The 58,027-nt window shown below is 45.4% G+C and overlaps 8 protein-coding genes across 10 annotated transcripts in view; 7 read left to right on the forward strand and 1 right to left on the reverse strand.

Annotated features, from left to right (window-relative positions):
* leng8 (leukocyte receptor cluster (LRC) member 8) overlaps positions 1-4,244 on the forward strand; it is an 11,267-nt gene extending 7,023 nt beyond the window's left edge. For both annotated transcript variants that reach the window (XM_047030250.1, XM_047030256.1), the window contains exon 15: positions 1-4,244. This exon is cut by the window's left edge and continues 889 nt beyond it. The gene's annotated coding sequence lies outside the window, so the exon portion shown is untranslated.
* A 2,075-nt stretch (positions 4,245-6,319) lies between these two features.
* Positions 6,320-16,289, reverse strand: rbfox1l (RNA binding fox-1 homolog 1, like). The gene is made up of 12 exons (XM_047027505.1): positions 15,748-16,289; positions 12,349-12,585; positions 8,979-9,158; positions 8,810-8,863; positions 8,620-8,712; positions 8,470-8,539; positions 8,278-8,337; positions 8,014-8,152; positions 7,892-7,931; positions 7,719-7,786; positions 7,464-7,545; positions 6,320-7,296 (listed from the first exon to the last, which is right to left on the reverse strand). Exons 1-12 carry the CDS (start codon positions 15,823-15,825, stop codon positions 7,252-7,254), a joined length of 1,146 nt encoding a protein of 381 aa, XP_046883461.1. The 5' UTR covers positions 15,826-16,289; the 3' UTR covers positions 6,320-7,251.
* A 661-nt stretch (positions 16,290-16,950) lies between these two features.
* rps9 (ribosomal protein S9) lies at positions 16,951-19,084 on the forward strand. Its single transcript, XM_047027517.1, has 5 exons — positions 16,951-17,051; positions 17,520-17,632; positions 17,752-17,874; positions 18,064-18,250; positions 18,836-19,084. Exons 2-5 carry the CDS (start codon positions 17,536-17,538, stop codon positions 19,011-19,013), a joined length of 585 nt encoding a protein of 194 aa, XP_046883473.1. The 5' UTR covers positions 16,951-17,051; positions 17,520-17,535; the 3' UTR covers positions 19,014-19,084.
* A 278-nt stretch (positions 19,085-19,362) lies between these two features.
* mboat7 (membrane bound O-acyltransferase domain containing 7) lies at positions 19,363-25,865 on the forward strand. Of its 2 annotated transcripts, none has more exons than XM_047027492.1 (9): positions 19,363-19,497; positions 20,042-20,121; positions 20,241-20,370; positions 20,521-20,647; positions 20,794-20,950; positions 21,945-22,140; positions 22,481-22,633; positions 22,946-23,122; positions 23,478-25,865. In XM_047027492.1, exons 2-9 carry the CDS (start codon positions 20,046-20,048, stop codon positions 23,902-23,904), a joined length of 1,443 nt encoding a protein of 480 aa, XP_046883448.1. In that variant the 5' UTR covers positions 19,363-19,497; positions 20,042-20,045; the 3' UTR covers positions 23,905-25,865. The 2 variants fall into 2 exon arrangements, with proteins under 2 accessions (XP_046883448.1, XP_046883440.1); XM_047027484.1 differs by having other exon boundaries at positions 19,364-19,493.
* Positions 25,866-26,188: 323 nt separating this feature from the next.
* On the forward strand, positions 26,189-32,343 carry tmc4 (transmembrane channel-like 4). Its single transcript, XM_047041327.1, has 16 exons — positions 26,189-26,425; positions 26,666-26,852; positions 27,147-27,295; positions 27,463-27,612; positions 28,138-28,223; positions 28,566-28,711; positions 28,868-29,015; positions 29,393-29,551; positions 29,750-29,907; positions 30,000-30,120; positions 30,236-30,333; positions 30,573-30,756; positions 30,843-30,973; positions 31,381-31,536; positions 31,857-31,935; positions 32,052-32,343. The coding sequence occupies exons 1-16, from the start codon at positions 26,392-26,394 to the stop codon at positions 32,166-32,168; spliced, it is 2,103 nt and encodes a 700-aa protein (XP_046897283.1). The 5' UTR covers positions 26,189-26,391; the 3' UTR covers positions 32,169-32,343.
* A 233-nt stretch (positions 32,344-32,576) lies between these two features.
* On the forward strand, positions 32,577-34,765 carry leng1 (leukocyte receptor cluster (LRC) member 1). Its single transcript, XM_047041340.1, has 4 exons — positions 32,577-33,134; positions 33,432-33,617; positions 33,887-34,197; positions 34,358-34,765. The coding sequence occupies exons 1-4, from the start codon at positions 33,003-33,005 to the stop codon at positions 34,572-34,574; spliced, it is 846 nt and encodes a 281-aa protein (XP_046897296.1). The 5' UTR covers positions 32,577-33,002; the 3' UTR covers positions 34,575-34,765.
* Positions 34,766-35,643: 878 nt separating this feature from the next.
* On the forward strand, positions 35,644-52,933 carry lmtk3 (lemur tyrosine kinase 3). Its single transcript, XM_047033634.1, has 17 exons — positions 35,644-36,182; positions 38,400-38,533; positions 38,772-38,919; positions 39,118-39,191; positions 40,774-40,892; positions 41,316-41,403; positions 42,046-42,194; positions 42,340-42,424; positions 42,576-42,697; positions 42,986-43,135; positions 43,376-47,131; positions 47,438-49,838; positions 49,939-50,102; positions 50,217-50,350; positions 50,480-50,814; positions 50,911-50,995; positions 51,689-52,933. The coding sequence occupies exons 1-17, from the start codon at positions 36,095-36,097 to the stop codon at positions 51,820-51,822; spliced, it is 8,166 nt and encodes a 2,721-aa protein (XP_046889590.1). The 5' UTR covers positions 35,644-36,094; the 3' UTR covers positions 51,823-52,933.
* A 516-nt stretch (positions 52,934-53,449) lies between these two features.
* On the forward strand, positions 53,450-57,385 carry prpf31 (PRP31 pre-mRNA processing factor 31 homolog (yeast)). Its single transcript, XM_047027364.1, has 14 exons — positions 53,450-53,560; positions 53,904-54,119; positions 54,222-54,282; positions 54,376-54,459; positions 54,664-54,761; positions 54,884-54,990; positions 55,119-55,288; positions 55,393-55,550; positions 55,887-55,976; positions 56,106-56,233; positions 56,341-56,413; positions 56,549-56,677; positions 56,801-56,899; positions 57,025-57,385. Exons 2-14 carry the CDS (start codon positions 53,904-53,906, stop codon positions 57,151-57,153), a joined length of 1,542 nt encoding a protein of 513 aa, XP_046883320.1. The 5' UTR covers positions 53,450-53,560; the 3' UTR covers positions 57,154-57,385.
* The last annotated feature ends 642 nt before the right edge of the window (positions 57,386-58,027 follow it).

A 58,027-nucleotide genomic window follows, 5' to 3' on the forward strand; every position in this document is an offset into this window, starting at 1 on the left:
AGAAGACGAGATGGTGGTTTGTATGTCCGGTCCAGTCCTGCTTCCCCCACTCCCCCCCCACTCCCTCCTTACCTAAATTGTCTGATTGGCTGTCAGGTGGGTTTCCCCTGCCTCGGCCTCCACCTGGAGAGTTACTGACTGAGAAATCTGGAGGTTCTGATTGGCTCCTGTACCGGTTAGCCCACTCCCAGTTGCCATGACAGCCACAGTCTTGCATTCCGACCCTCAAAAATGATCTTCCATCGTCTGGTGGAGCCTGGCTTGCTACCGTCGGTTGCTCCATCGCTGATCCACAGTAGATCACCCCAAGATTGGCGTCTCACCCGCTGCTAGGAATTGACTTTGTAAGTTTGATGGCGCGTGGAGCTATAGTCTTTACTGAGACGCCACCCCCACACACAACCCCCCCCCCACACATTCTTTCAGCCTGGGCCCCCCTGTGGCCCCTCTCTAAGCTGTGGCTGCAGTACGGTCTGCCTCCATCATCTCCACTCCGACGCAGCGCTCCGCATCCAGAACCCCCACCCCCCCACGCGTCCCCGTCCCCCCCAGGAAGAGGCTCCTGGGGCCCCCTCGGAGGCACAGCTCACCGGGGAGATGGTCCCACTCTGCAGGACGGAAGCCTCCAGGAAAGAATCCCACCCTCCAGAGATGTGAAATGGCAGACCCTCCACCTCCTCAACAGCAGGGTCACCGGATCAGAAAGATGTGGGCGTTCTGTCCGCCGCTGGAGCACGCTGTCCCTCCGGCAGTCAGGCTGGAGCGAAGGGTTTGTATGCTGTGCCAGGCGCACTCTGGTCCTCCCAGGCTGAGTATGTATGGCTGGTAAGAGAAAGGGACTGGAAGGTGGATGACGACAAGACCAACAGCAGATATCAGGCTCAAGTCTCCCTGGCATCATCACATTACAGTATGACTTAAAAAGTTATGTAAGGTAATAGGTGGGTTCAGTCCAGAAAGAGATCAATCTAACCTGTAGAATTTGAGCTTTTAGTATTTCAACCCTACGTTCAGTAATTGGAACACATTTCATGGCTCCATATTTGGTCAGTCATTCTGATAGTCTTCGATTTTAATATGTACCTGTGTATAGGTTTGTAACAAATATTGAAATGAAGCTAGAATGATGTCATTTTTAACATCCATTGTGCGCCATAACATAATTTTCAAAGGCATTTTAAGTAAACTACTAAATTCTTCTTTCCTGACCATTTTGCAGAAATTGATTTTTCAATAAAAAGGGAAGAGACGTAGAGTAGTGTGATTTGGCGTGTTCTAAATGTCTACCATGATTTTTGAAAAGGTCAGGTTGATGAATTGTAATTTGATGTATCTATCAAGAGCTTTCGGGTTGTGGAGTAGCTGTTCTGTACGACATGAACCAGTGGAGCATGAGCCTTGATTAACAGATCAGCAGCTGTACGTAGTCTTTGCTTCTCAGTTTCAGGAACACTCCTCTGACAGTATTACCCCAAGAGCGGGTTTTAAAAAGGTGTCTGGCAAGTTGAATGGAATAGAATGTTCAGTATAGAAAGTGATCCCAGTCTATAGAATGTGTATATAATGTACATATTGGTGTGCTTTCAGTTGGTAATGTAGTTCTGTTGGCAGTTCAGATTTCTGTTTTTCTTTTTCTGTTCACACATCAGGGTAAGTGATTTTCTTAGATACAAAGAGAGTAGGACCAGGTAGTTTCTTACATATGGGTAATATGCAATTAAAACATTTGATTTGAATTGTAAATGAATACTTATAGTAAGTATGCCTTATTGGCAAACATTTCTAGCTACCCCTTCAAGTTTCTATTATGAAATGGAGAGTTGATAATTGTGCTTTCTAGTGTAAACCAAACATATTTTTTGTTAATGTTGAAAAGCATGCAATTACTGTGGGCATTGAGGTCTTTACAGTAAATCAATGTTTTCTTTTTGCAGGATTGAAATTTTTACAATTGTTTCCAAATCTTTTTCTTGACAAATATTACCTAAACATTCACAGTTGTTTCTGTCCATATGTTTTTTTTTTATATATATATATTTACAACTTGAGTGTTAAATTACGGTTTGGGTTGTCTTTTATGCATGATTCTCGTCTTCATTAAGCTAAATCATTAACATTCAAGACGCACAGACCCAATGGCAAGCAAAAGATTTGGTTTAACGCCGCATTCACACCAGCCAAGAACTGCCAGTGTAGAGTTGAATATTTGCCATATTCTACTGTGTTCCTCCTGAGCTTGAGTGCCTGTGGCTCTATTAGCTTAACAAAAAAGTTGTACATTTTCCTAGTTGACAAGCTTTTCAAAATGATTTTGCAAACAGTGGTGTTTTTTGGCTGGGAAAGGTCTGCATTTTCATGTGTTAATCAAAGCATTACCGCCAGTTTCAGCACCACCAGGATTGTTTTTAAGTCAATAATCACATGTAAACTGAAGAATTTCATCCATCCTTCATGACTTGCAGCTGTTTGTCAAAAAAAAACATGCTCGATGCCAGTTGCCTATTCAACATTCAGTTGATTTCAAAAGTTCAACTTTCGATGTCTCAACATGTGTCCCTTTCTCCTTCTTTCAACTATCCTCCCTCTCCCTCCCTCCCTCCCTCCCTCCCTCCCCCCCCCCCCTGTTCACCTCCAGCCACGCCTTGTGTTTCCTCCTGCAGTACTGCATATCAGGAGCTCACGGAGGGGATGGCCCGGGAGCCGCAGCAGTCTCCTCCAGACGCCAGCTGGAGAGGGAGCTGTGAGAAAGGCAAGACATGATACTGCCTTCTCAAGCCATGCTGCTCAAATGATCCCAAATAATTGCCTGGTGCCTGATGTAAATGGGAGTCTAAGTTGATGCTGGGAAATGATACTTCGTTTTTTTTCTTGTTTGTTTTTTTTTGGGGGGGGGGGGGGGGTGATTAATTTAAAATATGGCATGCGGTTTGTCTGTTCTCTTTTCAACCCAAGTTTAAAAATCCAGATATAACTAGACCATTCATTTCTTTATGTTGCTGTTTCTAATGAGGCGTTCTGTATGTTTAGAAACATTTGAGACTCCACCCATCAGGGCTAGTATGTTCTTTATCTTTGGCCACAGCAAACCTCACGGTTCAAAGTTCATTTATTTCAGTGTAACTTCTGCCCCGTCTGTGTCCTATCTTCATTTGGCATCTTGGCTTCCAGTAATTGTCAGCTGTCTTATTGCCTGGGAACACATACTGGATCACACCACTCTGCTCCTGTTTCAACAGTGTGTGTTTGGAGTATGGGTAACCAGGCAATGAGGCGCTACATATTTAGCTAATGTTTTAGGACATATAGCGTTTCATCCTCAATTACAACTCTTGACAAAGTTAAGATTTGATACTGTAAGTGTAATGTTAAATGGCTGGAATAAGTGTATTTAGAATGGTATGTAAGACTCCCCTTCTAACGTATTGATTGTCAAGGCCATATTTAGAAGACTGCTGGACTTTTTGTTTCGATGTCTTGTCTACTCCCAGTTAATCATCAACCTCTTCCACAGTGATTGAACTTCTGTTCTGATGTCACATTTAACACGGCTAACCTCCCATGTTTCAAAAATGTAAAATTCCATTACATTTATTTTTGCATAGTTAGATATATACCTATTCCTGATGACTAACGCTTCTCTTTAAATGTGAATCTCATTCTGTTCATTGTTTCCTCTTATGACTGATGTTTACTGCTCCCACAAGCCTACCTGTCAAGTCCCTGTCAAATCCCAGTGTATATATAGTAACTCCTGCTTTCATCATTGCTCTCTTCAACTGCACTGGATCAACTCCCTATTTTCCCCTCCCTCCATCAACCCTAACACCTGACGCTTCAACTTTTTTTTATTTTACGTTTGTCTTTTGGATGTGTTCATCTCCCACTTCTCATTCCCTTCCGCTTGTTCCCTGCACGCTCACCCTCCCTCCTCTCCTGTCAGTGTGTGTCCTCTATCCTCTCTCCCTCTTCGTTAGTCCTTATGTTGACTTTGTTAGTGATGTTTTGCAGAGTGCAGCTAGCCATTCTCTAGTAAGTATCGCTTCTGCACTGCTTTGGTGCTGTTTCAGCTGACTAACTGAAACTGCGGGGTGTTCACAACTCAGTCCCCGTTGCTTCTCCTCTCCCATCAGCTTCAGCGTTCAATGGATTTTAATTGATATAAAATACTGCCATTTTGTAAATAATGTGATGTAAATGTTTTTTCCTCTCTTTGAAGAACTTAATAAAATTCAAATATAAGGGTGCTTTAGTCTCTGTCTCATATTTGATGGTGATTTAGCTGTGTTGATTTTTGGAAACTTTTGGTTCGGGTCCATCTCATCTTTCAGACTTAATGACGTTGTCTTCTCATGACAGGATAGAAAAATGTATGGAATACAGACTAATATTGTAAGAACAATTGGGGAGAGCTGGGATAGTTAAAGGTGGTGTGGTCAGTGTGACTGGATGGAAGAAGTATTTGTCACTAATGGAACTGGACTTCAGTAGTTTATCAGTAGGGTAATGTCACTACAAGATCCATCAAAATGACCAAACAGACCATATTAGAGAAAGGCATTTATTGCAAAATTGTTTTAATGAACTGTAGAGACAGCAATGGAGAGCCAGCAATGACACTGAACGATAACGACAGAAATGGTGTATCACTTTTGCATTACTTGGCACTAAAATGAATCAGAAATGTGAAAACCTAAGAGGACAATGAGGGAATAAAGTTAAAAGAAGGTAGCTAACATACTCAAAGCCAAAGAACAAAGTTGAGAAAGCGATTTAAGTTAAAAGACTGAAGCTGAGCTTTTATATAGTAAGTAAAATGCAGTCAACAAAGTAGTAATGAAAAGACAGTGGCATGCTCTACAACTACAAAGGAATATTAAAGATTAAACACTGAAAAGGGAGTTTGTTATCACAGAAATAAAAGTTGTTAAGGAAAGAATGAGTCAAAGTAGGAAAAAAAGAGACGATGGACCTGTCGTCAGGGAAAATTATTTGAGATTGAAGCAAAGAAGAAAAGGAAAGTTACATTACACACAGGAAATCAGAGTAGGAGTACACCATTAAGAAATGAGAAAGTTCACAGAAGGACTAATCTAATGAAAACTAAAGATGGACACTTCGTTTGATCAAGAAAGAAAAGATCAACAAGATCAAACAAGATCAAACAAACACATTTGCCAAGCGGTAAGAAGATTAAGAAACTAAATTAAAGCAGAAAAAGTTCCTTTCAAGGAATGACAGTCATACTTAGAAAGTACACAACAGGGCCTTGCTGTGGACATGAAGATAAACCCTAAATAGATAACTACACACAAAATAGAAGAGGCAAAAAGTAGAAATGAAAGTTAGAGATGTTTTTAATTCTGTTCTTATTAAGGAGGTTAGTAAAAAGGAGAGCAAAACACAAAGAAATAGATAAATGCAACGGTACATTTTTGATAAAGCCAGTAGGAAAAAAGCGTTTGACACACAAGTTAAGGTTTACAGATTCAGGACACCGGACAGACCTCTAAATAAAGGCAAATCACTCATTGGTTGGCATCTAATTGCATGCTATTTGATGTATTTCATGCACAAATGAATGAAAATCAAGACGAGGTAGAAGAGAAAGGATGTAGCTGCAGTGGTCCTCTGAAAGGCATGTAGGCCCAATTCCCAAACATGGATTTAGTCTTAAATGAAGAGAAATATTAAATGAAAATCTCCATTGAAAATGTTTTTAGGCAAGGACTATAGCTTAATCCATGTCTGGGAAACTGTGCCATAGTGTCTAATGTCTGTTCATTTGACAGAACATGCCGTTATTGTGAATTATTCTGGTTTCAGTCATAAAGAAAGAAATGTGAGAACAGACACGTGTAGAACACACAGATAGTAAGTCAATAAGGAGAGGAGAGAGAAGAAAAAAGGTTTTATTGAAAGTTAAACAGCAAACACAGTAGAATTGAGAGTACAGAGATAGAAATGAAGGACAGATGAAAAGATAAACTAATAATATTTAAAGAAATTCTAATGCAGTAGACCATGCCTTCTCAAACAGAGCAGAACAAGGCAGGTGACAAACAAGACATCAGAGAAAGTAGATATGTAGGAAAGTGGATTATTTCGGATTAGACAGTGGGGTATGTGACAAAGATGGCTGGTAGAAGTAAATAAGCACTTGGTGCAACAACAACAACAAAAACCTCATAGGAAGCGAAGCTGAATAAAAAGAGATTGCCCCAATGTGCAGCCTACTTCTTGGCCATCAATTTCAACACATTATCACTGCCTAATCTTAAATCATCTCAATATACAGAAAATACATGTTAGAGAAAGCACCATAGTGGCAACAGGCTCATCAGGCAGTTGATGGAGGATAGACAGGAAGTGACTCAACATTGAGTTTACAGAAAAGATTAAAAAAAGATTTTGTGAAAGATTTAGCAACAGGTATGCTTGTGAATACGTAGGTGAATATTCAGCTGTTTTAGTGTCAGAGGTAGATTGTTAGGAAAGCAAATCAAATTCAAACTACACCAAAGTTCTCATTCTAAAATGTCTAAAAGCTTTGACGAGGATTATTGGGTCAGTTAACTCAGTGTCAATGCTGTGTCTCATCAGTTGTGCTCGGTTATTTCAAAATTATGACACAACCCCACAGCCTGTCTTTCACAAACACACAAAACCACACACCCACATACACACACTTGTGCTACATTTATGACAAAACCAGTGTCATCAAAAATAAGTATTTTAACTCTGTATAAAATGTTGCTATACAATCTGGTTCTTGAAAAATAACTAGAATTCTCCCATTGACAAAAACGTGTATCATTACCAACCTTGTTGAACTTATGTTATCAAGTCATCAAGTAACAGACTTGTCAAGGGAGCATTGTTTAAAGAATGGGGGGGGGGGGGGGGCAGAATCTAAATACCCTTCAACCCTGGCCACATTTCTGTGGCACAACCAATGCAAATTCAATATAAGTTTCTGATTAAATAACTATATACTGTATATCCTTTAAATTGTATGTATTTTCTTATAGAATAAATAGTAAAAGGGTCCATCAGTATTTACAAAGTTCATTTTTTCTCAGGGGAAAAGATGTGGACAGGAATTTTCCAGCATATCATGATGTCATATCCTGTCGGTTCTATTGTCATCGCCTGCTTCTTCTATTACAAGAGAGGCTCTGTGTCAGAGTGATCAGCCGGTTCCAGGGAAGGGGGTGCAGTTTTAGAGAGACACCTTTTCTCCAACTAGTTGGCTCAGTAAGGGGTAAAGCGGTTGTATCCTCCTCTGTACAAACTGGCCTGAAAGTGAACAGATCAGCCAACATGAGACGGGACAGCTTCTTAGTCTTTCTTAGTGTTAGTCCTCATTTGAAGAAATGAGGACTAACACTTGATTCTCCTGATGACTGCCGATAAATACCAAGATTGTATATTTCGGAGTTGAAGGGGTCTTTAACAAATCTCACCATCGTGCCAACTCCATATGTAGTTGTGGGTCCCACTGAGTGGTGGTAGGGATCTGTGGTAGTGGCGTACACTCTGCCATATCTGAGGCACGGGACGCAAAACAGGCAAACATTGGGTTACGGTTAGACCCCCTTTTTTACTGTACTGCTTTGAAACTTTGGGCTTTTTACTGTAGGCTTACTGTAGCACTTTGATTGCAAGAAAGGCGCATTACAGTTCATGTTTCCTGTTCTGTAAGTGTTTCCTGTTCTTACCCGTCACTGTAGGTCGCCGTGGCTCCAGATGCCGCCTGTGCCACTCTGTACGCTGCAGGATAACCCCCCTAACACGTCCCAACAAACTGTCATCAGTGACGCGCTCAGATCATCAACATGAGATACGACTGACTAGAAAATACTGCCATGGGCAGAACACGCTTGCAACTTACATAGACTTCAGCTCCGTAGAGTCCATCTTGGTATACCACTCTGAAACAGACAAATGGAACGCACTCACGCGATTGTCCAGGTGAAGCCACAGTTTCACAGTCTAGATGGGTGAATATCTTACCCAGGGTAGCCAGGAACGGCGGTGGGCGTGGCTGCTGCTGCAGAGCGAATTGTATTGTAGACAGCTCGGCCCCGCCCACGCAGGGCAGAGCCGCGATAGGCCAGTGTGGGCGTTGCCATTGGGTACGGGAAGCTAGCCACTGGGAGAGGAAGGGAGGGGAACAGTTTGTTGTAGAAAACAGTAGTGATCACAAACAGGTTGCCGTTTAGGCGAAGCATAACAAAGATCTTACTGAGACAATTAGAATAAAATCAGAAGACTTGCCAGTGTAAAGTTCAGGCGCATACATCCCTGCCATTACAGGGTTAATCTTCCATCCAGGGGCTTCAGGAACGCAGAGCGAAGGAGAAAACAGGCAGAGAAAACAGAGAAGTTCAAACCATCAGCCACTACAGCAATCTGCAACCTCCCCCAAATGTTCAAAATTGTCCCCCAAAGTATTTTGACGTGTCTTACCTGGAACCTCACCGTTTACAATGGGTGTTTGGGGTTTCTTGGTGACAACTCTGGCTGTAGCATTATTTACCTGAACAGAGAACACAGAATGAATAATGCATGCAGCAGGTGAACACCGATTTGAGGTCCAAGCAGGAAACCCTCCCTCACCTCGATCTTCCTCCCCTCTACAATTGTTCCGTTGAGTTTTTCCCGAGCTCGATCCGCCTCCATCGCACTCTCAAAGGTGACAAACCCAAAGCCCTATAGGATTGAAAAGGTCACAACTGTCACGTATCTACCGTCAGAAAAGGATCAGGGTGCATTTTGACATATATTTCTGACCTGGGTGATCACTCACCTTTGAACCTCTCTCATTGAAGATGATCTCCACATCCAGAATCTTGCCGAATTGCTGAAAATTGCCATATTTACATAATGAGTTACGTAGCGTAAACCCAGAAACCAGATGGATCATAATGATCCAACCCGTGTTTCAAGGGAAAAGGTTCAGTAAGTGTTTCTCTCACCCCGAACATCTGGCGAAGGTCTGGGTCTCTGAAGCGGAAGGGGATATTGGACACGTGCAGCCGCTTGGGCTGGGCCTTTCCAGAGCCTTCTTCATCACTGCCACTCCCCGCTCCGCCTCCAGATGACACAGCCACAGTCAGAGACTGGGGGTCAGAGGTCACTTGAGCTAGAGAGTCGTCCTGATGACGGGGGAAGAAGGGAGGGGTCGAGGCACAGACCGAAAGAGAGGGGGACAGAGAGAAGAGAATGGGACAGTTGTGAAGGAGGAGGAAGAGGAGGAAGAAGAGGAGGAGATCAGGAGGGGAGCATCAGAAAGGGGAGGAAAATGAGAGTCAAAATGAGAGGGGAATGGAGATGAGAATGAGAAAGAATGGGGAAGAGAGAGAGAGAAACAGAGAAAATGAGATGGGATCAGATGTGAAAGGATAGATGGAGAGGAAAAAGGAGGAAAATCACAAAGTAAACCGTAAGAACATAATACCCTGTTCCAGACTTGCATTTGACCACATCTAAATGGACAATTACAATTTAGTCTTGGAGAATTACAAGAGACTGGCACTTTGATTACAATTCCTATTCAAAATCTCTCAAAACAATGTACATGTTCATGGAAAAACTCAACTAAAAACTAAATTGGCATCAGATTGCATTAGACAAAACACGTAGATCGTTTTCATGGAATCAAGTGATCACATTCAAGTTCAAATGAGCATTCAGCACCCAGTGATCCCTCTCAGGCAACAGTGAGGAGGCGTGAATAAGACTCTTTTAGTGAGGCACCTATAAATACATGCCCGTTAGAAAGTATATTTGCCAACAGATTTTAGACATCTGAAACTAAGTGATTAATGCAGGTTAAATTATTTTTCTTACCTCAGACGTGACACCACTTGTACTGGTGTACTTTAGAGTAAATGTATATTAGCTTCCCACATGGGAGCTTCAGACAACTGCAGCTATCTTACTGCACATACAGAGAACAGGCCTTTACATCTACACAAAGCCTAAGTCGCTCTGGTAATCTTTATTAAAATATAATAATAATTAAAATAACCTATAATTTTTCTACCATACTACAGTGTAATTGAAATGCCCCCATGCAAATCCATATACAGTATAGTATTGTGCGACCAAACCAAAACATATCCCAAAATGCATCACGATGCCAGTGTGTATTGGTCAACCTAACTTCTGCAAAGCCACAAAAGGTTACATATTTAAAAAAAGGTATTAAATATTCAAGAACAAAAGAAAGAAGTAAAAAAATTAAAGTGAGATTGAGCAGTTTGGAAAGAAAGAGCAATGTGACAGGGAAAACAAATAGCAAAGTGAAAAATGAGCAAAAGAAGGAAAAGTATCTTGAAACTACAAAAATATGTTAATGCAATTCAAAATACAGATCCCCGTATGCAGAGTTGAAAACACAGGTGTAAGCAATACAATAGTGAGAGGCTTAGAGAGAAAGTGCAAAACGTCATCAGAGCAGCACAAAACGAAAAGTAAAAAAAGAAATTCTAAGTAGGAAGTGAAAAAGACTTGCATAAATAGCTTAAGTGGGTTGGTAGGAGTGGGGAGGCGTTGGGAGGGGGGGGGGGGGCAGAAGTAAAACTATAACATTCTAAAGGTCAGTCTGGGGTCAAGGTGCTGCTTGTTTTCTGCCAAAGGTTAAGGGGTCATTATTCAAGATTCCGAGGGGGCGTGTATTAATAAGTGGGGTAGATACAGAAGGGTGCTAGAGACGCGTTCACGCCAGGGAGCTCCCCGCAGACGCACACACACAGGCTGCTGCTCAGTTACGGTACACTGGCTTGCCATGGCTACCAGTAGGTTCACACAAGTACACCCTGTCACACCACACAGACACAGGCTATGGTTGGGTGGGGCAAGGAGGGGTGGAAGAAAAGGAGTTGGGTTGGGTGGTGGTATCATGTCACGATGCAAAATGTGGGTTTTTTTTTTAAACCTGGGAGATATTTCGGAGGGGGGGGGCACATCCCGTCAGCCTTGACCCCTGACCCCCCCTCCACGGCGACGTCACCGGAGGGACCGAGTAAGTCTGAGGCTCTAGTGATGGGATATATAAACACCAAGGGCCGTAAAACACCAGTTGTGAGAGAGGAAGAAAAGTGCTGTGTCAAGGACATGTCCAGTAGTGTCAAATCACAGCAGGGTTTCTACTAGTGCATTCACTAGCGACACTGTGGTAACAGCTAGCGACACTGTGGTAACAGCTAGCGACACTGTGGTAACAGCTAGCGACACTGTGGTAACAGCTAGCGACACTGTGCTAACAGCTAGCGACACTGTGCTAACAGCTAGCGACACTGTGGTAACAGCTAGCGACACTGTGCTAACAGCAAGCGACACTGTGCTAACAGCTAGCGACACTGTGGTAACAGCTAAAGTATTACCGTGTACTGGACACACACTAAACACAATCTAAATCACATTTATTGTCTTTATAGAAAATAACCAGTGCTCTCCAACTCTCTGACAATTAAAGGATTGTGATTGAATGAAAAAATTATAAAAAAATATAATATCATATTTCACTATTACTATGGCTGTCATCCTATATACACTGAATTTAAATACATGCATTACTTGTTAATTTGCTCACTTTGCAATTTTACATTTGGTCAAATCACAAAAACTTCTTCCTACATCATAATAGATTGAAAACGTAATCAATTATGTCAAAATATAGAGCATATTAAAGAATCACCTGTCAAATGAGACAGAGACCTGAGAGAGAGAGAGAGAGAGAGAGAGAGAGAGAGAGAGAGAGAGAGAGAGAGAGAGAGAGAGAGAGAGAGAGAGAGAGAGAGAGAGAGAGAGAGAGAGAGAGAGAGACAGAGAGAGAGAGACAGAGAGAGAGAGAGAGAGAGACAGAGAGAGAGAGAGAGAGAGACGAGAGAGAGAGAGAGAGAGAGAGAGAGAGAGACAGAGAGAGAGAGAGAGAGAGAGAGAGAGAGAGAGAGAGACAGAGAGAGAGAGAGAGAGATCCCTTGCCAGCTGCCTACAGTATCTGATCTCTACTTGGTGTCAAACAGATTTCCCTACATGGGCCCCGCAGTGATGTGGGGATCTAAATATAGAGACAGCTCAGGACTCCATGTTTCTGTCCAACACAGTACACAGGGTACCATGACATTCATCAGTAAATAGTTTATTTCCTGTCTTTAACAATGGATCTAGCTTCAGTTCATTGATATAAAGTCTGTATGGTTTAATGTGGAGAGTTTTACTTATTTTTGGTGTTCAATCATGTTTAATCTACATGTCCATTCATTGTGTATTTATTGTAGAATTCCAGAAAATTCTATATTACCACGCCAACATCTTTGCAACCAATCAAAAAATTCTTACCGCGCTATTGGCTGCCAGTGTCTCCGCCCCCTCATGCTGTGGGCCCTGATAGACTCTGAGCTGGTGATGTTCTTGGTACTCTGCTCCTGGGTGGGCGCCACCAAAGTCCAAAGGAGGGAGTCTGCCTGTGGGTGTGGGAGGAGCTTGTCCTGGAGGTGGGTAAGAGGGAGGCGGGGCATAGACCTGGGGCAGGGAGGGGTCACCACTACCCAGACCAGCCTCCTGGGCTGGTCCGCCCTGCGATGAGGAAGAGAGGAAGGCATCACTTAGTCAGGAGGAAGCCTACGCTGACATCATCACGCTGTCATACATGCTGTCATACATGCTCCGTCTTAAACATGTTACCTGCCCACATGATGAAATCCAATCTGATACCTGTAATAGCAATCTGATATTTGACCATCGCTTACAACGTACCACCTGACAGCTTCTGAATCAAATTACTACTTCCACTACAATTACCTTAAAACGATTTAAGGAAAGATTTTTTTGTATTCATAATCCGATAACCTAATAAAATGTAGACTTATTCTATTCTACAGAAAACAGAGAGGAGGGGGAGAGCACTGATTATCATTGCATGCAAACATTGTCCATCCCATAACATGGTTGCTAAGGAATATCTCACACAAAGCATGTTCTTGGCTTATAATTTACTATTCAAAAATCTTATTGAATGTGGCCTACAGCCATTTTCAAATATCTTATTTGGCACGTATGAGAAAAGACATCCAAAAAGGTTACACAAAAATGATGTTTCAAATTCATGTCAACACTGCTCCAAAACTGTTCTGAGACTCTACAAAACTTCACCTCATTTAAAACAAACTGCTTTTTCAACTGAAATCAATCGTTTTCAATTTACCACCCGAAAACACAAACGAAAGCACAAACAGGAAAAGCTGAATTGACCAGATCATAGAAGAGTGGACACATCAGAATGAACTAGTTGTCTTACCCCCTTGCCAAATTCCTCGTTCTCTGATGCATTGTTCAACAACTGCAGCATGTTTTAATGCCAGCCATCTGCCCGCCCACCATACCATAAGTTATACTCATCCACCAATCAAATCAAAGGAGTGCTTAAGCGAGGGGGTCTGAAGTGTTGTATGCCAGCTGTGGTCATCTGTACCTGTCAATCACCTTATAACCCACCCTGCAAACATACACACACTCCCACGCACACCTATCAAGAGCTATTCCAATGGGAAGGTAGGCTATTGATGATTAAAAACACTTAATTAACAACTTTATATTGTCAGTCTAATACAAGTAACCTTTGAAAAATCCCTCTGACATGATATCTACGAATCGTCCTTTGTGCTAAACATGTGAAGCATGATGTTTCCAGTTGTCTTTCAACAAACGCTTTGTTGTTTGACAATTGTTAAGCTGTCAGTACTCAAGGATACGCTGTACAGTACTGTAACACGAGCTAACTAATTAACTATTCCACATTTCCTTTATGTCTCTCCATCAGCTGTTTGACTCATATCGGTTCAAAGGAGTAAAGATAAATGAATGAACAGGTTCTGAGGAGAGGTATTTCAGTCTGATTAGAATCCAAAATCTAAACTGCTGAAAGCCGGATTGTCTACGTAAATGACGCCACGAGTTGACGGATATTGTATACCTCCTCATGCCAAAGTTAGCTATATGCTTGACTCGTTGGCCCCCATTTGGCCTAATTTCATGGCGATGTGAGAAATAAAATGTTCAGTGACAAAGCGGAACCTGTTCCCTAGTTCGTGAACTATGTTCTGTATGCAGTCGCTAGTTTCTATGAGCAACAACAATAGTGCAATGCCCTTTGCGTCCACTGCGTTGGCAGTGAATACTAGGCCTACAGTGCCCATGGGACGAATGCTAGAACAGTGCCCGAACACATGGGCCTAACTATATTTATTTGTTGCAAACCACTTCACACAACTTCATAGGAAACACTATGTCCCTGTTCCTGATATAAACGCCTGGCTAATTTCCACTTAATACGTTGCCATGTTCTCAAGATAACACAGACACAAATCCCTGAATTCATAGTTTGGTGTTGAACACAAACAATAGAACACAAGACAGCATAATCTGTAGAACACAACAGCATCCATAGCACAAATGGTTTGTTTGCGTGATCAGAATAGATTATCTCTTCCAGGGTTGGCACACACACTAAATGCCACATCTTCTTTTAGCTTCCACAAGGCTTCCCTGACTATCATGTTGTGGCACACAGAGTAACTGGAACATGGCACAGAACATGTCAACACTGACTCGCTTGCATGTATTGTGCCCTCACTCCACCACCCAACAAGCAATGACGACCTTCCCAAAGTCATTCCATACAAGGAGGGGGTTTCAAGAGAGGTGATAATGGAATCTATTTGATACTTCCCCCCCTCCACCTCCCTCTCTCCATCTCCTTCACAGTCTTGTGAATGACCTATAGTGTCCCTGTGTCAGCAAACAAATGTACAGTATCTCTCCACGTGTCTCCTTCTAGCAGTCTTTTTTTTGATCGCCATTTGTTCGCCTGTGTTCTCCCCCCCCCCCCCCCCCCTTCAGCTGTCAGCCCTCAGGGTCAAAGGTCAACGACTCTGAGCCAGGTTCTGGCTGGGACAGCTGCCCGTGGATTTACACCCCAGTGACAGGAACCACAGATGTGGTCTTTCAGTGTGTCAGCGACTGCAGTGAACACAAACTATTGGACACACACACGGACCCCCCCCCAAACACACACACACTTAAAAATACAGAATGTGTCCCTGATGTTATCTCTATCACACACCAAACTATTGGTTTCTTTATCTGCAGAAGATAGCTAAGCAGTCTCTTGCTATTTGGAGCACAGCTAAATATACAGTGTGACACACTAGAGTCAAGGTAGATAGATTCCAGACACATTGCATCTGTAGTGCTATTCCCTAATGGTTTGTCTGAGGGTCCTGTTGTGTACACACACTCACACACTATCTGTTGGCATAAATAACACCGGGAGACCGGACTGAAGACACTTCTGGTGTGTCCTTGCAATAAAACGAATTGGATCTCCCATCTTCTTGCAGCCCTAACACTATCAAGTTTGCAATTGTACAAGGTCAGGCCTAGTAACTTATTTTATCTGGTTTGTATCTAACAGGCCTTTTTGGAATTACACAATATATTATGTTGCCTTACTATTCTGTGCGACATTTCAGTCCACATAAGTCATAGTACACTCATTTAAGGATTGTTTGTCATTATTAGTATTTAGGGTAATTAACAGTCTATGACTCTATGAGCCTATGGGCTCATTGAGACAGAAATACAAAAGAAAGGGTCTTTTTTTTTTCAATGGACAGACTTCAAGTTGTAAGGAAAGTGACAGGTGAAAAGCAGGAGGTGCAGAGTGAGAAGGCAGTTTACCTGAACTAAGCTGGGGTAGCCCTGTGGGTATACAGGCAGTCCATAAGGCTGAAGAATCACAGTAGGAGAGGAGAGCATAGCGCATAGCCCGGAAATGAGAAGAGAGGGAGAAATGGGGAGATGGGAGGAAAAAGAGGAGTGAAGCGGGGTGAAGTATTATAAACGAGGGGGGGGGGAAAGCGAGGCAATAATGGAAAAAAAAGAGGAGAAAATAGAATCCCAGTAGAGTTTATAGAAGATCCAGATGGATGAGACAGGTGAAGAATTCTCAAGAATCAACCGCTTCTTAGTTTATAAAAAAACAAGCACAATCTTCTTGAATGAAAGGACAGTCAACCTGCCCAAGGAGGAAGACAGGATAGAGCAAGGTGACAAGAGAAAAGTAGAGAACTTGTGTCTGTCTGTCAGTTGGTCAATATGACAGACAGAAGCACATGTAAAGGGTTCTGTTTCGGCAGTTATAAATAGTCCCCCTCCCCCCCAAGCTTTTCCCTGGCCCTCTATCTCATGCATGCTGTCTACCGTTTCTTGTTTGTTTTCTATGGGATATATTCACTGCTAAAACTTCAAACTACAGTCTGGTTAATTTCATGTAGCCTAAATCTGATGTTAGTTTATTTCCTCCAGGAACATTTATTTCATACAGGAACACTTATTGAGGGACTTCTTGCACTTGTTGGTTACTTGTAACTGATTTAACTACTTGCACTCGCCGTGAATTATATCATTGTTGCTTGCTTTCCTACAGGTACACTCTTGCACTTTTGAAGTTCATGTTGTTTAATGAACTACATGCTCTTATGTTTCTTCCCATTGGCTGTTAATTGCTTTTCACAAAGTATGCATAATGTTTTGGCTGCCTGCAATGTTTTTGGGGCTATCTCGTTGTTTATGATCATTGACCCATGCACTTTTGCTCTCTCTTCGAAGTCGCTTTGGATAAAAGCGTCTGCCAAATGAATACATGTAAATGTAATATAACGTAAATCGCCCCAGCACTGTAGAGTACGAAGTTGGAACACAAAAAATACAATAAAAAAGAGATACAACAATGTGTTTTGCATTGCAGTTCTAAATCTTGAACGTGTTTTAGTACTCTGATCCCTTTCTTGAGCACAGTTGCAAACTCCGTCACGACTCGATACATTTACCACAGACCAGCAGAGGGAGATACATATTGTACGTCATTCAAGAATCGTCTCGTACACTACAACATGATGGGAAATGTAGTTCGCAGGATTTCAATAAATACTTGGGAACGCTGATTCTACTTCCTCTTTACTGCACGAGCCTGAGGAAGACAGGTAATTTAGAACCACGTCTTTACTTTATTAAAAAGGCAAAAGGATTGACTTTCGTTTCATAAAAATTGAAATATGCGGTTAACATGTGAATGTACTTTCACAAATTAGCGCAAACGTTCCTCCAATGCTAGTTCTTATATTTCACGTTTATTCGCCATGTGCTTAGCGCTAGTAGCGCATTGGGGGAATGCGGAGCAGCGGCCTGCTACAGAAGCAAGCTAGCAAACTAGCCAGCAATCTTTCTGCATGATTGTGCCATATGGATTAACCTTGGCATCGTTTTTACTAACCATTTGTATAGTAGTTGACTGTAGGATACGTGGAAAGTTGATAAGGAGATTACTAGAAATGGGGAAATCTTGCAAATAGTAGCTGGGCTAGCTAGGTTGCTAGCAAGACATCAGACATGAATTGAGTCTCTGGTTAGTGTGCATGGAAACCTATTTTTTTTTACTTCTTGGTTCTTAGGCACTTCTGATCCACCATGCCCGTTGCCAGGAGTTGGGTCTGTCGTAAGACATACGTCACCCCCCGTCGTCCTTTCGAGAAGTCTCGTCTCGACCAGGAGCTCAAGCTTATTGGTAAGAACTTTTAAGCGGTCAAGATGTAGCTATGCTTAATGTGCCTTAAATCAGTAATGATATGCGGTGGCTTTTTATTCAGTAGGTCTAACGTACATTTTGTCATTCTCACCTTTCAGGGGAGTATGGTTTGAGGAACAAGCGTGAGGTGTGGAGGGTCAAATTCACCCTGGCCAAGATCCGCAAGGCCGCCAGAGAGCTGCTCACTCTGGACGAGAAGGACCCCAAGCGTCTGTTTGAAGGTACTTGTCCTCGCGCTAGTATCATACTGTTTAACTGTTGGCCGATGATTTTAATGAATTTTCAGATTGCCTGTGGTGTCAAGAATTCCTCGTCAATGAGGCCATTTAGCATAGCCATTGTAAACGTCCTTAATCTCCCATTTTGGGCTCGTTTTGTACAACGTTTACATTTGAAGACATTTGTCTCAGGTAATGCCCTTCTGAGGCGTCTGGTGAGGATTGGCGTGCTGGATGAGGGCAAGATGAAGCTCGATTACATCCTGGGCCTGAAAGTTGAGGACTTTTTGGAGAGGAGGCTACAGACACAGGTGTTCAAGCTGGGGCTGGCCAAGAGCATCCACCATGCCCGCGTGCTGATCCGCCAGAGGCACATTCGGTATGTATCAGGGCTTCGTTACCTAGTTTACCCTGCTGGGCAGAAGGGGGTAAATGGAATAGTGTCACCATTTCCAAACCGACACTGCAGCAGACTCACGAGTTGCCGTCTCGATTCTTCCTGTTTCATCAGAGGGCCACCGAGTGTTATCGCTCCTCGCTGAGCGCGGTTTTAACATTTCATCAAGGTCAATTCGGTTTCTTACCGTATACCTTGTCAGTGAGCTCTGCCCAGAGCCAATCCTGCCAGCTGAGGGCATATTCTGCCACCGTGGTGTTGATGGCTGACAGGTACAGTATGGGGGATTGCACCTCGGGCAGGGGCGGAGCAGTGGTTATTGCTTGCCACTCCAAGGAACTTTGATTTAAAGGAATAGCAGGCTGATGATTTAACTGAATATTCAGACTTTAATGTGGTGTCAAGAATTCCTCGTCAATGAGGCCTGCAGTAAACCTGATTAACGTTTTCAATTGGAACTACAGCATCTGGTGGACTCTACCAATAAAAAAATTGGCTGGCATATAAGGGAACTGGTCGTTATAGGTCAACTAGAGCACTTAATTTATTTTTATTTTTTTCCTTCAGTGTCCGCAAGCAGGTGGTGAACATCCCCTCGTTCGTGGTCCGCCTGGACAGCCAGAAGCACATCGACTTCTCCCTTCGCTCTCCATATGGTGGTGGTCGCCCCGGCCGCGTTAAGAGAAAGAACGCCAAGAAGGGCCAAGGTGGAGCCGGAGGAGCTGATGATGAAGAGGAGGATTAAAATGGGAATGTCTTCCTGGAAGTATTGGCTTCCTGATGTTCCTGGTTTTTTCAATAAAGTTTTTGATTTCACCATCTCTTCTGATTGAATTTTATTTTATGCTTTACAAAGTGAATGACTAGTTGGGGGGGGTGGGGAGGGGAATACAAATGCATAAGTCAGGATTTAAAATGGAAGTGTTTGACTGTAGTTAAAGGGTTTCGCAAGAAGTGTGACAATTGATAAACACTGGCACTTAATGACGCAATTGAGCACTTGTGAGTCTTTGGCCACAATGTGGCTCCTTGTATCTGCTGGCTCATATCTGCTGTGATATGTAGTAACTTGTAGGCAACATGGTTATGCGGCTTATGGGCGGGGCTAATGTGGCAAGTAGGAAGTAGATTGAGCAACAATCGGTTCAACGAATGGCACAAGTTTGAAGACCGAACACAAGAACATACGCGATTTGAATGTATCAAGACAGTATTATCTGAAATCGTAAGTACGTAGACATGTTTGAGTTTATTTCACGTCCACACAGGAAAAAAAATGATCAATACTGGGGGGGAAGCTACACTGGGTAGAGCTAGTTTGCAAGGCTAGGTAACTAGCTAGCAACTACAACGTATACCACGCTCTATGAAACGAGAAGTCGTGCAGTAGCTAGTCTTTCCTGCTTAAAGCTCTAGCCTTGACTTGTATAAACGCTTCAAGTTGGTGTATTAGGTTTACTGTTGCTAAGTAACTCGTTGGAGTAGAAGTGACATTTCCCTGTCAGGCAATGTCACTTCCTACGACAAGGGTAGCTAGTGGCGTTGAATGCAGTGTCTGCATTCCAGTTGGTATCAAAACAGTAGCTATACGCTCTGGCGTCAACTTGTTCTTGCACTATTGATAGACAGACCGTCTATTTTAGTTCCTGTGCAATTTGCATGTGGTCGATGGTGACTCTGATAGTCATTTGGCTCTGAGGTGTTCTTTATGAGGTTAAATATACAGATGATGGCGAACACAACATTGAGTGACATCAGTCTGTTTTCACGCAGAGAGATGTCTCCCGATGAACTGGTTTACTTGGGAATTCTCGCTGCCTCCATCCCAATCGGATTTCTCTTCCGTTACCTAAGTAGGTTAAGTGTTCTTAAATAATGTTTCCACCGACATACACTTCCTAGTTTTTTACATAGTAAATGAATGGTTTGTGTGGAGAGTGTAATGTATAGGTTTGGTGTCCTCTTCTCCCAGGTCCTCCAGTGAAACAGAGGGCAGCGTTGCTCGTGGGACTTTCGATCACCATAGCAACATGTCAAATCCACACACTTCATTCTCTGATGACGGTGTTGGGAACATGGGTCATCATCAAAAGCAACTGGCAGTGAGTCAGCCATCCTCTATAGTTCATCACCAATACTGCCCACAGCAAAGTTTTGCATACACTCACAATCACACATTCAGCCTTCCCTTTTTACCTTGTTATTACCCTTACTGATGTAATAGGATATTCAGTCTTTGTTGTGTCTGTTAGGATGGCGCCCGCTCTGTCTCTGGGCTGGAGTTTCCTGTACCTCTTCTTCTTCCGCATGGTCACATGGTTTAACCTTCCAGCACCAACACCTTTTGCAAATGCCATCCAGCTGCTGCTCACCTTGAAGGTACAGACGACACATGGTCGCAACGTTCCGCTCACTGTTACAACTAGGTATCGGGACGGACGATATTGGCTGCCACACATTGCCAGGGCCCGTGAACACCCAACCCTGTAATCCCCCAAACCCTCTCCCCTTTGCATGTCACACAGATGGTCAGCATAGCCAATGAGGTGAAAAGTTTCCATGAGGAGAAGAAAAAGGAAGTGAGCTCGTTCTCCAAGTCCCCTGTCATTGGTGGACTATCTCAGGAGCCCTCCCTCTATGATATTGTAGCCTATAGCTACTGCTATGTGGGTATCATGACAGGTAAGGCCAAGGTCTTGGGTTTTTGTTGTTGATAGGATCCCATATTCCCCTCCTGTCCCATATTGACATACCAGATCAGGGTCCACACTGCTCTTCTTCCACATGCATGTGTAGTCTGGCGAGACTGCATGATGTCTGGGAAGCAGGATGATGTTTATGGACCTCTTCTAAAACTGGTTGTTCCCATCCTTGATTGTGATTGGCTATATCGCATTCCATGCCGTTGTAAAATCCAACATAACCTCACAGGTTGTCCTCATAACATTCTTTAACATTCCATATTACTGCGCATCGAATATTTCAAATGGAAAAAGACGGCAAAGATGTCCATCTGGCTGTTGCGTGGCAACGATTTATGTAGGAACTATACTTTTTAGTAGCGGAAGAATGACGGTTTATTATTAAACTATTTTGTTTCTAATTGTTTTTATTGATGAAACCATATCAAATATTTGTAGTAACAGTTTCGCGTCGTGCCTAACAACTCCCCTTACCTGTTCTAAAATCAGCGTAAACCACGGACTCGCGGGGCTTATTGCTTAATTTTGCAACTGATTGGGTCCTTTCTGAGCATTATGTCATGCTGTAGATGAGGAATGGGAATGAGCAGCATGAATGAGCTTGACTATCTGTGCTTGATTCAAATGTACTGTGTATGATTTGGCACCACCGATTTGCTTTTCAACCATTTTAACTCTTGTTGTCTCTTCTTTGTCTCACTTTCTGCCACTAGTTCAATATTGTGAGTGAGTCCTCATATATTTTTCACTTCCACTATAATTTTCTCTTTCCTGTAACTCTTTTTTTTATATTCTCACTCCCTTCATTTTACAACCCTCCCCAACTCCCAATCCTTGTGTCCAACCATGTTGTCCTCTAATGATCCCCAATCTGTGCTCAAATTGTGTATGTCCCCCTACCCTTGTTTTCCCACTTTCCTCTCCTTTCACGCTGCATCTTCATCCCTTTATCGTGTCCCCTCATCTCCCAAAAGGACCGTTCTTCCGCTTCCAGACCTACATGGACTGGCTGAGGCAGCCCAGGCCCTTGTCCCTGCCCGGCCAGGAGCCCTGTCTGCAGAGGCTCAAACTGGTGCCCGTGTACGCGGGTCTGTTCCTGGCTGTGAACTCTGTTTACCCCTTGTCATATGTCCGTACGGAAGAGTTCCTGGAGCACAACTATTTCTTCAGGTATTAAATCGTGATTAAAATGGCAGCAAATGTATGCATTCCAGTCAGAAAGGTTTGAAAAAGAAAATCTACAAAAAGATTTTGTAAATAAGGTTTTCAAAAGTTGAAAATATATTTGAGATTTCTTTTAATCTTTTCATCGTCCCCGGGACAACGTCAATTTGAGCCCTGGTCACAAGGGTTTTGCAGTTGAAGGCAAAATGCATTGATTCATCTTACCGCTTTGATTTCTCCTCAGGTGGCTTAAGTCCCAACTCAATTCGGAGACAAAGAGCTAATCTTTTTTATTTACAATTCCTTTTATTCGAATTCTCTCTCTTCCCTCTCACACGTTCCTCAGGTTGTTCTACATGATACTGGTGTTCTTCGTGTTCAGAATGCGTTTCTACGCAGCGTGGTGTGGAGCCGAGGCTGGCTGCATCAGTGCAGGGTTGGGTTGCTACCCACAGGGGGCGCTGTCCAAACCAGGAGGAGGCCCTACTGTGAACTACAGGTATTGTTTTACTGGACGGTTTGTTGCCACTTAGTAACAGCGTACAAGTTCAGTGTGTTAAGAACTTGATCATAAAATGACAAAACATATGTTCCTGTGTATTCTCGTGTGGGGAGTCAGATGGGTGACGGCTTAGAGAATAGGACTATTAATCAGAATGTTGCCGGTTCGATTCCCGGACGTGAAAAATTATGTTGTGTCCTTGGGCAAGGCATTTCACCCTACTTGCCTCGGGGGGGAATGTCCCTGTACTTACTGTAAGTCGCTCTGGATAAGAGCGTCTGCTAAATGACTAAATGTAAATGTGTCCAGTCTGGATCCGGACGTTCCTGCCGTGTATGACTTCAAGACCATCCAGAACATTGACTGCTACAACACAGACTTCTGTGTGAAGGTCCGTCACGGGATGCGCTACTGGAACATGACTGTGCAGTGGTGGCTGCATCATTACATCTACCCCAACTCACCCTTCAAAGCTTATACACTCCGGTAAGATCTTCCACCGTCACCATCGTAGTACCCTAAAGTGGATCTATTCACCTGCTAACCACACGTTGCTCCCCGATGGGCAGGCCAGCACCTTGCATGGCAGCTCTGTCGCTTTGAGTGTGTGTGTGAATGAGAGGCAACATGTAAAGCACTTTCTGGGAGTTTTCCCTTGTCTTCCTTGAGGGTTTAGGTTGGTTGAGGGGCAGTTCTATAGGCGCATGTGAAGCCCTCTGTGACATGCTTGCGTGTAAAAAGGTCTATACAAATACATTTGATTTGATTTGGGTGTACCGTAAGGTGCTCTGTATAACATCACTCCATTTACCATTTCTAACTGTCTGTCTGTTTCTCTCAGGGCTGGTTGGACCATGTTCATCAGTGCATACTGGCATGGGCTCCATGCAGGGTACTACCTGTCCTTCCTGACCATCCCCCTGTGCATCGCGGCCGAGTCGGCCATGGAGTCCTCCGTCAGGGCCAAGCTGGGGCCTCGAGGACAGAATATCTTTGACTGGGTCCACTGGTTCCTCAAGATGAGGGCCTACGACTACATGTGCATGGGCTTTGTCTTGCTGAAGGCCAGCGATACCATCAACTACTGGAGCTCTATCTACTTCATCATCCATGTCATCGCCGTGGGCTGCATACTGCTGGGAAGGGTGACGAAGGGAGAGAAGAGGGAAGGAAAGAGGGTTGAGAAGGAAGAGAAGGTGGAGGGAGAGAAGGTGGAGGGAGACAAGGTGGAGAAGAGGAAGGAGGATGTTCGAGAAAAGACAGAATGAGTGTGAAACAGGGTTGGGGGACGGGAGGAAGAGGTCATGTTTATTACAGTACTAACCCTGCATGTACTGTTTCTGCTCTTATTTCTCTTATGTTCTCTTATTTGGATAAGTTATTGGGAAGCTTTGCTAACTTAAGTTAAATCTGATCGTTGGCTGACAAGAATGGAACTATGTACAATTCATTTTTTCCAAGAAGTGCTGTAGCCTTGTCTATAGGTATAAGTACAAAGGATGAATGTTTGAACTCTATATGAATGTCACTGTATGTTTGAATGTCACTGTATGTTTGGATCGCAGATGCGTCCTGGGACTGTACATATTTGACCTCGCTCCCCTATGTACATGTGCTCAACCATTGTGTGACGTTATTTCAAGACCCAGTGAATCAGTTTACCTTTCAATGTTTTTTAATCCAGTCTATTGGACAAAAGCACCTCAAAAAAGATGCGCAGAGGTGAAGATTCCTCTGTTTATCTACTCATTTAGTTGTTCATTGTCAAGTTTTTACTTAACTGGACAAGTGTTCTTCCTTTTCTACTGTGAAGACGAGGTCGATTCAAACAGCGACTTGTGTGTCCTGGTGTCCTGACCAACTACATTCCAGTTTTTTGGCAAGTTGTTGCGACTGTGTTTGTAGTTCTTGTTGAGAGGTTACAACAGACTTGAATTATGATGAGCACATACAAGGTCATAATTGTCTGTTGAATACACATGGAGGGGTATTTAGCTAAAAATGCAATTGTTAAATACAATTAAAGTATCCTGAAATTCTCAAGGACAGTATTCAGCTTAGAGAATAAAGAGGATTAATGAAACTCTTTAAACTCCATTCTTAAATAAAACTGAGCTTTATGCTGTATGGGTCTTAATGTAGAGCTTGGATCTGGGTTAGGGTTATCTGTACATCCAAGGTGTAATCAAACCTGGATATCTTGTTCTGATAGTAAATACCAAGTGTCAATTTGGAGTGTTTGACCAACCTTTTCCCAGCTCCAAATAGAAGAAAATATACTTAAAAAATCTGGAGAATCCCAAAACATAATGCCACTTTAAATTAGGGCATGTATTGAAAAACAGAAAATTGGCGGAAAAAATGCCTTATGGTACGGTTGTGATTGTTGTAGATTTGGATGATGTTTTCAGCTTGGTCCTCTGTCAAGATGTGTAAATGAGGGTTTTCATTTTTCCTTTTCTCGTCTTTGATTGGTCCTTCACCTTTTCCTCTTCTGTTTTTAGTTGTTGCTTAATAGTGATTCAAGTTGATCAATAGGTATTTATTTTGTGCTGTGTATGACACAGATTGACTTAAATTATACCCAATTCTGTAAACAGCAGGTGCATGAGAGAATAGCTAGATTAAGGTTGTGCACTTTACTGAGAACAGCAAGTCACTGGGACATAGCAAGCCCTTTCACTGCCATACATCCCAACTGCCATCAGGACCACACAGGGTTTGGACCAACGTGTTTAACTAGATATGAATAAACTCAGCATTCTTACCTATTTAACTGACCTTTAATCAACAGTTTGATATTATAAGATAATGTTGCGTGTCAGGCACTAAGTAAAGGCTATACTTTATTGGTTTGCTTTGTCTTCCAGAGATATTATCTTTCCAGTTGCTTTCTCACAAAACAGGTTTCTCGGTTTGTAAGTAATGGGCTGCTCTGAGAGTAGAATTCATGAAACCTTACACTTTATTTCCATGAAGAATCGTGTTAAAATGTAATTTCATTTTATATCTGTTCTTTAAAGTAAAAATATTTGTTTTGATCAGCCATTTTGCATTCAAATCCAAAATGATGTAGAACTTTTGTGCATGTGATTTAATCTCCGAACTATTCAAATTTCTTCTGTATTTTATGGTGTATATTCGTGTTTAAATCTTTTCACCTGAATATTAGTATGATTGTTTCCCTGCCTTGTAACTGTTACAAACAAGCTCACCGCTTCCACACAGATTCTTTGCCTTTGTGATTATTTAGTAGTTCAGTTTATCTTGCCTGAGTGTGATAATCATGTGCATATGGTCAATGTTTTTGAGTTCAGTCTTGCACACACTTTAACTTTAAAGTTTAAAGTTACTTTAACACTCTAGTAAAAACGTAAACATAAAGGAAGAACGTATTGTCTTGTTAAATACAATGTTGACCAACTCAATAAGACACACACACTCACATAACAGAACAAAAGGTACTAGCTTGGACAAGACCCACCTTACAGAGGTTAATGAGTTAAACTTTCAAGGAAGTACTATAGCAGCACTGATGGTGTTAGCATAGGAAGCAAAGTCCAAGGACAGAGGGAAAATGAATACGGGTTCCCGAACAGGTAACATTTCCTTGTTGAACATCAGCTCTGTTGCCTTCCCAAGAGAGTTCTGGCCATTCCCAGACATGTACTACTGCTCTGCTTGTCTTTGAGACCAAGACGACAGCATCGTTTTTTTCTGAGTTCATAAAAAACTGGTGAAATCCCCTCTGATATATGGAGTTAAAGAGACAAGTCTCCACTGTGGCTGGTGAGTTGTGTTGCTGTAAAGAGGTGTGGTCCTTTCTAAAACAGTTGTGTGCGTTTGTTCTTTGTTCTTTCATTGCTAAGGCTACCCTCTTTTGTACTGTATAATGCAGGGTAACTGTATCGCAGCCCTTGTTTTGTTATTATATAACACCAAATGTAGCTATTTACAAAAATGCCGAACACCTAAAGCCACATATCGTTTAAATACTTCCTGTTATCGTTGTCATGGTCTCTTTCCCAGGCAACGGTTACCCTGGTGCCCAGCAATCTCTGAGGTTACGGAGGGCTCTCTCCAGTGCATCCAATCAGAATGGGCCCCAGTTCAACTGGGGATCCCACCCCGAGGAGGGGGAGGAGGGGGGAGAGTCGGAGTCTCACCAGGATCTCAGAGCCCTGCCGCTCCCCTTGGCCCTGAAGAGAGCCGTACGGTAAGGGGGCATTTTGGGCTTGTTATCATCTACAGCATCGTGGCCCTACCTGCACGTTAGAACGTCTATCCTGAAAGCAGTGCCAGTATTTCTCAATCAACTGTTTTTCTATCTTCCACAGTCCTCAGTTGTAAACCTTAAAGAGCTGAGCCTCATTACTTGTTTATGCGGACACAAAAGAGGGACAAGTCTAGTTGGTCGTTTTGTGGTTTGGATGTGGTGGTCTCGTCTCCCTGATGTGTGGAGGGTGACACGGAGCGTTGCAATAACCTGCTCCATCCTTGTCCATCACAGGGAGGTGCAGCAAATGCGTGTCCCCGTGGTGACGAGCTGGGAGTCATGGAAGCGTAGCAAGGGCCGGTCCCTGAACAGGCTCAGAGAGAATGCCTCCGGAGGCCTGGCTTACATAGCTCTGTGGCGGAAAGCTCTGCAGAAGATAGGAGGTTAAAGACATTTAAGTTCACATACACAAAGAGTAAACTCACACAGATTCCATTTGCTTCTAGGCTTCTTGCTACGTCTTAGTGTATCTGACTTAAAAAGATCTTCTCAAATATGTGTGTGTTCAAGTTGTCAAAGGGAACTCTGATCTTTCATTAACCCTCTGCAGGTAACTTTGGCGGTGGTGTGCAGTCCTACTTCTTGTTCCTGCGGTTCCTTGTGATTCTTAACTTCTTCTCCTTCCTGCTGATTGGTGGCTTCGTCCTCGTGCCCAGCATCGTGTTTAGAACCATCGGCAACAGCACCTTCAACAACACTGGTAAAAACATCTAACGTCACTGGTTATAACAGCTAATGATGTGTAATATCTGGTAGCTCAGACCGATCCTCCATTCACATTTCCCTCTGTGAAAATAACAGGTCGACTTGTTGTCCCTGGTTTTCCACAATTGGTTATGGTCCACGTCATCTTAGCCATGTCCTATTTGTGCAATTCAAGTCAAGTCTATACTCTCATTAATTCCACAACACCAACTGTGTCAGGCTGCAATACCAAACAATTCCTTCTCACTTGCTCCCCGGAAACAGTATCCTAGCAACAGCTAGAGGTTGTGGGTCTTGTTGAATAAAGAGAGAATGTGCAAAGTTGTTGGTTCTGAGATTTGCCTAAAACTTTGTATGTCATAGAAGCACCTTGGTCATGGCTGATGTAAAGACATCAAACTTGTCCTTGCAAGTCACACTTGGATACACAATTGCAGTCACAGCATGTGAGAGGATCTCTTCATTTTGATTTTCAAAAGTCTGCGTAAGAACTGTTTGTATCTGTCCCTGTGTTTCTCAGGTCCTAAGGAGTGTTTGATCTATGACCCTAATCCTCAAGGCTTGTTGGTGTTCTACAATTACTTCCTGGACTTACTGTCTGGAACTGTGAGTAACGGCAAACTCAGTCCCCATGTTTGGTGGCAGTTCTGCCTTTGTTATTGATTTCTGACAGAGATAGGGTGTTGGGAGAAGACAGGAAATGTGTGGAGAGAGAGAAAGAGGATGACGTACGGTAAAGGGCCTGGGCTGGATTCGACCCCCAGGCCGCCACAGTGAGACCTCAGCCTACATGGTGCACTGCTACACCGAGGTGCCCCTTTTAAGACAAGAGACGAGCAGCAGAATCAGGATCTTTAATTTAAACTCTCTGACTCATGTAGGAGACATGCCTCTCCTGCTCTGTGTGACCCCTGACCCCTGACCCCCTGTTCCACCCCTTGCTCTCAGGGTTTCATGGAGTACTCCTACCTGTTCTACGGTTTCTATGACAACACGGTGGCTGAGAGCAGTGGCTTCACCTACAACATCCCCCTGGCCTACATCCTCACTGCTGTCTTCTATTTTGCTTTTTGCTTCATCTGCATCATTGTACGGTGGGTTTCTACAACACAGACACAAGCTTATAGGTGAACGAGACCTTTAGTGGATTTTAATTGGCTATCGGGACCGCTGTTGTGCAAACACCCTGACCTGACTTCATGGCTTAGTGATCTGACCGGTGTCTCTTTGACGTGATTGGTCGCCCACAGCATGGGGAGCGCGGCTCGCGTCGCCGTGGCAACGGTCGGGGGTGCCGCCGGCAGTTACAGCAAGCTGGTGTTCACCGGCTGGGACTATGGTTGCCAGGGAGACCGGGCCACCAGACTGAAGCAGAACAACATCCGGTATCAGTTTCAGGTCGGCCTCATTTGACACAAACGATGTTGATGACAATGCACTGGGAATGAGAATGACCACAAAATCCTTCCACAGCTACAGAGAGGAGATTTACATTGGGTTACTCTTCTCTCTTATCCCTCTCCTCCCTCTTCTCCCTCTCCTCTGTCTTCTATCCTCCCTCTCCTCTCTCTTATCCCTCCCCCCCTCTCCCCTCTCTTCTCTCCTCCCTCTCCCCCCTATCCTCCCTGTCCTCTCTCTTATCTCTTATCCCTCCCCTCCCTCTCCTCCCTCTCCTCTCTCTTCTCTCCTCCCTCTTCTCTCTCTTCTCTCCTCCCTCTCCCCTCTCTTCTCTCCTCCCTCTCCTCCCTCTCCTCCCTCTTCTCTCTCTGTGTCAGGTGGACCTGGAGGAGGAGAGGAGACTGAAGAAAGCAGCCTCTCTGACGTTAGGTCAAACCGTTTGGCTGTACACCCTTCGCACCGTTCTGAGCCTGATCTGCCTGGGCCTCATCGGTGCAGCCTTCACCGCCATCGCAGAGGCCACTACATTTAGCCAGGTCCGTCGAGAAGGGACCATTATAAATACATTTTTCCTCCCTGTAGTCCCTCTTCTAGCTTGTGTAGCGGTCAAAGGTAGTTGAGCAGTTATCCCAAATTCGGCCACTGTTTAATTCAGCCAAGAGAGAGAGAGTTTAAAATTGGGTTTGAGTCATGTGTTCAGTGGTTGAGTGTTTTTGTTCTGGACTCTTCCCCAGAGCCAGACAGGGGTGTCAGGGATCCAGGGCCTGTTATGGGAATACCTTCCCTCCATAGTGATGACCGCAGGAAACTTCCTAGTGCCTTTCCTCTGTGACCAGATCGCCCTCCTGGAACGATACTCCCCCAGCACTACCGTCATAGTGGCTCTGCTCAGGTATCTCTGTGCAGGTGGGCATCAAGGGGACACGTACAAGTCGAATGTTCCATTTAAAATGACAAGTTTGTGTTCTGTTCTGCTGGTCTCAGGTCAGTGTTTCTGCGTTTGGTCAGTCTGGGTGTACTCCTCTTCACTCTGTGGAATCAGATCACCTGCTATCAACAGAAAGAGTTATGCCAACTGTGCCATTACAACTATAAGGAATATCCGGTAATGACTCTCTTCCCCCGACCATGAGCATGCAGCCACGTACACTGACCCTAAGCAGAAGAGTCTTATCTTTCATTGTCACTGTCTGTGTGTCTGTCTGTCTATGCTGAGGTAGTGCTGGGAGACCCGAGTGGGACAGGAGATGTACAAACTGGCCATTTTTGACTTCCTCACCACCATAGCTGTTCTCGTCCTGGTTGAGTTCCCTCGAAGGTAGGACTCGAAGTAAACTATGAACCCCTTTCTCATCAGTTTACCAGGCAACAACAGTAGTTGGCGTCCCATTTCTTAGGGATATGTAACCCTTACCCCTTAGTTTCGAGGGCCAAGGGCTAGGGGTAAACTAAGGGCTAGGTGTAAGGGGTAGGGGTAAGGGTGAGTATTGGGATTCGGCCTAGGTCTCATTGGTTGACCTGCTCTGCATCGGTTAATTCTTCCTGGCTTCCTGACAGGATGGTGGTGGACCAATGTTCCTGTAAGCTGACCCAGTGGGTAGGGAGGCAGGAGTTTCTGGTTCCTACCAATGTGCTGGGTTTGGTCTACGGCCAAACAGTAGTGTGGACCGGAGCACTGTTTTGCCCCTTGTTGCCCCTTATCAACACCCTCAAGTTTGTTATCCTCTTCTACTGCAAGAAGGTCAGGCTCCTTAATCTACTGCGAGAATTTAAAACATAGGCGTCTGCGACTAGTACCGACCTTGTTTCTATCTTTCCTCTCTCCAGATCACTCTGTTCCAGAACTGCCGACCTGCCGTGAAGACCTTCCGCTCCACCACCTCCACTTTCTTCTTCCTGGTGGTGCTGCTGTTCGGCTGGAGCCTGGCCCTGGTAGCCATGATCTACAGTCTGGCTAAGTGAGTGTCAGACTAAGCTTCACTGTGGTTCATGTTGGCTTCACCACCATCCTTGTTAGTGGTCGTACATTTACGTTTAGTCATTTAGCAGACGCTCTTATCCAGAGCGACTTACAGTAAGTACAGGGACATTCTCCCCGAGCCAAGTAGGGGGAAGTGCCTTTCCCAAGGACACAACGTCATTTGGCACGGCCGGGAATCGAACCAACAACCTTCTGATTAATAGCCCGACTCCCTAACCGCTCAGCCATCTGACCCCCAAATATAAAGTATATGCAAGGGCACCACAAATAATTTTGGGACCCATGAAAAGATTGCAGTCTCTCCTCCCTATTTGTGGTAATATCAGTTTTTTTTCATTCAACACGTTTTCATTCCAAGCTTTTCGTGTTGTGTGTTTTCCTCAGGATCCATCCCTCATGGAGCTGCGGACCTTTCCGTTCTCTCTCCACCATGTGGATTATCATCCCCAACACCTTTGATACACTTTCTCTAACCACCAGAGACTTCCTCTACTATATAGGCTCCCAGGCTTTCTCCATCCCATTCTTTATCTTCTTTTGGTGAGTGATCTGTAGTGTAGGACGCTAGTAACATGTGTTGCTATATCAGTGGGGTTTGAGGGACATGCCTGTTCCCTTTAATATATACAGAACACTATACGCAGGGTTCGAATTACAGGGGGGTGGGGCGTGGAGGGGGGTTTGACCCCCCTTATTAAGACTTTGACCCCCTCAAAAGGGGTCAAAACAACAGGTCGGGGGGGTCGATACATTTATATATCGCCCTGGAGAAGAAGTTGACCCCCCCCCCCCGATTGTCATTGTATAATTTGCAGTCTGACTATACAGCTACCTAAACGCAGCGTGTGTTCCCTTGACAGTGTTGCACTGTGCTATGTAGCAGCCCTGGCCTCGGTTTATGGGAAGAGTGTGGCTCTTCTAAGGGCACAGCTTAAACTGGTGAGTTTATACATCTGTAATTTCACATCTTGTGAAAGATAATTGGTTAAACTAGATTGCATGGCATTTTCCAAATACTGCAGGTGAGATTTAAACTTTTCTTTTTTGGCTATTAGGAGGGGCGTGATAAGCAGTTCCTCGTCAAGCAGATTGAGGAGTTGAGTCTGAAAATGGGGGTTCAAAGAGGTAGAACGGATGACTATGGTGTTGATGCAACATGGAACAAAAACTAAACTTCTAAATGGCCACATTCCATATTAACGTCGCCAATTACATTTTACGTGTGTCCCGATCATGTCACCACTTTGATGGAATTTATTTTTGATGCAATGAATATTATTGAATGTCTTCTTTTTTCTTTCTTTTTTACCTAGAAATCTCTTAATAAAAAAATAATTATGTATTGCTCCCCCTGGTGCTCTATTTATAAAATTGTTGAGCAGACTTTTAGGACTGAAACACTGCTTCAAGTTTTTCTGCTTTTATTTGCTCAGTGGTCATAGAAACATTTAGCCTTCAGAATAAGAGCAGACTGCGATGTGCCATAACTTTAGTATTTTATTATCTTAATCATGTTCATTTAACTATATCGTATGTATTTTCCTACTCTTTGGGTATTAACAAGTTTAACGCATTACGTTCAAATAATTAAAATCACCATTTGTCTCATGAACTTTATTTCGAAATATTTGGAAGAAATCAACCGGAAATGTGATTGAGGCTAGCTTCATCTTTTTCTATGGCTCTGGCTTCACCCAACTGCAATAGCTGGTGGTTTTTCAGAGTTAAGTCTGTCTAGCTTTTCATGTATTTCTTGTTTTCTCCGACGTATTCGGTTGGAGGGAACCTCGGTACTTCACTACTCAACGATCCAGTTGAACTTCTGCGGTATGAACAGCTTTGCGATAAGAATTGAATAAGGGAACTGGATGTACTGAACCAAGCTAGCATCGGGGTAGCTAAATAACAAGCTGACTAGCGTGAGGTATACCTGGCAAGAGGAGAACTAGCTTGCGAGCTACGCGTGTGTTCACGCAGCAATCTATAACATCCTATCTTTTTGAAAAATGAACATCCTCCCAAAAAAGAGCTGGCATGTACGAAACAAAGATAACATCGCGCGCGTTCGGAAAGACGAGGCGCAAGCTGCAGAAGAGGAACGCGAGGTTCAAAGACGAGTGGAGCGTGCAGAGCAGGAGGTAAACAACCATATCAACGTTGGTCAGCCTCGAAAATGTAGGCCTGTAGCAAAGATTGTAGATTGCCAGCAAGCTACTCATGTCGATGTTTGATTGTAATATGCTATTGTCTGTCAATTTCTCTATCTCTTTATATTTATAAACTGAATTTATTTGTTAATGAATAGGAAGTTAACTTAAGAGTTTGAGTTCCAACGGTGATCCTGTCAATCAACTATTTGTGTTTTAAATCATCATATTTGAAAGTTGAAAACGTGGCTTTTACGGATTTGTCGTTCCTCTCTCTTTTCCTTGCAGGCACGGACACAGTTTCTCAGACAGAAGTCTCGAGCTTCTCTTCAACAGACAGATGGATGGAAAGATCAGGGAGAAAAATCCGATGCCGGAAGAGAAGTGATCGAGCACCTAAATCTGTTTCCTCTCGAGGATTCAGCGGAGAAGAAAGGAAACGAGGACTATCTTAAAGACAAGAAGGATGAAACGGTGACAGCCCTGCGTCTGTTTCTTACAGTCTTTACTTTTTTTTTAAATCTCTGTTGAAAATATGTCCTTTCACACACACAGCTTGCTGTTTCATTGTGTCTTCATACTTCATACAAAATGCAAAACATTTTTCTGCATGTTAACATTATAGCTTATAACATCAAAATGCTGCATAATTTGGTGCTACCCAATATTCCAACCGGACCATCCCCTATGGAACAAACCTAGGAGGGTCAACGTTTGCCAATCTCTTCCTCCTCTGCGTTTAGGAGCGTCAGGAAAGAGCCATCGGGCTGCTGGTCTCTCTTGGTCCACAACCGGGGACGGAGGTGACACCGTGGTACATGAAAACTGGCCAGGAAAAAGAAGAGGTGAAGAAGGATGTGAAAGAGAAGAATGAAAAGGACAAGGGAAAGAAACAACCCTTAAGTGAGGAAGAGAAGGAGAAGAGAGATAAGAGACTGAAGGACCTCTTGGATCCTTTAAAAGACATGAAGAAGGCTTTGGCAAAACAGGGTAGAAAAGAACACAAAAGGAAAGAGAGAAGGGACAGAGGGGAGAAGATAAGCGGTGGAGAGAGGTGAGAAACCATGTTTATTTTTTTACAACAATCTTAACAGATATAATGGACGCTATGATCTAGTATGTCGTTTGACTACCTGCCAGTACATCAGGCTCAAACGTAAATGTCGATTCTTCAACAGAAACGTGTTGAACGCTAACATCCCTTTCTGTCCCAGCTCTATCGAACGCTTGCGAGCGGAGCGATTGCAGAGGGAGGCGGAGGAGAAGAGAAAAGCCAAAGCTCTGCTGGATCAGAAGAACGGAGGGAAAGAGAAGGAGCGAGAGAAGGAGGTGGAGGAGAGAGACAGGCCCTACAACAGTGGCTTCTTCCCGGAGTTAGCCCGCAAGCGTCAGCGGAGAGATCGGGACAGCTGGAGAGACGGCTTGATCTGAAGTCACCTAGACATACTTTGTAAATAAAGCAATTACTACAGATCGAGCACATGGGCATGGAGGTGGTGGTTTGTTGATTTATCCTGGAGATGCGTCTTTGATAAAGATGACATCCATTTCATGCCACATTCTTATTTATTTGATTTGTTTATCAAGTGTGACTGTCGATTAAAAGAAAAATATAAAAGTTCTGTCTGGAGTTTCTATTTAGGAGTGAATGGAAATGTGTGTCCAGTTGATACCCTCTGTTCATGATTGTGTGATTTTCCCAAATTCTATACAGGGAGTCAGGTGGCTGAACGGTGAGGGAATCGGGCTGGTAATCTGAACACGCCAGTTCGATTCCCGGCCGAGCCAAATGACGTGTCCTTGGGCAAGGCACTTCACCCTACTTGCCTCGGGGGGAATGTCTCTGTACATATTACTGTCAGTTGAATGTCAACTTACATATTACTGTAAGTTGCTCTGTATAAGAGACTGGTAAATGTAAATAACAGCCTTTCTCTGTCTAAATCAACTCCGCTCCCTGTGTATCAGTTCTGGAGACCAGAAAAGGTCTTGTCAGCGGGCAAAATGATAAGCTAATTGTGACTGTTTGACATTGTAAGTTATAACAGCTTGATTTCTAACATAAAAATTAACCCAGGCAAAAAAGCATTGCAATAGTCTTACCCTTTTACCTTTTTTAAATTGTGTAATTTCAAGAAACGTGGAAAGCATCGTTATTTTTGTTTAATTGTTAATTATACTTAAAAGCAGTGATTTTAAGTAATTCAACTATTATGCAGTTAGCCAAAAAACGAAATTAGCAGAACAAACTATATTAAAATATATATTATTATATTAGGCCTATATATAAGTCCACTGCAAACCATTCAATAGCATTTTAATACATTCTAGAATCCTGTAATGACCTGTCTCGAAGAAAACTATTGTGAATCCTGTTTCCAGGCAATAATAAACGCAATTTCGGGATAGTTGGGAAATTAGGTATTGTCATCACATGAAATTCACAAATCTGTGAGACAGCGCGAGCTAGACAGACGCACAATCCTTGTAGACGCACATATTAGAATTTGCACAAATCACCAGCTAACCATGATCATGCAAGCTCAGTTGTGTCTGACGTAGTCAAGATTTAACAGGAGAAAATAGACGCGCACACAGTGTCTGTGAGAGGAGAAAGACACAAAAGGGAAAATAGCGGATGATTTTGACCTCGGTGGAGTTTTTTGTTTGTTTTTGTCGCCGTTTTGGCAAACGGACAGCAAAATAACTGGGTTCGCGATGAGTGGTCGTTTAGGTTGACTGGACAGACGGTACGTACAATAGAGAGTCCCTCACACCGTGTTTAATTGCGGATTAGGAGGATCAAACGGGAACCGCGAGCACAACAACAACGTTCTTTATTAGGAGGAGAGACCGCACGAGATAAGGAGACCATATACGATAGACTGTAGCGAAGAGAGGGAGAATACAGAAAGCATCGCTCGAATGGTTGTGCCGTGGATCCCGCGACGATGCGACGACACTGTTGGATGATAGTGCTAGCGGGGATGATGTCGTACTTCAACCCAGAGAGAGCCCTTGGAGCCCCGCAGAGAGAAGGTGAGTGGTGACGGTTGGATGCAATTATGCCAGTGATGCTGGAGAAAGAAGGGAAGCGAAAGGGGGAGGTAGATGGGGGTGTATTGAACATTACGAATACGTGGGGAAATACACAATCTCACTGGCACAGCCTAATAATGTAAAAATATTTCCCCTTTCTTGCAGACATAAGCGTGTGATAGCGATTACCGTGGAGGTCAATGTAAACAATGGCCACAATACAATCTTGTTCATTATGAGAGAAAGTGTGTTATTGCTTGTCTGATCGGCCCTGTTTATGAAAGCTAGCTATATAGCACAGTCATTCCAATAGCACAGGAAACCGCCAATATATTATGTTAGATAAATTACAGTATGCATTTTTATATTTATAGCATGTATTGTCTTCATTAGAATGCGCTGCAATAGCAACCGCAGAATAGAGCACGTGAGAGCGGCTAGCGTTGGGATTTTCGAGTGGTTTTTGCCTCACATCATTTGGCATTATTGTATATTGTCCTGTTTGTGTGTGCAGTCATTGTGTTGTGTATTGTTTTGATAAGAGATGTTGGCACAGGATCGGGTGGTGTAGGCCTCTGTTATGGTCCTAGTCTGTCTGGACATCTGTCTAGGGGTAGATGAGAGAATAGAATTGCCCAATAATTTTGCATCTATCTAGTTAACTGAGGATTGCATGCATATTTTCGATAACAGACGAATGTGGATCGATTTGTTTTGGATTTAAATTATATTTTGTGTGAGATTTATATATCCCATCCCTAACATGCAGTTGACAGTGAGACAAGGAAATTGTAATTAGTCTTAAATCCGTATGATTTAAATATCTTACCTGTAATGACTGATGCTTCAGCTGACACATTTGGTCATGTGTAGTGTTATAAATACCCATATTATTATACTGGATCTCATATAGCAAGGATCTAACACCCCAGACCAGCTATCTTTGTTGAGGTCATTTGGCTGGTGACCAATCCATCAATGACCTAAAATGCCTATTCGAGATCAGCTTTACAACATCTGCAGAGTTAGAGGCATTGGCAGTATCTCTGGCAGGACTTCTAATCACACTTGGCCTGCACAATAATCTGTGAAAACAAACATCAATGGAGGTGTTGTATTTAGACTGTTAAAAAAGTATCTTGACACCATCCTTGAAACAGATGGAGCAACTGAGGGATTCACAGTTTTGAATAAATCTCAACTACTAATAATATATCGATTTGAAATGAATATGTAATTGTAATGTTATGTCTGGTGGACACAGTATCTCGAACCGCCTTTTTTGTACCCCTTTTTTTGGGACCAGAGATTCAGGGGAAAAAAAGTTTGATTGGTTGTTACAGGACAGTTGGTATCAAAATAATGTTTTTGCAAGGGTCTTTCATCCCTCTGGCATATGGGATCAGTGACAGCATGTATCTTCTGAGGAAAAGCTCATGGATTTTCTTAACATAATTAAATATTTCTGCTGTTTTAATATGTCATTGTTTAGGTTTTAGGATGTGAAGGAATGAAGAAAGGTTCTGTGACAGTATTACAAAGGGTTTTTAACACCCTTGCCTTACCCTTCTCTTTTTCGCAGATGGTTCGCTTCTCACAATCGACCAAGTTGAGGTACAAATATTAAAGAACGACCCAACCCCATCCCTAGTCAACCTTAGTCAGTAGTCAACCTTCCTGGTTTGAGTGATTCTTTTCCAATTTTTCCAGCCCTTCCCAATTGGCGTTCTCACCTTTTAATGGCAACTCCAATTCCTTCCCCTGCTTTTTAACTGTGTTTCTTGAAAGGAATGCTATCTTTGATATTTCCCCCTCCCTCCCGTTCTTTCCTAACTGGATGGTAGGCTCTCCCAGTTTGAACTTTGACCTCTCCTTTCTTTTATTGACTCAGACGATGGTTCCCTAAACACTTGATTTCTTTTCCTGCTTTCCCCAAATCCCCAATGCAAGTTGTCCATTGGGGTCCTCTGTTCTGTTCCACACCTCTCTCCACCATCTCAATGACCCAATGGTGTCTTCCTCAAACAATCCCCTAAACATGTAACTAAATATGTAACCTTCTTCCAGCTCAATGAAACCTCTCTTTACCCACTCACCTGCTCATTCACTGACCCACACGTAAACTTAACAACAGTGTGTGCCCCTCAGGAATGACCTATGAGACTGAATAACATGCCGTCTCTTCCTCCCTATGTCTCCTCTCTGTGTACTCCACAGTGTCTCAGTCCAGGACGGCCTCCCTCTCTCCTCCGCCTTACGTCGTCATTCTCATCTCCTGCTCGGGGCTAGTTTCCTTTGTTCTTCTTCTGCTCACCTGCCTGTGCTGCAAGAAAGGAGGAGTGGGATTCAATGTAAGTCTACATCATGTAAGCGACCTATTCACCCGTCTTGTTTATATTCTATTATCAGTCACGAGTCATGCATGTCTACAGATGGATTCAGTTATAAGCTGAATCTTGAATCTGCATGAATCTTTTTTGTTGTTGTTGCTGTTGGTATATGGAATGGTAAAGAATCCTCAATGCTTTCAAATGAAGTAGCTTTGACAGTTTTTTTAACTTTTACCTCGGTTACCCCTTGACCAATCAGGAGTTTGACAATGCAGAGGCGGAGGAGTGTTCAGGTGGTTCCAGCCCTGTGCAGGAAGACAGCCTGTCTTCCTGCCCCTCTCTCCCGGAGGTCTACACCCTGCCTTTCAGAGCCAGGCCCACCTGTGCTGCCCTGCACGACGCCTCAGGTATGCCTTCTCCTTTTTGTCTTTCCAGCCACTTAACACCAGACAGACCTCCTAGTAAACTTTTAAATTATTTCACCCTGCCGCGATAGTTAAGGACAGTGTAACAGTGAAAAATGAATAAAAAATCGACGCAATCTTGATCTACCAAATTCATAAATGATTGTCTCCTCTCCGGTCTCTCTCCACTACATTTTAAAGACTCCAAGTCCCAGTGCTTCCGAAGGCACACTCTCAACTATCTTCAGGAGATAGGAAATGGCTGGTTTGGAAAGGTAAGAGAGTCTCCTCATACACCAGGCACACTCACTCCACAGTGTATAGTTTGGATCTCAACGTTTTCTAAGTACCTCTCCTCCTCTTATCTCATCTTAAATCTTCCTCGAGATGGTCTCAGCTTATATCTAAAGTTGGCTTTGTACCAGCTTGCATGAGTCACCAGTGTCTCTTTCTCTCTCTCTGTATCTTTTTCTGTCTCTCCATCCCTCCCTCTTTCCCTCCCTCTATCCCTCCCTCCTTCCCTCCCTCTATCCCTCCCTCCCTCTATCCCTCCCTCCCTCTATCCCTCCCTCCCTCTATCCTTCCCTCCCTCTATCCCTCCCTCCCTCTATCCCTCCCTCTATCCCTCTATCCCTCCCTCTATCCCTCCCTCCCTTCACTCCCTCCCTCTATCCCTCCCTCTATCCCTCCCTCCCTCCCTCTATCCCTCCCTCCCTCCCTCTATCCCTCCCTCCCTCCCTCTATCCCTCTATCCCTCCCTCCCTCTATCCCTCCCTCCCTCTATCCCTCCCTCCCTTTATCCTTCCCTCCCTCTATCCCTCCCTCCCTCTATCCCTCCCTCCCTCTATCCCTCCCTCCCTCCCTTCACTCCCTCTCACCCTCCCACCCTCCCTCCCTCCCTTCACTCCCTCCCTCTATCCCTCCCTCTATCCCTCCCTCCCTCCCTCTATCCCTCCCTCCCTCTATCCCTCCCTCCCTCCCTTCACTCCCTCCCTCCCTTCACTCCCTCTATCCCTCCCTCTATCCCTCCCTCCCTCTATCCCTCCCTCCCTCCCTTCACTCCCTCCCTCCCTTCACTCCCTCTCACCCTCCCACCCTCCCTCCCTCCCTTCACTCCCTCCCTCTATCCCTCCCTCTATCCCTCCCTCCCTCTATCCCTCCCTCTATCCCTCTCTCCCTCCCTCTATCCCTCCCTCCCTCCCTCTATCCCTCCCTCCCTCTATCCCTCCCTCCCTCCCTCTATCCCTCCCTCCCTCTATCCCTCCCTCCCTTCACTCCCTCCCTCCCTCCCTTCACTCCCTCCCTCCCTTCACTCCCTCTCACCCTCCCTCCCTCCCTCCCTCTATCCCTCCCTCCCTCCCTCTATCCCTCCCTCCCTCCCTTCACTCCCTCTCACCCTCCCTCCCTCCCTCCCTCCCTCCCTCTATCCCTCCCTCCCTCTATCCCTCCCTCCCTCCCTTCACTCCCTCTCACCCTCCCTCCCTCCCTCTATCCCTCCCTCCCTCTATCCCTCCCTCTATCCCTCCCTCTATCCCTCCCTCTATCCCTCCCTCCCTCCCTCTATCCCTCCCTCCCTCTATCCCTCCCTCTATCCCTCCCTCTATCCCTCCCTCCCTCTATCCCTCCCTCCCTCCCTCTATCCCTCCCTCCCTCCTTCTATCCCTCCCTCCCTCTATCCCTCCCTCCCTCCCTCTATCCCTCCCTCCCTCTATCCCTCCCTCTATCCCTCCCTCCCTCTATCCCTCCCTCTATCCCTCCCTCCCTCACTCCCTCCCTCCCTCTATCCCTCCCTCTATCCCTCCCTCTATCCCTCCCTCCCTCACTCCCTCTCACCCTCCCACCCTCCCTCCCTCTCAGGTGTTCTTAGCAGAGGTCCTGTGTGACTGCAGCTCCTCCCAGGCTGTGGTGAAGGAGTTGCGGGTCAGCGCCTGCCCTCTAGAGCAGAGGAAGTTCCTGGCCGAGTCCGAGCCATACAGGTCAGAGGAACTGCCCATTTAAATCCACGTACAGTTATTATGATTAGCGGTTAGCAGATTGAGATTGTTGTCAATTAAAGGCATTTAACATGGTGTGTGAATACTGGAGTGACCTATTTATTTTGCTCGACTTAGATGGAATTAGGCCCTGGCAAGTCTACCGTTTATTTGTCTTTTAATATTCACTTTTTTTTTCTCTATTTTTCCCTTCACTGACACACACTTTTCCCTATATCTTTTATCTTCCTCTCACAAATACGCCCACTGACAAGTAAACACACCAGCAAGTGCAGCCATGTGTTGTCTTTCTGTTTTTCTAACTCCTTTTCTCCCTCCCCTCTCTTTCTCCCCCCTTCTCTTTCTCCCTCTCCCCCCTCTCTCTATCTCTCTCTCTCCCCCCCCCCCCTCTCTCTCTGCCCTCAGGAGCCTCCAGCACCCTAACATTCTGCAGTGTTTGGGCCGGTGCAGTGAGAGCCTTCCCTTCCTCCTCGTCATGGAGTTCTGTCAGCTGGTGAGGAAACACCCTAGGCCATGCACAACTATTATGGGATGAGTTGGCGTGTGCCACAATGTGTGGAGGAAGAGGACAGTGCTTAGGAAATGTTGTAGCTATTTCTCGCCTTGTGCGTTGTTAGTAGCATCTTAGAAAAAACATTTTTTGTATATTTATTTTTATTCCAGGGGTAATTTGAATCTTTAAACCTGTCTTTGTTTGTTTTTATCCCCAGCTTAATCAGAGACTGATTAAGACAAGAAAAACCAATAAGGGTAGATCAATGACCCAAACAGATCAATTACTCACCCTGGAGCTACAAGCACAACACAGCGTCCATTGCAAGTGACTGGAAACACCTTCAGTCATAGAAACTGCAATTTCCCCACTGCGGGACAAATAAAGGATTATCTTCAATATACTCTCTCTTTTTCACTTCTGTGTCTAGGGTTATCCTTGCATCCTTCCACAAGTGCACAGTCCGCCAGCTCATTATCAATTTCCCTACCATCTTTGAGGAAAACACTTAGCAGAGGGAATTTTTACGACAGAAACCGTAGTACGAATGCGGTTAATGTACCTTTTGGATGTTTTCCTTTCCTCAAGACTTGTTTGGGCATTCCAAGTGATAAGTCACTGTTAAATGGTTTGTGTCCCCAGGGTGACCTGAAGAGGTACCTGAGAGCCCAGCGGAAGTCGGATGGGATGACCCCTGACCTCCTGAACCGGGACCTACTGACCCTGCAGCGCATGGCGTTCGAGATCACCTCCGGACTGCTGCACCTCCACGAGAACAATTACATCCACAGGTCTGGCCCTCTTCTAGGCCACATCCAGCCCTCACCTTAGACCTTGTCAGACCGTCTCTCCCTATGCTGGGGGGGAAGACGGTCCTCGACGTGACTGACTTGGATAACTGTGTAACCCAGAGGCATGTTGTGTTCCGCTCCACAGTGATTTGGCCCTGAGGAACTGTCTCCTCACCTCAGACCTCACCGTTAGGATAGGAGACTACGGCTTGTCTCACAACCACTACAAGGTAGATTATCGCTGTGTTTGTGCAAGTTAATGTGTGCGTTTTTTGTGTGTGTGGTCGTGTCGTTTTGACTTGCCCACTCGGCTTGCTTCCTAACTCCAATCTCCTACCTGTGTGTGTGTGTGTGTGTGTGTGTGTGTGTGTGTGTGTGTAGGATGACTATTACCTGACCCCTGACAAGCTGTGGATCCCCCTGCGCTGGATCGCCCCAGAGCTGTTGGAGGAGTACCGGGGCTCTCTGATTGTCACCGACCAGACCAAGATCAGCAACGTGTGGTGCGTACGAGAACACGACCAGGAAGACGAGGGAGGCTGTGGTTGATAACGTCTTCTTTTGGTGTTGTGACGACGAATACATCAGAAATCTGCTACCATGTTGTTGGATTCAAACTGATCAGACTGTATGATTCTCTCTCTTTATCTCTCTCACCCGATGATTCTCTCCCTGGTCTTTCTAACTATCTATCTATATATCCATCTCTCTCTCTCTCTCTCTCTCTCTCTCTCTCTCTCTCTCTCTCTCTCTCTCTTTCGCTCTCTCTCCATCTCTGTCTCTCCCTCCAGGTCTCTTGGGGTGGTGATCTGGGAGCTGTTTGAGTTTGGCGCTCAGCCCCACAGGCACCTGAGCGATGAGGAGGTGTTGACCTTCGTCATCAGGGAGAGACAGATCACCCTGGCCCAGCCCCGACTCAAACTCTCCCACACAGACTACTGGTCAGTGCTCAGTCTCTGCTACCGTTAATAGATCCTGTTATACGATCACGTCTAGAGATGTACACTGTATGTAAGATAACAATGGCTCCTCCCTTCCCTCTGTATCTCTTTCTCTTTACTTATGACAGGCTGTGTGTGAACTGTATGGATGAATTATTTCACTTACGCAGATACGGTGCTGTATGCGTCTAAGACGAATTTCCTTCGGGGACAATAAAAGTGTGATCTTATCTTCTTTAGGTATGAGATCATGCAGTCCTGCTGGCTCCCTTCGTCCCAGCGGCCGTCCGTTGCAGAGGTCTTCCTCCTCCTGTCTTCCCTCCTGGCCGCCGAGCGGGGGATGCCCAGGATGGGGGAGGAGGAGGACGAGGAGTACGAGGAGGGCCGGGGAAGGAGAGGGGAGAGCGATGAGTCCTTTGAGAGACGTTGGGATTCCCTCCGTCCACCCGCCTTCCAGGCTGCAGCCAGCAAACGTCTGAGAGAGAGAGAATATGGGAGGGATGAACGAGACAACTCGTACCCCCTGCTGGACCCTGTGGGGAACTGCATCACCCCGTCCTCGACGGAACTCGACGACATCCTGACTGTGACGGAAACAAGCAAGGGGCTGAATTTCGAATACTTCTGGGAGAAGGCTCACGGGAGGCGGGGCTACAAACCGCTTCCGCCTCCCCAGCCTATCCCGGCGTCTAACTCCTCCCACAGACAGTCCCTGGACACGCCCACTGTGGTCCCGGTCATAAGCGCCCGCAGTCCCTCCCTCGCCAGCGAGTACTACATCCGGTTAGAGGAGCACACCCCACAGGACAAGTCCTCGACGCTCAAAGGGAAAGAACTGCGCTCCAGCTCCATGTGCCCCGGAGACCTAGAGCTGGTGGAGATCTGCAGCGGCTTGCTGGGGAAGGAGCGCATTCCCTTCAGTTCGGAGGAAGGGTACAGAGGAGGTAAAAGCATCCAGACGGTTCGATCCAGGGAGGTCCAGCTGCTGGTGCAAAACACGGGCGTGGCGGAGTTCAAGGACACGTCCAGCAGGGTGACAGACTTCTCCGTGGTGGACTTGGGAGACGAGGACGAGGAGCAGCAGAACGGAGAGGGGGAGAAAGGATCGTCCACGGCCTCCAAAGCCCCGGTCCTCCCTCCCAAGCCTCGCTCCATGTCCATGTCGTCAGGCAACCACCTCCACTCCCGCCCCCTCCCTGCACCTCCTCTGGGCTACCACCACAGAGGGCTAAGCTTAGGCCACTACCCCAGCTCTGTGGGGGGCAAGGTGGAGACAGACCCCTATCACCTGGGCAGCTGCCCCCCGTCCAGCTTTGAGCACCTGGGGTTCCACCGCCCCCGCCAGACCATGCCCCCCTCCCCGTCTCTCTCCCCCTCCCTGCCCCCCTCAAGCCATCCCATTTACCCCCCTCCTCAGATGTGCCCTCCCCCTCTCCCCCCCCACTACAAAACTCAGCGAGGCCCCTACCCCAGCTACAACTCAGCAGACAGCTACTCCAGGTACAGCATGACGCAGACACATTCTCAGAGAGATCCGCTATCCTGTGACTACTCTGAGAGACAAGGAGGGGTGAGACGCGCAGCCTCCCTGCACGGCTCCAAGGAGAACTCCCATTCCCGTTCCCGTCCTAAAGACTTTGACTCCCCCGTACGCCGCGTGAACGTCCTACGTCCTGTGTACACCAACATCTCCCGCCCCCAGTCCACCCACCCCAGTATGGAGAGGCATTCCTCGTCAAGCCCCACCTACTCGGATGAGGACGACTCCCCCTTCATGTCCCCAGAGAAACCCAGTGGAGGAGGAGGGACCACGGTCACACACTCCAGCCTGTCAGAGGACTCCGATCCAGCCACAGCAGAGCTCTTCTCCCGGGGAATGAAGAGGACCCAGTCTCGCCTCGCCACCATCCTGCCCACCATCTGGAGGGAGGACGCGGAGCTGCAGGCCGAGCTGGTGGCCACAGCTCGAAAGTCCCCCCTGCATCTGTTTCTGACAGAGGTCTCCAGCGTCGCAGAGTCGACCGAGGCCAAGACAGAGGAAGGCAGGACCTCCTGGGGAGATGACAAGGAGAGACAGGAGAAGAGAGACAGAGGTAGATCAGGCAACTTCCTCCAGCCGAGAGGGATGCGCAGATCCCGGTCGTTGGTGACTGAGCTGGGCTCTTCAGGACAGTCCTGGGCCTCCGAGGGACACAGCTCCAGGACGGACGAGGAGAAGAATGGCACCAGAGGATCCTTCCAGAGGGACCTGTTCCTCACAGAGATCGACACGGGCAGGATGAGCACAGACAGGAAGGGAGATCCCGATAGAGACCCGGTGAAATACCTCCACCCTCCAGACTCCAGGTCACGTCCCTACGTCTGCGCCCCGGGACTCCCCTCTTATGCGGAGGCAGAGGAGGCCTACTCCAAGGGCATGAGGAGATCCAGGTCCCTGCTGACAGAGATCACCATTGGGAGGGACGAGACCGAGCCTGAGAAAGAGCCCCAGAAGGCAGAGATGACCAGAGAGGAGTTCCTGAAGGAGATCCATTCAGCAGAGACCTTTCTGACGGACATCATATCCAGACAGAACGCAGCTTCTTCCAACAAACAGGGCGAGGCGTCCCACGTGTCCACGCCCGTGACCCCTGAGTATGAGTCCATATGCATAGACCCCGGTTCCTCCCAGACGATCCGCTTCCAGTCGGAGAGTTCGGTACGAGCGTCGAGCAGAGGCAAAGACGACACACTAACGGAGGCCATTTACGCACAGGTGACCAAGCGCGCCAAGAAAAGTGAGATCAAGGTCACTCTCCGACCCGAGGTCCCAGTCCTGCACATCGGCTCCAATAAACAGACCGTTCTACCGGAAGGTCAAGGCTCCACTGACTCGGGGTCTGCGGGGTCGAAGGTCAAGGACTCCTCCGGCTCAGTGGCCCAGTCCCAGCATGGGGACTTTGTGTTGTCAGAGATCATGCCTAAGAACAGCCTCCTGCTTAATCAAACGACTTCTCCCATGCCAGCAGGGGAGTCCGACTGCCCGGCCTTACCTGCCAGGGAGGACCCGAGACCCAGGGAGCTCTTTAGCCAATCTCCGGTTGGGCCTCCGTCCCAGCAAAGCGGCACAGAAGACCCTGAGAATGTGCTCTCCGATAGAAAACCAGCCAGTAGCACAGTCGATACAGAGAGTCAGATTACAGAAGTGCACAGCACCTGTGAGACGATGACAGGTGACAGTGAGGTCATCGTAACAGGGACGGAGCATCAGACACAGAACGAAGTTGCAGATGTTTATCACCAATCAAGAGCAGAGACGTCAGACGCCACCGGCCCCAGCGACCCTGCGGTACCCGCCAAGCTCGCCGCCACCCCGACCACCCCCGACTGGGACCCGTCACCTGACGTCTCTCTCTCCACCGTCACCCCCACGGACTCAGCACTCTCCCCCCTAACTTCTAGCTCAGCCGACTGCCTCACGCCAGGCGACCCCTGGGCGGGGGGAGGAGGGCCAGGAGGGTGGAGGGCCCTGGGGAGTGACACCCCTCATCGAGACTCAGCCTACTTCTCTGACAGCGACTGGGAAGGGGAGGGGCTTAACAGGAGGGGCGGTGATGGACCGAACGCGTCCAGACCGACCAGCGGACGGGGAGGAGAGAGGGGGACGCTGACAGGGATAGAGGAGCACACGGAGGTGGAGGAAGAGGGGGAGCCGGGGGGAAAGAGTCCCTTTAAGGAAAGCCAGGTCATCTCTGACGCCTCGGTCGAAACAAACGTGCACACTGCTCACGTTGGTGACAAAGGGCTCAATGACGATTCCAATGCAGGAGGGAAAGGTTTGTCGGGGTTTGAGTTGGATCAGAGGGAGGATTCGGGTGTTTTCCAGGAGGAAGACAGTGAGTCTACAGCTAAGATGCTGGTGAAGTCAGGTTTACAGTCTGAAGATCCTCAGACCAAGGGGAGCGTTGAGTTTATTGCTAAGATGTTCTCTAATTTAGATGATGAGACACTGAAAGGGTACCCTTATAGTGATGGTGCTCAAATCAGTCATCATTATACAGACAACATTGTTTCTCATGTGCAGTCGAACAGCGTGAGATTTGAGGATGCAGAGGAAAAAGACTTACTACTTACAAATAAAATCTCTGAGGCAGATAGTGTGAAATCAATACCAGACAATCAGCCAGATGATTGCATATCAGGTCTTAAAGAAGGGGAATTATTTGACTCCAAACAAGCAGAGGATCTAGCACCACTGACTCGACATCACTCTGTGCATGAGAACATAGAACCTCCGACACCATCTCACTATGACAACGACAGCAGAGAATCCAGGCTGTCTCGGTTTTACGGTATACAAACCAGCAACGCCAAACTCGCCGATGACCTCCCTACAGCTGTGACACCTAACAACGGGGAAGTCCCAGAGGATGGAGAGAGCAGTCTCACCCGTTCGTTTTGGGCCGATGGTGGCGTCGAGGGGTCCAGAGGACACGAGGACATGCAGAGCTTGGAGATCCAGCGCGCTGATGCCAACGAGCTGGGGCTGAGGAACCTGTGTTACTCAGAGGAGGGCCAAGACGACAAGGCCAAGGCCAAGGCCAAGTCGGAGACGGAGAAACAGTTAGCCGCCGGTGAGCTGTGGGCTGCCACGAAGGACAAGTCTCCTCAAAGGGGCGTGGCGGGGGAAGCCGAGACCGAGAGTCCTGGGGGTGCGGAGGGCTCTTCCGAAGCTTCGCCAGACAGAGAGGACCTGGAGCTGAAAGCAAAAGAGCTTTGGAATACCCTGGAGGAGGACGAGAGGAGGGACGAGAGTAGGCTGGAGGAGGACGAGAGGGGGGACGGAGGAGCCGTGAGAGGCGAGTTCGACTGCCATCGCTTCCAGCAGGGAGACCTCCACCTGTGGCCCGCCGAGAACGACCAGTGGGCCTCTTCGGAGAACAGGAACCCCGAGGCCGAGCTGGGATCGGAGTTCTTCTCGGGGTTTGGGAAGAAGGCCTGGGAGGAGAGGGAGAGGACGGGGGTGAGAAGGGAGTTGTGGGAGGCCGATGAGAACGATGAGCTGGCGGGGAGCGAGCTTCATCCAGATGTCCTCCACGCCGCCGAGAACGTGGAGAACGTGGAGAACAAGGAGGCGCAGGGGAGGCCTGGCCTCTCTGATCTCCAGGAGGAGCCTCCTCCTCCTCTTCCGCAGCAGCAGCTGTCCACACACCGGCCTTCTGAAAGCATCGACGTCCAAGAGGATCACCGGGCCGTCGAGGTTCAGCAGGAGGAAAACATTGAGAATCCGGAAGTAGTTGAGGATCTCGAAGGGGATCCTGAGGTTGACCTGTTGGAGGTTGAAGTAGAGAATCTGGAGACCCCCGAGCAGGAACCCTCGGCGCCAGGACGGGAACGTTTCATGCCGCTCACGGAAACGGGCAGTTCTGATCAAGCGCCTGTGGTGTCTTCACAAGAAGAACCCCCTGAGAACGGGGAGAATCAGAACTTCAACAGATGGCCACAGAATCACCTCACCGAACCCCTGCTCGAGGAACAGGGTGTGGATTCACAGAACCATAACACAGATCCATCGGAGAACGTACACTCAAATATAGCTGCCTGCATCACCGAAGCATCACCTCCAGCAGACTTCCTGCCAGACCTAGAAGACATGGACCCAAGCATACACATTGAAGCTGAATGGAGCGACGTGATTGGTCGGCAAGGGAGGGAACGGATTATTGGTATTGAAAATGTAAGCGAGGATTTAAGGGATGTATCTTTTCCATCTGTTCCTCTCTCTTTTGCCAACGATAACTGCCCCCCGATACAAGAGGACATCGGACCGTCGTTCCCACTGGTAGACAACTTTAGCTCTGTCGACTTTCCAAGCCCCCCCCCAAGCGTAGACCTCGACGTCCAAGACGACCGATTAGAAAGTTTGGATGACTCTTTTCCCAGTCCACCACCTTCTGTTGTAGAGATGGAGGAGGACATTGATCCCATGAATCTGGACGACTTTTTTAACAGCTCAGAGAAAGACTTCTACACACCCTCAAGTCACCCTAATGCCTCAGAACCAACCCTTCAGGAGTTAACCCCCACCACTACTCATAGTAGAGGTATCTCAGCCAACTTTGACCTTTCACCTGTGCGTCCAATGCTTCCGTCTGTCCCAGGCGACAGACAGATTGAGGATCGCCTCGCTTACGCCACAGTGGACGGAGATGACCGAACAAAACCGTCCCAAAAACCCACCACTGCCCTACCGTCTTTCCCCCAACGCTCACTCAACTCCATCCCTGAATTGTTGATCTCAGAGTGGAAGGATCTGGACGAAGAAGCTCTCGAGGATTTTGAGAAACTGGAGCAGCTTTGCTGCATATCCGAGGACGAGGAGGACCTCTTCCTGGGGAACCTGGAACTTCTGGGATCCATGAAGAAAAAGACACCTGAGAAGAAGACTAGAGCTGCCGGGGTAGGGGTCAAAGGTGAGACGGCTTGTGAAGCCTCGACGCCAGAGGGGAACAGAAGGCTTGAACTGAGGGAAGATGTTGACGGCATCTCTCAGAGCTCAGATGAGCTGCCAGATGATGCTGCTCAGACCGGGTCAAAACGATCACCGCAGGAAGACAGGAAAGAACTACAAAGCCCATCATCTCGTTCGCCATGCCATTCTCCTGACTCCAAGGACCAGGGGTCACTCTCCAAAATGCCCACGAAGAACGGCCTCATGATGCAGGTAAATATGAGCATGGGCTTTGACTCAATTCAACCGTTTTTTTTCTTCTATATTTAAAAATATTGACACGTCTCGACAATTTAACGATACCTTTCTGCAGGTGTGTGAAGAAAGGCTACAGTTCTCCCTCAGCGAAAATGTTAAAAGCAACGTTCTCTGGGGAACCACAGTGAGCGACACTGTCACTCTGCATCCCTGGGGAGACAACACCACAGAAGCCAGTGAAAACCCAGTGACTGGAAACGACAGGAAAGCCCCTGAGAGGTATGACTGCCATTTAAATAGAAATCATCCGCTGTGATGAAGAATTTGCGGAATATTTAGTGTAGCGGGTCTTAAAATCCCAATGCACCCATGAAAACATGTTCTGTGCAACAGGATCGAGGAACCGCAGCCAGCGTCCAGTCCTGTGCCTCAGACCGACTCTGGTGGAACTGCCAATGAACCGTTTACTGTGATCGAACAGCCTGAGGTTACGTCACCTCAGCCTGTGGGAAACCTAGCAATGAAAGGTACCTAAAGTGTGTGTGTGTGTGTCCTCAAATTGTAAAAACGTTTAAAGTGTGCACATGTAATACATGAGGTTGTCAGAAACCTTACTTCTGTTTTTTTCATTCTGAAAAATTCATTTTTTCTTCCAGCCAAGCTAGCTCGTCTGTCCCTTGCCCTGCCACCTCTAGCTCTAGCTCTCCCTCTGTCCCCAAGTCCCAAAGGAGGGTTTGGAGACGGGTTACTAGGGCACAGAAGTGGGAGAAGGAGGGGCTTGTCCACAGGAAGTGACCTTGACGACGAGGAGGAAGACGAACAGGAAGATGAAAGCTCTAGGAGGGTTATCGTCGTCACGGAAACGGACGTGGACAAGAGGGTGGGCCTGAGGAGTCTGTTGAAGTCTCCGAAGGAGCCTACGGACAGAGACAAAGACAAGGGACGCAACGTGTCCTTTTTTGATGATGTCACTGTCTATCTCTTTGATCAGGTACGCATTGTGTGCTCATATGAAAATATCTCTATGTACTAAACATAATTGTGACATGGATCCTTAATACCGGAGTCTTTTGTATAAATGGAACAGGAAACTCCAACCAATGAGCTGAGTGGTTCTGCTCCTGCAAGTCCAACTCCAGCCCCTGGAAAAAGCACTAAATTTGACCTACATGGTACGTATGTGTGAAAGAAACATTATCCTCTGGAGATGCACCTTTTTGTATTTGACACCATGTTTATTTCTGACGTGTTGTCTGCAATGCTTAGTGATAACAAACGACATGCCTGATAGCCAACATTAAATATCCCAACATGGCTCCACGCACTGAAACTGAGAGCTCTCTTTCCCCCCCCCATCCCGGCTCTAAATATGCAGCCAAAATTAATCTCCTATAATTAGCCCCCACACTCTGTGACATGTAGAATTGAGTAGGAACATAAATCTTGTGCTCAACAATGCAAGCCTCTAAGCTGCGTTCTCCACCGTATTTTGATAGGGTCTCCAGAAGGCCCCTTTTCACACACTGATCGCTTCATTTCACTGAATAATGAGAGTTTGGGCTGAGAATTCCCTCTGGAGTTTTGATACAGAGAGATGTATCAACACCAAAATGAGATGCTTTCATGATCCAGCCCTCTTGAGTTGAACAGTTCAAAGCTCTACAAGGATCTTTTAAAGTATTACTTTTTAAATATAGTATTTTTAACTTGTTCCTTTTTATGTAGACTGTCTTCAACTCTCTTCTCTCTAATAAATATAGATTCATTGTTTGTCTGTCCTATGTGAATACTTACAGAGGTTCTCCTAAGTTGCTATGTTTGTGTTTACCAGTCCAACCTACATCTGTCTCCTGTCTTTCCACCAGGAGCAAACAGCAAAGGCAAAAACTCTAAAAGAAAAGAGGAGTTGTCAATCAAACCAAGGTCTCCTATGGGGTCCAACCCGGTGACATCATCACGCTTTACCGTGAGCCCTGCCAGTGACCCCCACCTAAAGTGACGTGGAGTTCCGGAACCCTTACACCAGAACCCCTCTGAGAGTAGCCAGTGTGTTAGCCTATCATCAGATATTCTCAGAGACTATTTTTATATCGATCAGACAAGACTCCCGTTCAACAAGCTGGACACATTCCAGGGTTTACCAGCAACAGGATTTTGTATGCGACCTTAGGTCATTGAGTACCTCCCTTTGCAAACTGTATTTAAGGGGTTGATTTGTAGTGACTGGTCGAAGGAAGTTTGTTAGAGGACAGGAGGAGCTTGGAGCGTTGTAAAATCTGAAACCGACTTGACAGCTATGCAACGGGAGTCTCATTGTGTTCTACCAGCTTACCTTTCCTGCTTCTTTCTGTTGTACTGTTCAGGTTGGGGGACGCACTTTCTTTAATCGTTTGTCTTTGTGAAGACTTGGATTTAAATTCTCAATTTGTAAAAATGATTTTCATCGCCGTCGTCGGCCATTATTGTAAGGAGCAGTTAGGGACAGAATATGCTTACCTCCTGTATTTGAGAGTATTCATTAAACATTTGTAAAAAGATCGTCATACAAGTGAATACAATAACATTTTAGAGCTGTTTAATTTAGATGTGTTCTTAGATTGCACGAAAAGTAAAAGCAAGCTATGTTTCTTTCTACTTTTTATTCTAAAAGATCTACTAATGTCTAGCAATTATTTATTTGTCTATTGATTTATCTATTTAAAATTGATTTCCATGAAATGTAAATATTCTTTATTTATTTTTGTGCAATTACTTTTATCAGAATTGTTTGGGAGAAAAGTATCTAGGTAATACCTTCTTAATATTTCACTTCTTCATAACAAATACAAGCAAGATATTTTCCCAAACCTATTAATTGCAAAAAGTATTTTGTATAATTTAATGTCTTTATATCTACCATTCTGTACTAAACAATGTCCTCTAATGTATCTACAGTATCTATGTTTATTTTCAAATGTCAATTAATTGGTTGTCTTGTAATTTTTTTCCTTCATTTGAGGACAATTGATGTAGCTTAGCATGAAAAGATTTAAGCCTTTCATTGGTAAATAACTCCATAAGTTGATGTATCTGTTCGTTTTTATTTTCTAGTAATAACAATCCTTCATGCAGTCAAGGTCGAATTTCATTTGTTTTAATGTAATTTTAAAACCTGTATTCTTTAAAAATGGTTTTCGTGGGATACTGTATAAAACTGGGGGAATAAAAAAAAACAATTTAAAAACTGTGAAACGTATGATATGAAATGTTATTATTCTATATTCACACAGTCAAAGTATGGCATTATGTGAAATGGAACTACCGCTGTTTGTTGTAAGCTATGCCTATTGTCTTGGTGTGAAGGGGAAACTACTGTATTCATTCCATAACAATAGAAGGCTTAAACAAGGCTGAAAACGAATCAAATTTCCCTCCCCCATCGCTTTGTTATCAGACATCGATAGAATAGTGACATAGCACATAATTTCACCTTTCTATTATGACTAAACTTGGTATGAAAGCACAACACAAATAAGACGTAGATTGTGAACATGCATATAATTATTTATGCACAACACCTATTTTTTTGGACAACAATTCCCAGAATTCCTTTTTTGACCTCCGTATGACGCATTTAATCTGCGACCACAGACGACAGCGCACCGTCGAGCAGCTACAAACAATCAGTCACACGTTGATCTTTCTTTACTTTATAGGTTTAAAATCTCCCGTTTGGACAGGGCGTTCAAACTTGCGAGGTAAACAATCTCAATGTGAAAATCTATCTTGTTCAACTTGCTTACTAATTTATCTTGCTGTATTTCTGTAGCTGTATCTTAGTTCTCTTTGATAGTTAGCTAGCTAGCTACTTAGTCTAGTAGTAGCATGTTGGTGCATGGACAACAGACAAATATGTTGAACTGAGATGTTTCCTTGTTGATTACATAATTTTTGAAGTAATTATTTCGTCGTTTCTCTGAATCGAATGAAAAACTAGCCGTATCAGTGGCCTCCAAATGTTTTTTTGTTTTTTTTTAACATCCCCAGCTTTTTTCTCTCTTGTTGATTATCTCAAACTTGCGTCGCCTGTTTCCCCTGTAGATGTCTTTGGCCGACGAACTCCTGGCCGACCTGGAGGAGGCTGGGGATGAGGGTGAGGATGGCTTGTACACAGTGGGTGAAGAGGGGGAGAGTGACGTGGAGGCCGCGGAGAGAGAGGCAGAAGGAGGCCTGCAGGACATTCCAGAGGAGATGGAGGTAGACTACAGTGGAACTGAGAGCGTGGCATCCATTGCAAAACTGCGTAACAGCAAACAGGTTTGTCTTCGCACCTTTGTGTCTCAACATGAATTTGGTTTACCCTGTTGGGTGTTTGCTTTCACATTATGGTTCAAAAGTAACACGTTTGCTTGTGTGTAGTTTTCAGAGATTATGGAAAAAATTGGAGAATATGTGGGGAATCAGAACAAGAATACTGAAGGTGAGTTTGAGATATTTATATTACTCTAATGTATTTGGCCGTCTGAAAGCATGGGAGTTCCAGGCGTTTACGGACCCCTCTCTTGTTCTTCAGTCTCAGGTCCAGTGGAGTCGGACCCAGAGTACAGACTGATTGTAGCAGCAAACAACCTGACTGTTGAGATCGACAACGAACTCAGTGAGTTTTGTCCTAGACCAGCATATTTGACCGGTTAACCAGCTAATGATTTTTTTTAAATTAAAATCCTGACTGCTCTATCAATATTGATGAAAAGTTTCAGAATGTCAATATTCCCAAAATTAAGGAATATGTTTTCATTCATAAATCGCTCTGGATAAGAGCGTCTGCTAAATGACTAAATGTAATACTTCATTGTTTCAGACATCATTCACAAATTTGTCCGTGACAAGTACTCCAAAAGGTTCCCTGAGCTCGAGTCCCTTGTGCCCAACTCTCTGGATTACGTCCGGGCAGTGAAGGTGAGTTTATTTTTACTCCCTTAAATTCTGAGGAAATTCTGTATAACAATTAAATAAAAGACAAAGTGCTTTATTACTTAGCCTGCTGTTGTCGACATCTAGTATTTGTTTGTTCTTCTTAGGAACTAGGGAATAACCTGGACAAGTGCAAGAATAATGAGACACTGCAGCAGATCCTGACCAATGCCACCATCATGGTGGTCAGCGTCACAGCCTCAACCACACAGGGGTACGGCCACCAACTGTCATGTGTTTGTGTTGTAGAGATCAACAATGTCCTTCCGGTCTTGTTATTAGTTCCTGTCACAGTACAGTGTTTCCAGTGATGAATTACACAGAACCTTGTGGTGTTGGCAGGACGTTGCTGGGCGACGATGAGCTGAAGCGATTGGAGGAGGCTTGTGACATGGCTCTGGAGCTCAACCAATCCAAGCACAGAATCTATGAGTACGTGGAGTCCAGGATGTCCTTCATCGCTCCGAACCTGTCCGTCATCGTTGGAGCCTCAACTGCCGCCAAAATCATGGGTGAGGGAGTGTAACCCGTTCAATTAACCACAGACATTCTGTACAGGAATCCGAATTGAAGGTAGATAAAGGTCACTGACCCGTGTCACCTGTCTGGCTGGAAGGTATTGCCGGAGGCCTCACCAACCTGTCCAAGATGCCGGCCTGTAACCTGATGCTCCTGGGGGCCCAGAGGAGGACTCTGACAGGGTTCAGCAGCACCTCCCTGCTTCCCCACACAGGCTACATCTACCACTGCGACGTCGTCCAGTCCCTTCCACCGGTGAATGCTCGTCAGATGCTCATTTTAAAGAGAGAAAAAAAAAATAATTGACCGATAACTGTTGACAAGATTAGAAACGTAGAATGGACGTGTCTGACCCATAAAAAAAAAAAAGTGTGTGTAGATGTATATGTGTATAAATATCTAAGAAGAGGTTGATTATTATTTTCTAAATTGGCAATACCGTTTAATCGATAGTATTAACTGGTAAACATTCGTCTAGTCGGTTACACAATTAATTATGTGCATCTTTACTCCAAACCCCTTAGAATCTTCCAGAACTGTGTCGCTAGCTGGTCAGTTGCCGTTAGGCTAATAGCTGTTTAATTGGTACAGGACCTGAGGAGGAAAGCGGCTCGTTTGGTGGCAGCAAAGTGCACCCTGGCTTCCAGAGTAGACAGCTTTCACGAGAGCTCTGGTGGCAAAGTAAGACCGGGAAGCTGACGGGAGGGGTGGGGATTCAAATCGACACCGTTCCTGTTCTAGGATTGAGTGGAATGAATGCAACTCCTCTAGTGAGGTACTCACGCGTGATTCACGTATGATTTCTTGCAGGTGGGCTATGATCTAAAGGAGGAGATTGAGAGGAAGTTTGACAAATGGCAAGAGCCTCCACCTGTGAAGACGGTGAAGCCACTTCCTGCTCCGCTGGATGGCCAGAGGAAGAAGAGGGGAGGAAGGAGGTACTGGGTCATTTCCTGTTTACATGTTGACAGCCAGCGTGTGTTCTCTGATGCAGGTTATGGAAAGTAACAAAGTAACTCTTTCCTTTGTCCTGTTATTTCTGAAGGTATCGTAAGATGAAGGAGCGTCTAGGTCTGACTGAAATCAGAAAGCACGCAAACAGGATGACCTTTGCAGAGGTCAGCAGGACAGCTTCCTTACCTCTTCAAAATGGCTAGCATGTATTCCTGGTTCACACTGTGTATAGCTTGTTCTTGGTCCCAGTCAAGAGATGCAGATGGCAATTTTTTAAACCCCCGTCTTGTCTCTGTCAGATTGAGGATGATGCGTACCAAGAGGATCTGGGGTTCAGTTTGGGGCAGCTTGGTAAGAGTGGGAGTGGGCGTGTCCGACAGGCCCAGGTCAACGAAGCCACCAAAGCCAGGATATCCAAGTCCCTCCAGGTAAACAAGCCCTAAACTCTTGTCACCACACCATGACAGTTCAGACAACACGTGGAAACGTCAATACACATCACAAAGTTCAGTGTGTTCTACGCTAACTGTGTTATGTGTTTGGTTTTGCAGAGAACGCTGCAGAAACAGAGCATGACGTACGGAGGGAAGTCCACGGTCAGAGACCGCTCCTCAGGAACAAGCTCCAGTGTGGCTTTCACTCCTCTACAGGTATCCTCCCTTTCCATGATGTCACTTACTGTACCAACGCCACCCTACCATCACCTGGCACTCGGCTTTGGAAGCCAGCATGGTTTGTTACGTCCTTCTTTTGACCCCTGCGTTCTCTCCTTCAGGGGCTGGAGATCGTGAACCCCCAGGCAGCAGAGAAGAAGGTGGCCGAGGCCAATCAGAAATACTTTTCCAACATGGCCGAGTTCCTGAAGGTCAAGAAGGAGGGAGGAGAGAGTGAGGTGAAGATGTGAAGAGGGCACACTATGTAACAGCTGTAACAACCTATAAACACACACACACGTTGGTGTTTTTGAGTACTTGTCTGAAAGATGTGCTCTAGAAATTTAAACACACGTCATGAGTAAGATGATCGTTGAAACTGATACAATATTTTTTTAAGGTTGTATATTTGTGTTTGATTTATTTTAAGTTCAACTTGCATATTTGTTCCATTTTAATAAAATGAAACAACTTCTTACCTTGTCTCTGAATGTATGGTGATTAATTGAAATTGTGTAACTTTATTTTCTTTAATATGCATATTTGGTTTCTTGCATGAATTAACAGGGTTCCCGCGGGGGGTGTTAAAGTCTAAAATTCTGAACTTTAAGGCCTTAAAACGGCCAGATTTTCATCCAAGGTCTTAAATTTTATAGGTAACATATATATTACTTAACTGATATCAGTCAAATGAATTATCCATTGTTTTGAGCAAGATTTGAACCAGGGTTACCATGTTTGGCAGTAGACACATGCTTACCCACTGAGTCACAGGTTTCCTGCAAAGTTACTTGTTACAAGACGGTGTAATTGCCCTTATGACAAACTAAATGCCAACGTACGTACATTTCTTTCAATCTTTAAATTATGACAAGACCATGTCACATTTATAATTTCTGAAAAGTATTTTATTGAAATTTTACAATCCTGTTTGCAATGCCACATTGACATCTCCCATGCAGAACCTTGACAATTGAATAAGAGAAAATCTGTAAATATTTATTTTGTGAAATTCACATTTTTGTCATCTGACCATCCTTTCCTCAAAAGCCTAAAAATAGAATTTATAAAAGGCATTTCTCAGAACATTGCGCTGGTTTCCTTTCGATAACTCTCTTCAAGCCT

This window comes from Hypomesus transpacificus, chromosome 2 (assembly GCF_021917145.1).
Source record: "Hypomesus transpacificus isolate Combined female chromosome 2, fHypTra1, whole genome shotgun sequence".
NCBI lineage: Eukaryota > Metazoa > Chordata > Actinopteri > Osmeriformes > Osmeridae > Hypomesus > Hypomesus transpacificus.

Excerpts from the sequence above, each read along its gene's own strand:
- rbfox1l (XM_047027505.1), bottom strand. The coding sequence starts at position 15,825 with ATGCTCTCCTCTCCTACTGTGATTCTTCAGCCTTATGGACTGCCTGTA. Across the intron at positions 8,540-8,619 it reads TAGAGGGGAGGAAGATCGAG|GTAAATAATGCTACAGCCAG; the intron begins GTGAGGGAGGGT and ends TTCTCTGTTCAG. Across the intron at positions 7,932-8,013 it reads GCCGTTCCTGGCTACCCTGG|AGTGGTATACCAAGATGGAC; the intron begins GTAAGATATTCA and ends TGTCTGTTTCAG.
- rps9 (XM_047027517.1), top strand. The coding sequence starts at position 17,536 with ATGCCCGTTGCCAGGAGTTGGGTCTGTCGTAAGACATACGTCACCCCC. Across the intron at positions 17,875-18,063 it reads CCCCAAGCGTCTGTTTGAAG|GTAATGCCCTTCTGAGGCGT; the intron begins GTACTTGTCCTC and ends CATTTGTCTCAG. Across the intron at positions 18,251-18,835 it reads ATCCGCCAGAGGCACATTCG|TGTCCGCAAGCAGGTGGTGA; the intron begins GTATGTATCAGG and ends TTTTTCCTTCAG.
- mboat7 (XM_047027492.1), top strand. The coding sequence starts at position 20,046 with ATGTCTCCCGATGAACTGGTTTACTTGGGAATTCTCGCTGCCTCCATC. Across the intron at positions 20,648-20,793 it reads AGCTGCTGCTCACCTTGAAG|ATGGTCAGCATAGCCAATGA; the intron begins GTACAGACGACA and ends CATGTCACACAG. Across the intron at positions 22,141-22,480 it reads GAGCACAACTATTTCTTCAG|GTTGTTCTACATGATACTGG; the intron begins GTATTAAATCGT and ends CACGTTCCTCAG.
- tmc4 (XM_047041327.1), top strand. The coding sequence starts at position 26,392 with ATGGAGTTAAAGAGACAAGTCTCCACTGTGGCTG. Across the intron at positions 29,908-29,999 it reads GTCATAGTGGCTCTGCTCAG|GTCAGTGTTTCTGCGTTTGG; the intron begins GTATCTCTGTGC and ends TGCTGGTCTCAG. Across the intron at positions 30,974-31,380 it reads ATGATCTACAGTCTGGCTAA|GATCCATCCCTCATGGAGCT; the intron begins GTGAGTGTCAGA and ends TGTTTTCCTCAG.
- leng1 (XM_047041340.1), top strand. The coding sequence starts at position 33,003 with ATGAACATCCTCCCAAAAAAGAGCTGGCATGTACGAAACAAAGATAAC. Across the intron at positions 33,135-33,431 it reads TGGAGCGTGCAGAGCAGGAG|GCACGGACACAGTTTCTCAG; the intron begins GTAAACAACCAT and ends TTTTCCTTGCAG. Across the intron at positions 33,618-33,886 it reads AAGACAAGAAGGATGAAACG|GAGCGTCAGGAAAGAGCCAT; the intron begins GTGACAGCCCTG and ends CTCTGCGTTTAG.
- lmtk3 (XM_047033634.1), top strand. The coding sequence starts at position 36,095 with ATGCGACGACACTGTTGGATGATAGTGCTAGCGGGGATGATGTCGTAC. Across the intron at positions 41,404-42,045 it reads TCATGGAGTTCTGTCAGCTG|GGTGACCTGAAGAGGTACCT; the intron begins GTGAGGAAACAC and ends TTGTGTCCCCAG. Across the intron at positions 42,425-42,575 it reads TGTCTCACAACCACTACAAG|GATGACTATTACCTGACCCC; the intron begins GTAGATTATCGC and ends GTGTGTGTGTAG.
- prpf31 (XM_047027364.1), top strand. The coding sequence starts at position 53,904 with ATGTCTTTGGCCGACGAACTCCTGGCCGACCTGGAGGAGGCTGGGGAT. Across the intron at positions 55,551-55,886 it reads TCGTCCAGTCCCTTCCACCG|GACCTGAGGAGGAAAGCGGC; the intron begins GTGAATGCTCGT and ends TAATTGGTACAG. Across the intron at positions 55,977-56,105 it reads ACGAGAGCTCTGGTGGCAAA|GTGGGCTATGATCTAAAGGA; the intron begins GTAAGACCGGGA and ends GATTTCTTGCAG.